Genomic DNA, 72,089 nt, shown 5'->3' with positions numbered 1-72,089 from the left:
AAAGTTTCGGAACGCGTCGTTAATGTGCGAAGCTTCGGAGCGGCTAGATAGAGTTACAAAGCTGAAAGGTGTTACCGATCTTCCCTTGAGCAGCCTGAAGAGTGGGGCAGCTGGAAGGTTCAAACTTAATAAGTCTTATTTCGTTGTCCTTATTTCTTTGTTATTGTCAACTTTGCTTTTGAGTAACAAGTGCCAAGACACGCTGCTGTAAATGATCAAATCAGCAAGTCATTGACAGAGCGCAATCAGTCCATATCTTGCAACAAACTGATCTCCCTGTGATATTTAGAGTAGTTTGACATTTTGCTTATCTTCTTGGCCCTCAAAAATGCCAACCAAGGACTAATACAGATGCACTCACCTTATCCTGTTTAGAAATCAAATATAGAGGGAAAGGGCAACAAGAAGAATTGTGACGAACTTTCTTGATTGAGCTGTGTAAACTGCTGTCCAAATAAGTGAAATAACTGAATCGTATAAATATCATAATGATCATGATAAAATTCATGTCTTATTTAAATAGGGTAGCCTCTTCAGTGTTGCCACCGCTCTACCAGAGGGCCCTGCCATTATTATAACCCTAGCGATGCCAGGTGCCCATTTACACACATGGGTCGAGGGGGACATGGTGGGTCAAACATCTTGTCCAAGGACGTAATCACTGGGCATGGTTTCGAACTCGGGTCCTCCGATCGGGAGTTGGGAGTCTTATCCACTATGTCACAGCGCCCCCCCCCCCCCCCATGATGTTGATAATTCTATTGTCATTATTAACATATAGCTACGAACATATCTAGTTAACCACTCTGGTGAATTGTTTCGAGAATGATGTGGAAAAGTCGCTGTTCGTGTTCATAATTATGAAACCAGGTTTGACATTAGCGGTGGATCAGGGCCACCAGAAATAGACGTCGGGCCATCAGTATTTAAGAAATGATCCATTTTGATGGTCCAATCGGACCACCCACAATTTTTGAGTGTGTTCATTGTTTTCATGTTTTTTTGTTTTTCTCTCATCCAGAAAAAAGAGAGAATAAAACGCAGCTCAATGCTTGATGACTGCATGCATTTCATCTAGTTGCCACGGCAACAGTGATGACAGATCGCCGCTTGTCTTCATGGTAATAAAACTCAGTCGGTAGACCGCTGAATTCAGCCAAACTATTTTCTCTACGCTAGGTCTTATTTAATTGAATATAATATAATATATAATATATATATATATATATATATATATATAGAGAGAGAGAGAGAGAGAGAGAGAGAGAGAGAGAGTATATCCGTACATTTGATATAGTCATTTTTATGAATATAATGGTGTCACGCAAAAATATTTTGTATATGTTTCAATTCAATATTGATTACACCATGTATAGGCTACCATGTATCTCTGTAAGAATAAGTGAACCTCGTCATATGCCTTGTATTGAAGCACTTTACAGAAACTATCAATTTGCGCGTATAGTTAACATGGTTTTGGGTTTTTATGTTTTACTGAATCTTTTCGTCTCCTTATTGTTTTCTCTCGTACTTCTAAGTCACAGTATATACGTGGTATTGGAAGCACTTTATCATACCTGCCAATTTCCACATAATCTCACGGGCTTATTGTGTCATTTTAATGTATTATTTCAAGAATTGTCATTCCTGGCAACAATGCAGCGTAATGCACTTAGAATCACCACATCTTTATGTCATGTAATATGATTTTCCGTTTGTTTTTTATGTGAAATGCTAAATAAATGAGTAACAGTAATAACAATAATAATGATGATGATGATAATAACAATAATAATGATAATAATAATGATAACAATAATAATAATAATGATAATAAATGCGAATAATAATAATAATAATAAGAATGTTTTCATTTTGGATTTTGTTTTTCGGGCCACAAAAAAAGAAATAAAGAACTTTGATGAATTTGGAGGCTAAAAAGTCCATCAAAAAAAAAAAGAGCTAGTGTCGAATCTTGATTGCAGAGAGAGAGAGACAGAAAGACAGACAGACAAACAAAGAATAGAAAATGCTTTCTGTTTATCAACCTCATAAGTCATGTGGAATACATAAGACATCATACATAAATTGTCTCTACGAGGCCAACCGAGTGATGATCCTTAATACCTTTGTATATTCAACCCAATCCCATGATTAGAAGCAACCTCAGTACCCGATGACGGTCCCACGACATGAATTATCAGGATGTCTTGTGGCATTTATCAAATATTTGTTAACATAATCTCATGTAAAGCATGGCACCATATAACATTGGAAAAATATTTATAGCGTTAGCACTTTCCAAAAGAAAGAAGAAACAACAAGGTCGGAAGGCATTATCAAGTATTCAGCGAATGAAAGTATCCATAAAGTATATTTATATTTCCTAACATGTGGGTGTTTCTCCTTGTTTTCGTAGACATTTGACATTTTGTGATGTGATTTAATCATATGGTTTTTTTTTTCTGAAGTCCTTCCGCTTTTATCGACGTCTTACAGCAGGCGAAACGTTCATTTTTTTATTTCTTTTTGTTAAACAGTGTAAAAATAAAGTATACGGTGGTGATTAAACCTGCACTTCCTGGTGTATTTTTATATTCTCCGTCTGTAAAATATTTGAGCTGCCCAATCTGGGAACAGGACACTCATGCCACGAATTCCATCATCATCAACAACAACAACAACAAAACCAAACAATTAAAATCAAACGGGAAATACACTCAGATACCCAACATCAGAGGATATGCAGTTCTATGCTCTTTATCAAAGTCTACAGTAATTCACAAGGTTCTAATAAAAGCAAGATCAATCTAACATCCGGATTTCGAGTTGCAACATGCCTATTACCACTTTCGTCAACGACATTATTGGATTGAATTACTTAAATTACTTATCTCCAGTAACATCCGAAAAAAAAACTAATAGATGCAAGTTCTGATTCATCCACATAAGGTTCAGTTAAGGAACAAAATCAAATCACTGCATGTGGACTAAGTTTGTCGGAATTGGTTAAGTTGTAAGATAGAATCACTGTATCTGGACTTACTGTTTTTATTCCGAGAACGGTTTCCCAGGGGTCCGATCTCGTATGCTTCATCAGCTCATGGTAACGACAAGAATCCAGCTTCCTGATTGGCTATTGCTATAGGAAGTTGCCATTCCAGCAAGAGTTGCAAAAACCTAACATCTTTTATGAAATGGCGCCCAGATGCAGCAATTCAATTTTCATCACTTAATTAATTCCGACAAACTAGTGCACAAAAATAATGTGCATTTTCTGTGAAACTCTTTGGCAAATTTGATTTAATGCAAGCTCACAAAAGACTAGGGTTTAGTGTGATACATTTAAAGTGCAGAGTACAATTTAAACAAATCTTACCCAGAGCTTCATTTTTTTACGAAGACCCCGATCATGAAATGAACTCATTTTAGATATTTTGCCAAGCCTTATCATACCTATAATTTATAATCTATATAATCTATGCCTATAATCTAACCATTATCTTGCATGCATGCAGGAAATAACAATAAACTATATCACGAAATTAAAGATTCATTGTAATTGTAATAGGAGGGGGCCCGATTTGCATTTTATTCTCGCATTCGATTTCACTCAAAACGCACTCCAGGATAACCATGCCCCTTCCCAGTTACACTTCTGGATTTGCAGATGCCATATCACACACACACACACACACACACACACACACACACACACACACACACATATATATAATATATATATATATATATATATATATATATATATATATTAAAATGTACTGTAAAAATATGTATGTTTACATAATATCTATATGATCATATCTCATTATAAGTAGTCGTGTACACATATTGTTTTGAGATTGTTTTGGTCAAAAATTTTAGCGCTTTGTACTTTTGCGTTATGAAATTTGCTCTTTGTTCGACCCTATTATCACTTCTAAATACTGTAGGTCTTTGTGAGCCAAAGATAACCTCTTCTTCGTGATAAGGGCAAGAGGAGAGGACATTGCCACTTTGAGTTAGTAGATCTGCGCTGCTCAGTAAGGTCCTCATTGCATGCTGACATGAACAGGAGCTTATTCTCTTGAAGGAAGAAGGTGTAAAGATGGCGTCTGACCCAACTCCCGTTCGCATTGTCCTCTGGTGCCTCCCGAGGACGATCTCCACGGCGCTTATCAAATGTCTCAGCGCCATTGAGGGACTCGAAGTCTGGTTCGAGCCACTCTGTTACAGTGCATTGGCGGCAAGCTTGTATAAGATCGCCTCCGGTCGGGGACGCACCACTGGTGTACGAAGGCAACGAGGAGGCGATCGCTTCGGCTGCGGAGATTCTCTCCAGCGTCATCGGCTCAAAGGTCGAGGCAGATCGTATTGCGTAGGTTGATCGAAAGCTTTTTTCTGACAACATACATTCATTGCACTGTAAAATTTATGTTTTGCATATATTGTGCAATCTCATGACTTGCCACAAATCATGTGATACACAGATATCTATTTTTGGCTCTAGACAGCTATTTACTCGGAAGTAATTCTATCAGGGACACTATGAAAAAGTTTTCAATTCACTCATTTTTTTATTTTTCATTTCCGAACAATATACATCCATGGATAACATAAGCGTCAAAATAATGGTATATTTCTTGTAAACATTTAGAATCAGTAGAAATAAATCTTGTTACATAAGGACTTGAAGGAAATAAAAATTTGATGGGCTGCTAAAGAGAACTTGTATAGTCTTTCAGTCCTTTTCAACACACTTCGTGTATTTTTGCATGATTGCACACACTTCACACACACACACACACACGCTTTTTTATTGAACTTATTCAATTACTTTTCATCAGATAACAAAGACAATGGTAGCGTAATTTGGACACAAATAACGAAAGAATTATATCCACCACACACTCACGCACACGCACATGGACTCACAAAACTGAATTGCGCACATACACACACACATATTTGTAAATGCATAATTGCATTGATTCGGCCCAGTTTATTAAAGTTGGCTTTTTATAACTCGAGGATTAACTTCAAAATGAAGTATGTAATTAGGCCCCATACTGCATGTTCCGGGTCAGATGTGGCTTCAGGTTTTCCAACGTTTTGATGATTTCTTTTTCTTTTTAATAATGAGAAACCTCTTATGAATATGAAAAAACATATAATTCTAAGAGGAATTTAAAGTTTATTTGATGAAGATTGGCTTTGAAATGGCTAAGATATCCAAAACAAAGCGATCCTATTAAAAAGGTGACAACCACCTTTTATTAGAATCGATTTGTTTTACTTTGTTTTTTTGGATATCCCAGTCATTTCAAAAGCGAATCTCATCAAGTAAACTTTGAATTCCTCTTAGAATTATATGCCCTTTAACATTTCATAAAGTGGTTTAGTATCTCGCGAAAAATTCAAAAGCTGAATCCTCACCTCAACCAATAGGCCTACTTTGCCATCCCTTTAAATATTGTAGTTACCACAGTTACAACTGAATAATTTACAGCTGAAAGGTTGTTGACTATGTAGAAATTAGTATGTATAATATACCATCGAATAATTCTTTAGCATTTATAGTTAGATTCAAACTATAGATTGACCACCTTGTTCTCTATGTTTGCAATATTCAATATATTGTGCTACCTACCTGAATATCATATATTATTTTTATTTTGCTACATTTGATGTATTTTTCATTGAGATATATGAAACTACATTGACATGAAATGAATGAAATATACACTATATAGCAATGACTACGTATGGCGATGGGCCTACACTGCCCTTCACAACAGTACTAGCATTCAGAATTTCTTCCTGCCTTTGCCATAATGAAATTGAATTGCAGCACAAAAGCAATGTCCATGCTGATGCGACTCTGGATAATATGCTATTCTGATTATCGCTTTTGATATGGAGAGATGCACTGAAGTATATTGTATGGAACATGAATGACACCGACGTATAGAGCTTAATAGCGGTACCCCCGAAGGACTGTGGAATCGATATGAATCTCCAAAGTTCATTTGAATTAATGAAGGCCTGTCCTAACTGCCTGTGATTTTTTTTTTCTTCTTCTTGCCCTCTGTCTTGTCTCTAGATATGCAACTGTAAAGAAAGAATTAGAATCGGCCAGTGGAAAGTATGTCTTGATTAAAGATATGGCGTTTGCAGTGCGGGATGATTCAACTCGTGCCTATATCCCAGCCGGCTTCAGGCATGTGTTTCTCGTCCGTCACCCTGTGAGGGCGTATTCGTCTTATCGTAAAGCTTGTCTGAAGATGGCCAAGCGTCTCAAGTCTGAAGAAGAAGTAGACGATCTGTCTTTCGACGTGGAGATCGAAGATATTGCCCTCCCGTCGAAAACGTTTTACGAGGACTTGCATTCTCTGTGGAAATACGTGCGCGAGTCCGGCCTCGATCCGGAGCCGATTGTTCTCGACGCTGACGATCTGCTGGCGAGACCTACCGAAGTGTTGTCGAAGTTTTGCCGACTGGTTGGGCTCCCCTATTCGGACTCCTTGCTCCGGTGGGATTCGTCAAACAGCCGTAGCCGACTCATGGAAGGCACCGGAGAGGCGGTGGCCGAAAGATTTTCGTCACCATGTTACGAAACAGCTATGAAGAGTAGCTGTTTCATGCCACTTTTCCAAGCTCATCCCACGTGACCAGCTACCCGCCGACGTGGTACGACTTTCTGACGCGTCGATGAAAATTCTACCAAAAGCTTCTAAAGAGTAAACTGTAACTTTACTACTCCAAAAGAAACTCTTTTTCTACAAGAAACCCTCCCCCTGCACACACACACACACCACACACACACACACACACACACACACACACACTCGCCCCCCATCCACACACACACAATTCATGACAGGGTTTTTAGTTTCAGTTTCTGACGTATATTTGGGGAATCATATTACGGTACTCCTTTAATTTTATATCGTTCACGTAGAAGTAGTGTCTTGCCCTTTGAAATGATTTTTTTCACGGCCTGCCCTCACCCATGGAAAGTATGCCAGCAAATCCTTTTTGCGCGCTTCCATTTTATCAGGTTGTATTCGGACTACAATCTTTTACATGCAGTTAGGACGTGGACTTACCTCAGAAAGAACATAGAATGTAATAATTACTTGTAAAAGTTATGTCATTAGCGAGTTGAGGAATTGTGTACTAACAGCTTCATTTTGGAATGAAATGTTATGGAATTATCTCTTTATTTACCTTATAGTATTGTAACTTGTTACAATTGTAGGTATTGTAATATCACACATTGATAAAGATTCTTGAAGCGTTTCTTATCCAGCGTTGATATGGGATTGTTCTTATCCAGCGTTGATATGGGAAACGTGGCGTCCCGCCACGTTTCCCATACAGAGCCATTATTTATTAAACATGAGATTTTTGAAAATTAAAGATTTGCATTTTTTTCAACTTGGTCAGTTTATGTTTAATTACAATGTAGATGCACTTCCCAGTATTTTTAATTCAAATGTTCCCACGGAACCAGTCTTTTCATGATTATCCCACTAGACAATCTAATGAGTTTCATTTACCCCTCCTGAGAACTTTATTGGCTCAGAACTCACTGAGCTGTGAAATAAAAAATTCCCCATCTTTGTATTCTTTTAAGCGCAAGTTGAAACTTTTTAAGTTAAATCCTCCCTGATATGTTTTTTTCCATAAACAGCTATAGTTTTCAAATTGTGGTTGGGGAAAATCCTCCGTCATGAGAGCGTTTACAAAGTGAGAATATGAACAAGTAAACAAACGAGTGGTTATGATTGCTGTGCATTCAACCTATTTTTTTTTTTCGATGACGCCTTACATCCAGAGAAATTGTGAGTTCCTCGTATACAGGTAAGGCAGTGACGGGAGATCTAAGTCCTCTTTTTGCTGTTAATAAACATATACTCTACGAAAAAAAGACCTTTTCGTCAACAGCCAGAAAATGCATTTTACGGCAATGTCAATATTTAAAACGGGATCACGTAAAATGGCATTTTTTTTTTGCCTTTTACGACATGAAAATAGCGGACGCTTTTCATTTGACATAATGAGCATTTTCTTGTTGTGAATCTGAGAGTTAATATTTCTAGATACATTCAAGACACTTGTAAAACGAGCGAGTGTAAACCTTCTAGAGCACAATATGGCCTTCTGCTAGTTTTTGGTGATATAATTTCCCTCCAACTGGTGGTCGAGACCAAATAGGCCTACTCAGTCATTCAGGAGCAAATCTACTTTGTTTCGAACATACAATTCTATACTAAATGGTCACTTGTTCATTTCCATTCACTTATGGACATTTTTTTTTTCACGGTATAAAAGCTCAATCAGCTTCTACAGTGGACTCCAGTTATAACGAAGTTCTTGGGACCGGCAGTTCTCTTTCCTTATATCGAAATTTTGTTATAACGGAATAAATAAACAATAAAAAAAACATACAGTAGATATTGTTGTGGCCTGAAAATTTCCTTCGGTGTAACCGGAATTTCTTTATAATCGTGTATCGTTGGTATAACGGGAGTAGGCCTACACTGCAGTAAAAGGCTGTTTTTCAGAGGGACCGTGCCACAGTGTATGTCAGAGATGCCAAATTCAGAGAAGGATTTTTCATTAATATTATTGAACAATGTAAACTCGGGTGAACATTGTTTATGTAATGAAAATCATTTTAACAGAAACAAGGACACATAACAACAAATGATACAAATGATACTACTGCATTAACACAACTTAATTCAAATGGAAAATGCAAATACATTCCGATCCATTATTTGCTAAATATCCCCACGATTTTACAAAATAAGAATTTGTATTCTTTTTTTAACTTGTCAGTTTATGTTTAATTTCAACGCAAAAGCACTTCCCAGTACTTTCAATTCAATGTTCCCACGGAACCATTTTTTTTTTTCATAATTATCCCACTAGGCAATCTAATGAGTTTCATTTACCCCTCCTGAGAACTTTATTGGCTCAGAATATATTTATGTACACAGGCCCTAGATTCTGGAATTCATTAAGCTGTGGAAAAAAAAAATCTACGTCTTTGTATTCTTTTCAGCGCAAGCTGATTTTTTTTTTTCTGTTAAACCCTCTCTAATATCTTCTTTTTTATCAGCTAGGTCTCATCAACTTTAGGGTTCATCATCCATCAATCTATTAATTAATCAATCAATCACTGAATTCATCATTATGTAATGAAATAGCCACCATAATCCTTGCACCGCTGTGTGCAGCCACCAGCTGTCTAATGCTAGAGTCACACACGGCCGGATCACAGAACGGATTTGATCCGGGTGAAAATGAGCCGGATTAGTCCCGCGTCCCGGAATGGAGGGCAATTTGTGTTACAGCCACACACGGCCGGATTTCGAACCAGGTCCATGAGGAATTAAAACCGTATTGACTCGTATCGAACCGTATAAAAATCAGCTTTACAATCCTTAAAGGTGCAGTTTACCTTTGGGAGCAGTAATTTACAAAATATTCAAAATATAATTTTTTATGCCTATGTGTAGGTCAGTTGTATCACAAAACTTGCAATAAAGCCTAAGATATAAGGAGATATCACTATTTTTCTCATTAAACCATAACTGTAGACGGTTTAGTCTGGAAACATTTAAATCATAACTTTCGTTCACACTTTGTACATTTAACAACACTTAACATCTATTAAACTGGTTCAAATTTTTACATTGTTTGTTTCTATCCCTAACTCACATTTTAGAATTATTTTGAAGCACTAATGCTGGGTTTTTGTTTCATCAGCAAATGGTAGATTATGCCTTTAACTGAATCCATTTCGACCCCTATCGACCCTTGTCAACCCGCTTCGACCCGTACCGACCCGGTTATAAACCTTGTCATCATCCGTTGCAGGAAGGCAATGCGGTATACGGCAAAGGTCCATACGGGTTTTACGCTGCGGGTTGCAGCCGCGGGTCGATGCGAGTCAATGCGGTTCGAACCGGGTCAATGCGGATATCAATACGGAATTGAAATCCGTGAGGAAATTTTGAACATGACCAAAAATCTTTCACCGCCGTATCGTAGCCCCCGGAATCGATCAGGAATTGACACGGGTTACGATGCGGGTCAATGCGGGTCTCTACGGCTCGAACCGGGTCGATGCGGTTTTAATTCCTTATGGACCCGGTACGAAATCCGGCCGTGTTTATAGCATTAAGCACCTCCTCAATTCCCTCTTCCGTTTCCTTCAGCGTGTAGGCATTATCTTTTTTCTTTCTTTCCTTCCATTCCTTCCATCATTCTTTTCTGTCAAGTCGTGCCATGTTGTTGTTGTGTTTCTCCCGTTTTGTTCCGTTTTTTCTTTAATTACATCGGTGCTAAGTATTTGCATATAGGTATTTCATCAGATTTTTTTTGAGTGATTCACAATATACAAGCTTGCTTTTTAGTGGACCTCTCAATTTCTTTTTTTTTTCTTTCTCAACTGAAGCATAACTTTGTTTTTTTTTTTGCCAGTATGCATGCATATTTTCATCTGTATCATTTATCCGTTGCAAAGTCGAATGTATTATGTTCATGATATAATTCCTGATTTATTCTGTGTTATGTTTTGTTGGAAAAAGAAGAATGACAAATAAATGAATTGAATTGAACGCAAATGATATCCTAAGCATGTGAATCAATTTTGATAAAAAGGGCCCTTTATATACATGTATATATATATATATATACATATATATATACATATATATAGCTATATATATAGTATATATACATATACATATATATATATATATATATATAGTATATATATATATATATATATATATATATATACATGCATAATGCTATCAGTTGCCCCCATGCCCGTGAAAATATGTTACTGAACAAACAAAATGATAATGACATATTGTTATTGCTTTTATGATTATGTTAACCAAAAAAAAAAACTTTTCAAGTAAGACATGAGCTGTTCTAAAACTGCAGTTTGAACTTATTCCTTCTAAGTCAATAATGGTTAAATATTGTTCCATTAAGCAACTGCATCTCTGTACTCTATTCTTCTATTCCCGTAATTAGTAATCACACCAGACCTGGGATACAACATTGTAATCGGATTGTTAAGCCTTAGAACTGGCCGTTGTTGGAACATATACATGAAGTCAATATGAATATGCAGGAGGATCATTTACGTTTATCATTATAGCAATTTCTTATCCTCTTACTAATTGTTACACACACATGAACAGCTAAATATGAACGCACATGAGTGCGTTTATACACGAGTGTGGGTACTGAGAGAGAGGGAGAGAGAGAGAGGGGTGATATACGAACTGTTTAAAGGGATGGTATTTTGGTTGAGGTGATGATTCAGCTTTTTCACTTCTTGCGAGAAACTTAGAAACCACTTTATGAAATGTTAAAGAGCATACGATTCTAAGAGAAATTCAAAGTTTATCTAATGAAAATCGGTTTTGAAATGGCTGAGATATCCAGAAACAAAGACAAGCAAAGCGACCTGTAGCAGCTCAACTTTTCTCCAGTTTCTCTCCTTCACAATCTCTCTCTCACCGCTTCGACCTCTCCGTCTTTCCCACTCTCTCTCCTCCTCTCTCCGTGGGTCATTTATCCTCCCCGCTGGTTCTCTTCAAAACAATTCAAAGGTAACCGCTTGTCAACACTGACCACTTGTTTCACTGTCTGATACCAGAGGGATGAGTCACCTCTCTGCTGTTCTACATGTATAAATACCGACTGCTCTTTGTGTAAAAATGCAGAGTGTGTTACAATTTCATCATGAGCGACTTGCTCAGACAACTCGCCTCGGCAGGGCCTCAATAAAACCTCATCTACAATGTACGCTCGGAGTGCTCGATGTCTTCATTTCCTATAGTGTATTCGACCTTAATTAATTAGTGAGTAGGTGTTGCTACCACTACCACCATCATCAATACCAATCACTAAAGACCCTAATAAAAGATGGGTCCCACCTTTTATCAGGATCACTTTGTTTTGGATATATTGCTCAGCCATTTCAAAGCCAATTTTTTTCAAAGTAACTTTGAATTCCTCTTAAAATTATATGCTCTTTCATATTTCATAAGAGGTTTCTAATCATCTAAAAAAAAAATCATCATCAAAAATGTTGAAAAAAACCTTAAGCCCCATCTCAACCGAAACTGTACATCCCTTTAAAGTACACAATACACACCATTGACAACTTCAACCCGTGCTAAAGGTCTAACCATGGAGCTGTGTTGTAACTCCATGGTTCAACACCATAGTCGCAGCCGCATAATGATAACACGAGCAAATATAGGCCCTAGCGTGACTCCAACGTTTGATACATGTATTTACAAGGTCTCATGCACCCCACGCACTCTACAATGTCCCCTGGGTAAAGACAAACTCGGCTGCCAAATGCTATCAGGTTCACACTGCAACTACACACCTGTAAACTCCAACTCGCCGCACAATGGCGTCTACCCCAGCTTCTGTGCGCCTCATCGTCTGGTGTATGCCGCGGACGATCTCAACGGCGCTCGCTAAATGTCTCAGCGCCATCGAGGGACTCGAAGTCTGGTTCGAGCCGTTCTGTTACAGCGAAACCGCCGCCAACGTGTACAAGCAGGCTGTCGGCCGGGACCTGCCCAAGGTGTACGATGGGAACGAGGAGGCGATCGCTTCGGCTGCTGAAATTCTGTCCAATATCGTGGGCTCCAAGATCGAGGCAGACCGTATTGCGTAGGTTCACAGCCAATATTCATTCCTCTTTTATCATTCCGTAGTCAACTGTATATATAGCTGGGAACTTAACCTTATGGATCCAGTAAATGCAGAAATAATGTTAGTACACACAAGGAAGTACATGTATACCAAGGTACACACCTGTGCGGTTTGAGGAAAATCAGACAGTCCGTTCAAAAGTTATGAACGTTTAAAGGTTTGGTAGCGTCAAACAAGAAAACTACAACAATTCTTAATGTTACAGGTGGAACACGATATGAAGAGAATGAAGTAATTTCACAAAATATATATTTTTTGTTTAAAAAACATACTCCTTCGACTTGTTACTGACAGAATGTTCAGGTAAAAGTTATGCCTCCTGACTTCTAAAAGAGGTACGTCAAGCACTCTTTAAAAATGGTCAAAAATGAACATATTTTCAATTCTCCCATTTTTCCCCGTCAAATCCTTGCCCTACATGTGACATCATTAATTGTTGTATGTAGTCTTCTTATCCATCGAAAACGGCACATGTGAACGGATTGTCCGATTTTCCTTAAACTATACTGAGGTGTATACTTCTACGTTGATTCACTTAATTAACAATAACACTCCGCTGTGGAAATGATAATATTTTCACCTCCGACTGTATATAGGTGTAACCTATGGCCTGCGGAGGTTATGTTTTCTGTTCCTTATGTTTGTCTGTGTGTTTGTCTGTCTGTGTACTTAAGATAAATCGGCAATGAATGATCAGATTTATACCAAATGTATATATTGTGTAGATGTCCCTATACCCCTATGTTTGTGTTGAAGATACTGCCTACGAAATGGCGATGTTTTAATTTGGATTATTTGGATTAAGCTCCCTCGAAATAGGGTAAAATCACCAAAACTATTCGCTAAAGGTTTAGCTTCTGGTCATACCCAGACTATATCAAGGGCTTTGATTGTATACGTGCCATGTTTTTAAAATAGTTTTGAATACAATTCTTTTAACTTTCATTGATTTCTGTCATTTTCAACGCCTGGCATGTTGCCTGGTTGTAAAATGTATCAATGATTTCAGCTGGGCATTTTCTCTTTTAATTTAACCACTTTTTTCATATTCATACTAACTCGGATATTTTACAAGACTTTGATGTGAAGCAGCATTTATTCGCCGATATTCTTGTCCTGTCGAAATGTATGAATGAATAAATGAATGAATGAATGAATGAATAAATAAATAAATAAATAAATAGATAAGTATATAGATAAACAAATAAAAAATGAATAACTAATAGATAAGTGAATAAATAGATGAATAATATTCCTTTGTTCACTGAATAGATATACTTTTTAAAGTAAACTCCCCTCTAAGGATGTGTCCATTAAATAGGTGCAGTATATTTACAACGTTTAAAACATTGTCAAACATACTGCAACTCTAAATTCAAATTGATTTAAATGAATTCTTCCTAGAAAGAAGAATGTCAGATGTTTCCTCAATATCACACATATTATAACAGTGTATGCATGAACATAGAGTCGTGGTATTGAAATGTTTGCTGGTTTTCACGGAACGGTTATCATGTTTGCAAAGACAGCACATTACATTGTGTCATAATCTAAAAAGTTGTGATGTCAGCATCTTACAACTCTTCCATTCTTTTGTTCACCACGGTGTTCACAGGGTCGTAATAATAATAATAATGACAATATGGCCTTTTTTAAATCCAAGGTAGCCACCACAGTGTTGACACTGCTCTACAGTGGGCCCTGCCATTCTAATTACCCTAGCGTTGCCAAGTACCCATTTATACACCTGGGTCGAGAGGGACATGGTTGATAAAATATCTTTCGTAAGGACTAAGTACTGGACTGGATTCGAACTCGAGTTCTCTGATTGAGAGACAGGAGTCATTGTGCCGCAGTGGTCCCACAGAATTGATATAACCTTAGCAGCATGCTTGATAAATTTAGACATCACAAGCCAACATTTCAGATTGTTTTATCAATCTTCTGTTATCAAAAAGCAAGAATAATTCGATAATTATCAGATATCATCTGTCAGGATAATTTCCGTTGAAAAGAGGAAATTTGGTACAGCCTTCAAATTGGTGCGGGTCTATCAAAAGGAAATTCGCAAGGCAGTGGCATCATTGTTTTTCTGATTTGCCTTAATACATTTGGTTGGGAACTGATATGATTATCTAGCTCGCATCAAAATATGACATTCTTAAATCTCTCTCTTTTTTATTTCCAATGAAATGAAACGTCTTCCATTCCGTTTAAACGATATCTCTCTATTAATATAACTTAAATATGCATTATAATATCAACTTTAACAGTGTCTTTTTTGCCGATGTTTAAGGTGTTACCTTAGTAGATATTCCGCCCTTTAGTAAAGTGGTTAATACACTTGCTTTCTCACCATAATAAAGTTTAATGCATATTTCTATTTTACTTGCGTGCTAAAGCCTTGCCTTCACAGTGCAAGATCAAATGCATACGAATTAGATTCCAAGTATTGAAATGCATCGAGATGCACAGGTTGATGGAATAACTTTTTACATGCAGTAAGTCCACAACACAGTGAAGAAAGATGTCAGTCTATAAATTTAAATGCACTAGAGAACCAGCCTATCGTAATATTGGCATGAACAAGGCAAAAGGATGCCCATAAAATGATACAGTGGACTCCCGTTATAACGAAGTCCTCGGGACCGGCAGTTTTCTTTCGTTATATCGAAATTTTTCGTTATAACCGAACCAAAATAAACAATAAAGAACGTATTGTATTGTATTGTATTGTATTGTATTGTATTGTATTGTATTGTATTGTATTGTATTGTATTTATTTTCCGTCATTAAAAGATATACAAACAAAGATATGTTACATAAAATGAATCTTCAACGGAGGGATGACCCTACTCAGCACTGTTATCGTAACAGCGCTGTTTTACAGAGGGGTCCCTTACATGAGAAATATAAACAAACAATATAGTGACATAGGAAGAAAATACAAACATTCAGAGAAATATATCAGCTGTGAATTATATACAATCATAAAGTTCAATAATGAATATGTAAACACAAAAACAGGCATCTACGTGGTTACATAAAAAGAAAATACAAACATTCAGAGAAGTATTTCAGCTGTGAATTATGTACAATTATAAACTTCGATGATAAAATATAAACACACACAAAAAAAAACACATCTAAGTATATTCAACAGAGAAAGAAACTGAATGAGGGATATACATCTACACGCTACATAAACAAGAGTCACATAAAATCAGAAATAGAATTTTCTAATCCCTTAAAAAATATATCTGGACTTGAGGTCAGCTTCAAGGTATAAGGCAGTGAATTGTATTGCATTGATCCCCTATAATATGTTGTTCTTTTACAATAATCAGTACGAGGCTTTGGGAGAAGAATGTTCCCTGCGTTACGAAGAGAATATGAGTAACGGGAAGGCTGGAACATATCATTCATAGATGAGGATAACATTATTATGAGTTGATTTAAATACAAACATGTTCAAGTGCTTCCTACGTCTGGATTCCCCCCCCCCCCTCTCTCTCTCTCTCAAAACTATCATCAAAAGTGTATAACACAGTTTTGATGAGTATGATACCATGATGGTGCTGCGTTCGTTGTTAGAGTCTCTTTTACCTATATGCAGGTACAGTTTGTATTATATCAGAATTCTGATGTATGAAGGGACCGTAGTTGTTGCCAGAGCCTTTTCGAAGGCTCTGGTTGTTGTCAGTGCCGTATATACGGCACTGGTTGTTGTACTAGAATAGCGCCATCAACGTTTAAAGTTCTGGTTTAGACTTTTGCAAACTTGAATGGGGGGGGGGGGGGGGGGGGTGTTTCATAAAGCTGTTCTTAAAGTTACGAACGACTTAAGAACGACTGGTGATCAGTTCTAATGAGCTATATTTATCAGAATTTCAGTAATTCTGCACAAGACCTGATCACCAGTCGTTCTTAAGTCGTTCGTAACTTTAAGAACAGCTTTATGAAACACCCCCCAGATTCCTTCATAGACTGCTATGGTATATCATTATTATTATTATTATTATTATTATTATTTTTGGTACTAAGGAGGAGCGTATTGTGTCCCTCGGATAGGACATAAAATTGAGGTCCAGTGTGTGAGAGAGTCACAACTCATGGGTGTAAAAGATCACACTTCATTCATTCATCGTAAAGAGCAGGGTGTTCAACCCGGTGATCGGGTACATCGAACTGGACTCCATTGAAGACCAGCTATTGCAGCTGAATATGGCCTATCCAGCCATCTTCTCAGATGGAAATGAAACAGAAAGACAGAATGTAGCAATGTAATTCGACAACTATACCATCACTTGCTTAACAACTTCGCCTGCGTAGAATTACGCATGCTTCCTATGTGAAGCTACTTTGTCGCAATCCTCGTTCATTGTGATTTTTTTTCGTGAATTTTGAATATATCCTCATTCCTGTTATCTCACTATAAATTCTGAAACTCTGTACTGATTAGAACCAACTTAGAGATGCTCAAATGCTGAAGTTTGAAAATTAAATGGAAGTCTCCTTCATTTCTCATGATACATAATACTGATCTACATGCAGATCAGTTCTATTAATTTTCCACATGAGGTATAGATTTTCCCTACAAATCTGGTAAATCTAACGTGCTAAAACGGCGGGAAGATTATTACAGTCTAATTTCCATTGATCTCTTGTGGTTTATGGTCATTATGGTTGCAGGTTTTCAGCAGTCAAGAAAGCGTTGGAATCGACAACTGCCAAGTACGTGATAGTCAAGGATATGGCGTTTGGTGTGAGAGACAAGGATAGCCGCGCCTACATCCCAGCCGGGTACAGACACGTGTTCCTCATCCGTCACCCAGTGAGGGCGTATTCGTCTTACAGAAGAGCAGCCTTCAAGCAGCTCACGTCCATGGGCGTGCTGAAAGGGGATGCCAGGAACTTGGAAACGTTTGACTTCGGGGTTGAAGATTTCCTTCTTCCGTCGAAGACGTTTTATCAAGATCTCCATTCTCTGTGGGTATACGTGCGCGAGTCAGGCCTCGACCCGGAACCGATTGTCCTCGACTCCGACGATCTGCTGGCGAGACCTTCCGAAGTGTTGTCGAAGTTTTGCCGACTGGTTGGGCTCCCCTATTCGGACTCCTTGCTCCAGTGGGATTCGTCAACAGCCGTAGCCGACTCATGGAAGGCGCCCGGGGAGGCGGTGGCAAAAGATTTCGTCACCATGTACGAAACAGCCATGAAGAGTAGCTGTTTCATGCCACTTTCCAAGCTCATCCCACGTGACCAGCTACCCGCCGACGTCCTACGACTATCGGACGCTGGGATGAAATTCTACGAAGAACTTCAAAAACACAAATTTTAATTACATATTTCATTCAATTCAATACATTTATTTTCACATTTCTAGAATGAAGATCATTTAAACATATAGATAGCAATGTGATGTCTTTGAATAATCTCACTGAATATTAATCAATGGCAAGCAAAACTGGTGAATCACAGGAAAAATCACAGATGGGGTATTCACGAATCGGCAACCTTACCCTTTTGTTTCAAGGTTTCATCTGCCCTTCCTGTACAGATGATAGATATAAAATATAATCTGTCTAACGTCAAAAGCTAAGTCACATTATATACGTCTCATACAGTACCTCTATGGAGCAGACTTCTCCTAAATTCTAGAGTGCATGACCCCTTTTTGAAGTTGTCCTTCATCTTGATGGTGCACGTTAGCCTTAATAAATATTCCGTACCTACTGCCACAATTTTGAAAGGTTTGACACTGTTATCTTCATTGTAAAAAATGAAAGGTCTGCACAATCTATCTTGCATGTCTTGTGTATGTATTTGGCAACTATACAACCAAACCAACAAATGTATACTATGCACACACTATTTGCTGATTTTAAGCTGAGAACTTATGAGTTTGAAAATTTTGGTGATAAAAAAAAAACTTACTTGATTTCACGCAAAACAAATATCTGAATTAAAGCGAGAGTTGAATTTCAGGCATCAAGTTTAATTAACTCTGAAAATTGAGATAATTATAAACATACAGAGGCGATATGAAGAGGTAATGTCGCACTCATGAAATATATATATATTCTGTATAAAAAAAATTCAAGTATAATTCTATTAAGAAAGGAGTCGAAAACCTTACGTTGATATGTTTACAAATATTTGAAAAAGAATAAAGGATAAAAAGAACTTAGACATTTTTGAAAGGAATTTGATTAATGCTCAACTGCATTAATATTTTGTCCATTTCACAGGCAAATTATAGAAGCCTTTTTACCCGTAAAGTCCAAAATCACGATGAACCATTACTGCTAAAAGGTCGTCTCAAAAAGCATGAATCAAATATTTGCTGCACAATTTTGCTGATATAAGATATTAATTTTCGTAATTTTCCATCATTTGTATAATCATTATAATCATGAATATAATCGTAATCATTTGTTGCAGTGTCCGTGATGCTAATGGTGTAGTGACGCATATAATCCCATAGCAGTTCTTCATTATAAACTCGTTTTTGTTTGTTTGCTTGTTTGCTTTCAAAATGTTGCAGTGTCTTCAGGCTTGTAAAAATGTTATCTCCTTTTTATGAATATATTATGAAAAAAAAAAACAGTCTTTTGAAAATAATGGTTAATCACCACATAGCAAACTTGAATGCCTGCTTCTGTTATGAAATATAAATTAATATAGATTATACATTCTAAATATGTATATATAATATACATCTAAATATATGAAAAAAACGATTTACAGATACATATATATATATATAATATATATATATATATATAAACTCCTCAAAAAAAGTTTTGCAAATCTAATTTGACGTATCATATTTCTCTCAAAACTATATCATTTCATTCAAATGTGACATCATAAGAAAGCCCGATTACTTATCTTTAAAATGACATCCCACTTGCTATAATTGGGTATTCCTGGAATGCACAGTATGACTGAGTATGAGGAAAGGCCAAATGTGAAATGTTGCAAGATAGAGCAAACATATATGTCAAGCACTGTAATTTTCATTTGCTTTGTCGTTTCAGGGAAGGAATGTGATTGAAAAGAATGCATTGTGACATTATCATTAGATTCCAGGCTTCATCCATGAATTAAAAACTGCAGTAGTATCTGCAGATCAAAATTAAACATAAAGGTTGACCAAACAGTCATCTAATGTCTAGGAAATGGGAGTTTTTGAAAGTGCTGTCATTTCAGCATTACTTATTCCAGTGGCCTTTTTTTTCATCAAAACTTTACATTATCAATACCCGATTGTTGCGACTTTTCACTTTTGATCTGTCCCCATACTCAGCTGTTTTGCACATTCCAAGAACACCCAATCTTAGCAAGTGAGGTGTCATTTTAAAGATAATTAATCAGGCTCTCTTATGATGTCATAATTAATGAAGATAATGTTGGTATAAGAGAAATATGATCTGTCAATCTTTAATTTGCAGAACTTATTTTGAGGAGTTTATATATATATATATATATATATATATATATATATATATATATATATATATATACATATAAACAAGAAAGGGAAAACTGACCAGAAACAAATAATAAATAGTGAAAACTTTGAGCAAAGAAAATGGGTTTCCTTGCTCAAAGTTTTCATTATATATATATATATATATATATATATATATATATATATACATATAATAGATACATGGAAAAATAAATGTCATACAACGTATACATTGTTAAAGGGATGGTATAGTATTGGTTGAGGTGAGGATTCAGCTTTTAACTTTTCGCGAGATACTCAGAAACCACTTTGTGAAATGTCATAGAGCACAAAACTCTAAGGGGAATTCAAAGTTTATTTTATGAAAGTCGGTTTTGAAATGACTGAGATATAATCCAAAAACAAAGTACAACAAAGTGATCCTAATCAAAGTTGGGTCGTACCTTTTATTAGTATTGCTTTGTTTTGGATATCTCAGCCATTTCAAAACCAATATTTATTACATAAACTTTGAATTCCTCTTACAATTATATGCTCTTTCATATTTTTAAAGATGTTTCTCATTTAAAAAATCGTCATAAAAAAGACCGTTGCAAACCTGAAGCCCCAACTCAACCGATATTGTGCTATCTCATTAATTAAGCTCGCTCCGACGACAGTGAGACATCAATGCGTATTATACTGCGCCCTCTGGGGAGATTTATTTTTGTGTCTTGTGGTTAGAAATGGAAGTAATGGTAATGATACATATAATGTGTGTGTGTGTGTGGGGGGGGGGGGGATAGTTCTGAAACCTGCACACCATTAAGATAAGAAATGAAAGGTTGAATAGCTGTAGCACGGTTCGATGACGTAATCGATTTAATCCATGATTTTGATGGGCTGATCAGCCGACGTTCATAGAACACTCTTGAAGGCCATGATTATCTTAATGCATTCTGAGTTTTGACACAAATGCAAAAGTTCGTACATTTGCAAATAAATTCTCATAGCTACGCGCAGACACACACACGAACACCTAATTATATATGCATTATGAAATTATCAATAAACACCAAATCGAACAGAGTACCTTTCAATATTCCTGTCTTTCACCGGAGCCCCTCTCGACTATACGTAACCATGAAGTCACATCAGACAATACATTTTATTGCTATATCTATTAATAATATTTCATAAAGTAGAATAACGAATTTTCTTACATTTGGGCCCTATTTTGGTCTTAGAGCTAGCAGAAGTATCAAGGTCTGTAATGGGCAAACTTACTGAAAACTGGTCCTTGGATTTGATACACAATAATTATAATGTTTCTGCCTCAAAATTGGCAAGGTTTTGATTTTTCCTGACTGGTTTTGCGCAGATTTGAATGGATTCAACACTTCCCCTCTATTATAACACAGGATATACAGTGAGATCAGAGTTGATTGGTTGATTGATTCATTGATTCATTCTATTATTCATTCATTCACCATTGGTATGGCGCCAAGAATCTGTTAGAAAAGCATTCAAAGACCTATAGATCCCCCCTAGAGATTTAGTGATTGAAGTTGTCATTCGTACATGGACAAGATATAAATATCTGTAGTAAAATCACCCAGACCTTGATGAGATAAGAGATAATTCAATTCAATTCAATTCAATTCAATTCAATTCATTTTATTCCACATGCTAAGAAAAGAAAACACAAAATCACCGACATAACATCATAATTATTGCACATTACGTTTACATGGAAGACAAGAGAATGATACGAAGATATGGATATTATATAGCGCGTGTGGGAATCAGAAAAAGCTATATAAGACCTATCACGGCCGATTCCTTTACAAATGAATAGGATACAAATTCCAATCAAGAGAGATACATTTTAGGAGCAAAACTGTACCATTAGAGAATGTACACTAAGTTGCAAATAAGAAAGTACAACATACACAAAAAAGCAACAAAACAAAACATGAAAGGCAAATTACGTGTATTTCAAGATTTATTACTCATCATCTGTCTTACTTTACCTCGGGATGTCCCATGGTATCCCAAAACTAAGGTTTCAAAGATATTATCACAGAAAGAAACGAGGCTTTGAGAAGCGACCTAAATGACCGTGCGACCTCTGGCCATGTCTGGACTAGTCTGGGCTCCGTCCCCTTTTCCTTGGTGCGACCAAGAGAGGGCGCAAATTTTCTGATTGCGATAATCGAGAGACTGCGCGCCCAACGTCTCGGGTATCGCAGTTCTCGGCGTATCGCAATCCTCGGGTGTCACGCCCTCATACGGCTTGTCGCGTACACTGAATCACCCCTACGAGTAAAAAGAGTCCAGAAGCTAGACTATGTCTGGACCGGCGCGCCGCGGCGTCCGTCCGAATAGGCCGAAATGTGCGGCTATGGGAGAAAAAAAAAATGTTGATGTATAGGATCTACAGTGTACTACATAGTATAAGACTTCAAGTATAGGTTATTGTCCCAGTGGTAGGTACGTAGTTTACATCACGCAGTGTATAATGCAAAAGTAGTGTATCATAGCCTACTTAAAACTATAGTAAAGAATGATTTGAATATTGAAACATTTTACAGCACAAATCCAACACGTTTCTGTAGGAAATATCAAAGGTGGATCGCGTGAGTTTTGTAGGAGTTTTGATTGAGTTAAAATCACTTTTTTGGGGGGAAGGGGAGGGAGGGGAGGTCTTCACTGCTTTTACGCATCCGGATATTAGAGAAGTCCTAGAAAAGAGAGCACCGGATAATCGCGTTCGGACGGACTGTATACTACCTCTAGACTGAAGTTTAATCATCAATATATCATAGCTTGCTATCCGAAACAAATAAAAATCATTTCGCAAATAAGTCACACTTCTTCCTAATGACCTTAACTATTCCAAAGTGTACAAGGTCATAGCAAAAAGAGCTTGGGCAATCAATATACGCAAGTCAAGCACAAATCTGGTGAAGTTTGATTTTGCAACAGTAACCCTACCATGTTTTGTGTGTGTTAGTGTGTGTGTGTGTGTGTGTGTGTGTGTGTGTGTGTGTGACTTTGTTTCGCAAGGCAAACTTTGTCAGACGATCTTTCCGGATTATCCGCCGTGAGATTCATATCAGTGGTAGGTGGGATAAGATTCGGTGATTCTACGATACTTTCGAGTAGCTTCATCTCATAGTGTCGTAGTTTGTGGAATCCTGATAACTCGATAACGATGTGGTTAGTCGCGGGAATTTCTTGTGTAAACCAAACATTACAAAACCCAAAATTTAGGCAGAGGTCTGCACAGCGCCAATTCCTGGAGTTAATGACGTGAATCAAACCTAATATTGGTCAGCTTCATCCGGTCTAGGATGTCTGTACACAATGAACCACCATGGACCATGGACTAGCTGATACGTTACAATTATCGAAACACTAATATGGCCGGAATACGTCAAGGTAGTCAAAACTTAGTCTGTAGAATTGGTACACGGCAATTTCATCACGTGCACCAACAAACGTCCAATGCTGAATGCACGCTGACACGTGCATTTGCAAGGCACGCCTGTTTCGCGCTTGTCGTAGTCCATGGACTAAATTTAAATGTAATGGACTGAATTTAAACCTTGGATATTGTTTAAACTACATACATGAATTCGGGTCATAATAAGTCAAATAAGTTGCTTTACATTCTTATATGACTTTCGACTGTAGTTTGTTTACAGACACTTTCTTAATGGCCCATGTCTTCCTGTTTCCTCTTCGCTTCTTCTGTTTATATTCCCTTCATCCTTAAAGGACAAGTTCACCTTCCATGTGGGTTGAGAGAATGCAGCAATATTAGTAGAACACATCAGTGAGAGTTTGAGGAAAATCGGACAATCCGTTCAAAAGTTACGAATTTATGAAGTTTCTGCTCAGTCACGGCTGGTTGAGAAGACTACTATAGCTTGTGATGTCACATGTGTACAACGATATAAAGAAAATATAAAGAAAATTCAACATATTTTCACTTTTCTCGCATAACAAAAGAATACTCAATTTCTCTCTTTCAGAAGGCATGGGGAATAATATTACCCTTAACATACGTCAGTAACAAGTCGAAGAAATGTGCACTTTATTCAAAAAGTGAAGTTTTGTGAAATTCTCTTTTTATTTTCCTTATATCGTTGTACGCATGTGTCATCATACACTGTAGTAGCCTTCTCATCCAGCAGTGACTGCGCAGATACTTTAAAGATTCATAACTTTTGAACGGATCGTCCGATTTTCCCCAAATTTTCACTGAGGTGTTCTACTAATATTGTTGCATTCATTCACACCACATGTATATGACGGTGGACTTGTCCTTTAATCAAATAATCGTCAGGATTTTTATCTTTGTGTGTGTGTGTGTGTGTGTGTGTGTGTGATATGATGGGCATGTTCATTGTTTACCTAAAACAGTCCACTTTTTTGGCATTTTGCAGTTGATAATCCTGTAATAGTAATAGTAATAATGATGATAATAATAATAATAATAATAATAATAATAAAAATAATGATAATAATAATAATAATGATAATAATAATAATAAGGTTTTCATTATCCAGGATATAGCCTCTTCAGCATTGCCACTGCTCTATCAGAGAGCCCTGCCATTTTTATTACCCTAGCGTTACCAGGTACCCACCTATACACCTAGGGCGAGAGGGACATTGTGCAATGGGTAAAAACAAAAATCTTATGGGCGTCGTCGCTGGATAGGAAGACTACCCAGTACAGCATTTCACGATGTCACACAGTATGTGTTCCTTCGACTTGTTACTGACATTATTATGTTGAGGGTAAGATTATTCCTCTGCCCTTTGAAAGAAGGTAAGGAAAGTACACTTTTCATTGTTTTCAGCTAGAAAGGAGTAATAATGATGATGTAGAGGCGAGAGACTAGAAACAGATTGACAAATTTAATCGCAGTAACATGATAGTCGCGACAGTGGTGAAAAGTACTTTTAAAAGAATGTTATGTCCAGCCATAACTGTAGCTGGGAATGTCAATGGTGAAATCAGTTGGTGGGCAGTACAGACATGAACGTATGAGCCATCTATATAAAAGGAGAATTCCTATATCAGTAGTTGATTTTTTTTTGTGTGCGCAAACAATGGGAAAGACGTAAGCTGACGCCACCATTGCCTTAAGTTGGATATCCTTAGTAGTAGTGACCCAATGACTGTTTCATAAACACATGATGTACTATGTTTCAGGTTCTCAATATAAAAGTTGAATATCTCTCTCCATCTCCCCTTCTTTGTATACGTCAAAGTGTGCTTTTTGAGTATGTATATACGATATATCTGATCTGCACGTCATTTTATGCAAACGGAAGGAGCAGACAAGTTTGCAAAATGCTGTATAGTTATACAACTAGTATACTAGCTCCCATTTGCTTGCCAATGTCTTTAAAATTTGACATCATGCCCCACATAATGCACCTAAATACAGCAGTCAATTCTAGCCTTTGATATTAATACTTGTCAATTGTACAAACTCTCAGGCACACACACACACACACACACACACACACACACACGAAAATAGTTACAAAATTGTATAAAGGGGGGAGCTCAAAGATTCTTAAAGGGGCTGTACAGTACTGGTTGAGGTGGGGATTCATGTTTTGAACATTCCTAAGTGAGATAATGAAAAGCCTTTTATGAAATATGAAAGAGCATGTCATTTTAAGAAGGATTCAACATTTGTTTGATGAAATTTGGTTTTCAAACGGCTGAGATATCCAAAAAAGCGATAATAATAAAATGTGACAGGCCACGCCTTTTATTAGGATCTCTTTGTTTCATCTTGTTTTTGGATATCTCAGCCATTTCAAAACCGATTTTCATCAAATAAACTTTTCATACCCCTTAGAATTACATTCTCTTTGACATCTCATAGAGTGGTTTCTGAATATCTCGCAAAACGTTAAAAGCTAAATCCTCACCTCGACCAGAACTGTACACACCCTTTAACACGCAGGCTTATATTCTAAGATATTTTTACAAATACGGAGAGAATTTTGATCCATTTAGTGCATTTTTCACTCAAGTTTAGGCTGGTTGGATTAAATTAAGTAAAGTCAGATGAACACAATGGGAGAATTTTCGTCAAAATTGGACATTATGTAAGAAGGTTATGAAATCTTAGAATGAGTACGTTTTCATCAAATTATATTTGTTGGAACAACACCATAATTATATGCAAATTAGCTCGGTATTATGTAAAATGAACTCCCAAGTCTTTCATTTATTGATTATAACTAACTATACAACATGTCTAACAAAAAGTCACGAACTGACTGTTTTATAAAAGCATGATGTACTTTGGTTAAATTTCTCAATATAAAAGTTGAATATCTCTCTCTATCTCCCCTTATTTGTATACGTAGCTATAGCCCGTTCATTATTATTACACCAAACTTGCGGTTGGTGTGGAATTCCGCTCTGAAGTCTTGACTTCTACTCTACCAATCGGCAATCGTGGTTCACGCAGATGACGGATATTTTAATGGTATGTTCAAATGGGGCAATTATGGAAGAGTTCAGTTTCATTGACTTTCGGTTTATACGCTTCGCAAAGATATATAAAAAGTATTATCTAAAACACACACCCACACACACACATACACACACACATGTTACAGAAAAATGAAAAAATGAAGGTTTTTCTGGTGGTTATACTTGTTATGTGCACATCTCTCCTAAGAATGGAATATATCCTACTGCGTACGCACAAAGCCATTTTTGTTGTTGTTGCTTTTTCTATAGGCTCCTGCATGGGTTACGAATGTCCTGAGAAATGAGAAGCCTTATAAACACGCGGCGGAAGTGATGTGAGGAAACGGGTCCCCAACTTTACCAAGTCACTTCCCTCGACAGGAACTGTGTCTGGGCTCGCCTCAAGTCGCTTTGTGTGTTCTTTAGTTCATATTTTCCTATAGAAAATGATAACCGTTTGCGGATATTATAGTATTCATATCCAATAACTGATACGAAAAGAAAAACGAAGTTTGATATTATAGTGAAAAAAGTTTTCACATGCTGACTGTAAGTCAATGTTTCGATATAAGTTATATGATTTTCTTCGGTCTTTCAATATCTGATTTGATTCTAACCCTGTACTGACCTGTCAATTGCTTTCAACACAGTCACAAATCGCAAGGTGATATGACCATAAATATCCGGCCATAAATTCAAGGTTTACTATACAAAATAATGAATCCATTCACAGGGCGCATATAACATACTACCCTCTCCCTCTCTCTTTGTCCTTTTTGTCCTATATCTATCTATTTATCTATTTACCTCCATCTATCTATTCATCTATCTATCTATCTATCTATCTATCTATCTATCTGTCTGTCTATCTATCTATCTATCTATCTATCTATCTATCTATCTGTATCTTCATACTTATATAATATGCAATATAAATTCTTATTTTATTTATATATTTCCACATTAAAATGATACAAAATTATTGCAAAGTGTGTGTGTGTCTCTCTTTTAATATCAAACGGATACGTTTGTAAAAATTGTCTTCATCTTCTATGAAAGTTTTTCTCTCTCTCTCATCCCGATATTCATTGGGACAGTACGAACCCAACCATTCGTCCCCATGCACCCCCCCCCCCCCAAAAAAAAAGAAAAAAAAAAGGAGAAGATAGATTGCCGGTATTGGTTGCTGATAACGTCGAATGAATCCTGTTGAAAGACGAAATCGATGTGAGGAAACGTCAGGCCTCTTGTTTCCTTTTTTTTTCCCACTTCCTCCTGTGGTAATCTTTGAATCTCACATCTCTCTGCATGAGAGAAATTCTTTCTGGTAAACAAATACATGTATTTCCATCCCTTTCTACATTGTCCCATATCCGGTCGAATGTGCAAAGGGTTGATAAAACATGGACTCTTTCAATTTTGACACCGTCTAACATTCGAAATTATGAAAATGCAAATGTGAATTCATTCGAATTGCCTTTGAAATGGATTGGATTTGTGTTTATTCTTGTGTAATGATTTGTTGCAATGTTACATTATTCTTTGCAACATTTTGTGTGTCATATTTTTCGGCGCCTTAAAAACTCGTCCGTTCCCGGGTTCTGTGATGAAAATAAACCAGAAGGAGACTAAGGGCTGAATGTTTATATTCTTTAAACCTTTACTGGTGTGTTTACACTCTCGATGGAAGTGACCTGTAAAAATGAACAGGCCTGGTTGATTACATGGGTGAGCAAATCAACACTCCATCAGACTCAGCTGGAAAGGTAGGAAGGACATAAAAAGAAAGAGGGTAAAAAAAAAAACACAACAGCAACAGAGTAGGAAGGTAACAGGAGTGGTTACTACATATCCATTCCACTATCAGTACCTATGAAGGCCACGTAAATGACTCATGTAACCTGCACTTTTACTTATTTAGGGTGGAAGGTCTAACACATGCAGCAAATTAAGTTACTGCTGCGAGTTAACTCTACTCCACATGTTCGAATTGACTTTGATGAATTCAAACATTCAGTTCGCTGGAAGGTCACTGATGCAAAAATCAAACATCATGAGATTATCGAGTTGGACCGATTCTATATGTTGTTTGAAATTGGTAACTATATCACACAGTCATAGTACACCAGTTGAGATGATGAATGCCACGACCGATCTCCGCCCTCACACGATTTCTATCTACGAAATATTGATCACGTAATGCTTTAACATATAAATCTATGAGAGAGTTACGACTCCATGGCATTGTCGCCATGTTTGATCTGCATATACGTAATCCTAACTTTTTTTAAAAACATGCTTAACGTCTGAAATCTAAAACTTTCCTCATTTTTTTTTTTTTTTTTTTTGCTGGAGTTTTCTCAAACTTTTACTCTTGCTCATTTGGCTTTACTGTTATTATAAAAGCCAACTTTTAGAGTGCACATTGATGGAGTCTTTCTTTATTAGTGCTCAGTGATTGGTCAGGCAAATGACAAAGTACATTTCTAAAAAAAAATTATATATATATATATATATATATACAACGTTTGATGCTCAAGGGTGACCGAGTAGACCGGTTTATCGACAAATTAAAGGGACTGAACAGTACTGGTTGAGGTGGGGATTCAGATTTATAACATTCCTAAGTGGGATAATGAGAAACCTCTCATGAAATATGAAAGAGCATGCAATTTTAAGAAGGATTCAACGTTTATTTAATGGCTGAAATATCCAATAAAGTGATAATAATAAAAGGCGACAGGCCACGCCTTTTATTAGGATCTCCTTGTTTCACCTCGTTTTGGGATATTCTGATTTTATTTCTGAATTTCATTTCCATACATAAATGAAGTACAAAGTCAATTGAACAAACAAATTGAGCGCAGTATAAATTAAATCTGACAATTAAAGAGAATAAATGATTAATTCATATATTCAACTTTCCCCTGATACAATTCAGAATGAAAATAAACTATTTTGTGCATACATTTATGCAAACATAAGTTACAGTATATATCTCTTGCTCGAAGACAAATTAGGCAATTCTTGATATACAGAAATTCAGGAGACCATAAGCAAGCGCTTGACGAGGACAGTGGCCTCAGAAATGATTGTCTAAACAATACAACATTGTAAGAATATATAAAACTATGTCACCACTCACTGAGTGGCGATAAGGAGAAGAGAGGGAAGAATGAGGGGGAAAGTGCAGCGGTGCATTGTGCATTGTGCAAGATGTGAGGTGTTTGCGTGGAAATGTGTTGTCTATATACAATCAGTTCGGAGCCCTTACTTTAACTATGGAAGTGAAAAAAATAAAACAAATAAATAGCAACATGCTCTAACATTCAGACACATATACAGATATTGATACATATTTCTAAGCTGTCTTTTAAATAAATGAATAGATTTACATCGTTTAAGGTCAACGGGTAAAAAATTCCAAACATCAGGGCCATGATGTTTTAAGGATTTTTGTGCCATTTCAAAACCGATTTTCATCAAATAAACTTTCGATACCCCTTAGAATTGCATGCTCTTTGACATCTCATAGAGTGGTTTCTGAATATCTCGCAAAACGTTAAAAGCTAAATCCTCACCTCAACCAGAACTGTACACACCCTTTAAAGCAAAATGCGATGAAATCCATGTTGACTTAATACCTTTCGCGTGATCCAGTAGCAAATAATACGCCTTTTAGGATACCTATTTAGACTGAATTGCCACTTGATGTGAAACTTATAAAGTATAAAGATCCCGCTTCATTCATTCATTCATCGCAGAGAGCATGGAAGATAGCCCGGTGAAGTGATCCCGCCTTACCTCCAATCTAGTCCCCATGGAAGACCACCTTGTCCAGCTGAATATGGGCTATCTAGCCATTTTCTCAAATGAAAAATGGAAACACAAACTATTCCTAATCAATTTTCTCACGACTGACATTCAAACCTTCACTACTTTACTTTTTTTCAGATGCAAAGTGGAATCATTATCCCCTGCTTTCATTTCATTCAATCTAATTTATTTCATTTCACCATGGGGCACTTGCTTCAGCCAAAGGCTGTTCTTCCACAAGTCCGTGAATCTTAAAAAAAAAATCAGTTACACAACTTGCAGGAACATATAGAAACATACATAGATTTTAAAAAAATGAAATATACAGCAACAAACACAAAACAACATCGAGATAAAAAAAAAAATCAACATTTGAGTTTACAGACTACAAAACCCAATCTATACCCATCCCCGCTTACCCAAAAAGTTTGACGTGTTTTTTGTTTTTGTATAAGTCATCCTGGTAATTATGTCATTAGAAGGGAAGGGGTGACAGTTGCCCTGGCTGTCGTCAGAAAGGAAAGTTTTGAGGCGATGACGTCATCACCTGTTTTAATTTTTATAATGAGTTTCGAATGCATTTTGGTCTTTATGAAATTTAAATCATGTAAATCATTCTAAATATTCCTTTTTTTTTCCTTATCTATATCCACCTATATATATGCCGGCTCTGTAATGTGTTTGATTTCATCTTTGTTTTCTTTTCTTTTTTAAATGTTGTCCTTAATGACTACAAAGCTTGCAGGAGGCTTGCCCTACTGCCAACAATTAAGTGACATCCATTACAGGAATGGTTGTGTCCCCGGACAACTCAAGTCCCGTTTTCACAGACCTTACCGCGACAACGTCGCGACAACGTCCGGAGAACAAAATTCCCCCACTGGGTAATAAAGCCACAGGAGAGAGCAAGGGACACGCTTTTAACTGACGAAAATCGATAAAGGTGCAATCACACATCGCCGGTTTAGATGGCGGTTCATGGCGGTTCGGCAAATCGCCGTGCTCCGCCAAAGACCGTGTTCACACCGTACACAAACCCTGGTCATCCGTCACTCATCTGCCATAAACCCCGAGAACCGCGGAGAACCGCTGAGAACCGCCAGAAAAATTAAGCATGTTTAATTTTTCGTGGCGGTCTTGGCGGTTTGAAATGGACCGTGTTCAAAACGCCATCCACCGTGTAAAGAACGGCTCCTCCGTGTTTGCACCGCAAAATCCGTGATGATACCGTGTCAACACCGCCATAACTTTTCATGCCAAAACATATGTAGAAATTAAAAGAGAATAATGTCTCCGGCGACACTTCGTGGTGGAGCAATAAAAAAAATGGGGAAAAAAGCAAAGATGAACCCATAATACTAGATCGGGTAAATATTGTATTGACTGCTAAAGTTTCATTACTTTTTTATTTTAACACACGGAGTAAAACAGAAAATTTAATATTCATAGTTGGTAGGTTTGTTGAATAGTAGCCTACGTCAGTTATTTTAAAAGGCGTGTGCGTAATTTTGTTAAAGCTTGATAGCTTAAAAGATGGCCAGCTACGTGAACCTGTAAGTTATACACAGAAGACTTATGTAAATATGTTGGGTTCTGCTTTCGTGATTATGTATGCCTTTTTGTAAGAGTACATGTTGATGCAGACATATTGAAACTTAATTAAGAGAGTAGAGGGAAAAGCGATGTTGAAACTTGAAAAAAAAACCACCATTATTATGTTACGTGAACCTGTAAATAAACAGGAAACTATGTAGATATACTGTTTTCTTCTTTGAAATGTATGTCTTTTTATTGACTGTTGTTAGAGATATGTGAAAAATGTGAAAAAGGGGAAAAAAGAGATGTTGAAACAAGCAAGTACTTCTACATCACTTGATATAATATATAAACCTGTAAATGAACAGGAAATTTGTAAACTATGTTGGATTCTGCTTTGACATGTATGTCTTTTAATTACAGTTGATACAGATATTTCAAAAGTTAAAAGAGAGAGAAAAAAGCATGTTGAAACTTGAAGACAATTGCTTATTGCATCACTAATATGTCAATCTGTAAATACAAAGAGTGTTAAAACGTTTCGCAATTTCTTTTGAAATTCTCTTTTTGTACCTATTTTACAAAGCAATACCTCCTTATGTTGTAACCCATTGAAGACGAGTGAGAGGGCTCTGATTGCATTACTACAAGGGCTTGGTATGGAGTCCTCCACCTTTTGGGGAGATCCGTGTTACTACCGCGCCAATCCGCGTTAGCGCGGTGTTCAAAACGTGTTGAGAACGTAGTCACATCGCGTTTAAGTGCTTTCCGTCATCGTTGGGACACGGTTCCGCCATGAGCCGCCATCTAAACCGGCGATGTGTGATCGCCCCTTAACCTTCTCCACGTAGGTTTCTACGAAAGGGGTGTGTCCACTGATGCGAAAAGTTACCGCGACTACGTCAGCAACATTTTGCGGGGACCGTTTTTTAACAGGATGGGTAAAAAAAGTTACTCGGACACTAAACCCGGGTGCTTCCTAAATGGCCACGTGGCAGAAACAATCTAACACACATCTAAAAAGAAAAGAGAATCCCTCTACCGTTCTGGCTCATTTGATTTTTTCTTATTCCGCCTGTCAAGGTCAATGTGGAAATGGAGCGGACTTTCACTTTTAGATTTTCAGCTAATATTGATCTCTTTCTCAAATGGTTACAAGTTAATATGCAGGATATACTGTTGGAGGCTGAAACAAAACGTTGCTCTCTCTCTCCCTTTCCTTCCTCTTTCCAATTGCTTTTCATTCTACAAGTTTATAAAAAAAAAACCCTTAGCGTACTGCGTATTAATGTATCAATACATGTGTTTTAATATGGAACGTACAACATATACACACATGCTAATCAATATATATATATACGTGCGCATAAAAAAGGTTGGTCTGTCGGGTATTCGAGCTTGGGTCTGCCTTAATCGCTATGACGTCTCCGTGGCCGAGCGGTTATACAAGGCGTTGGCGTTCCATGCCAAAGACCCGGGTTCGATCCCCGGCGGAGACCAATTTTTCAACTGTGAGTTGGCTCAGTCGGTAGCGCGTCTGCCTCATGATCAAGCGGCCCGGGTTCGAACCCGAGTCTGGACTGAGCAATGTTGTGTGTAAACATACCGTCCCCTCTAGCTAGAGGCAAAACACTCTGTCCCTCGGATAGGACATAGAATGGAGGTCCCGTGTATGAGAGAGTCTCAGCTCATGCACGTGAAAGATCCCGCTTCATTCATTCATCGCAAAGAGCAGGGTGTCTAACCCGGTGAAGTGGTCCCACCCCACATCCAACTGGACCCCATGGAAGACCAGCTTAGTGTAGCTGAATCTGGGCTATCCAGCCGTCTTCACAGATGGAAAATGAACAACAACAAAAACAACAACAACAACAACCTTTGCGCTTTTCCAAAAAGGAGGAACAGTAAGAGGAATAATGATGTCAAAGCTACACACCGATTTCTCCTTCCTTTCTCATATCTAACATTATATAAATAAATCAATATATATATATATATATATATATATATATATATATATATATATATATATCGTCATGCTCAAGACATTAAAGCTGAGGAAGACCACGGTCGAAAGCTTCACAACTCTGCCGGTTTCATGCGACATCTTCTGTTATCTACATTGTCTCAACTATGTATATATATATATATATATATATATATATACCGAAAGCTTGGAAATAAACTACGTTGAACTAGGTACGTCCGTTGAATGCTTCACCTTTTCGCACTGTATGTACATAATTTATATAGTGATATATATATATATATATATATATATATATATATATATATATTCATATACATAATGTAATATAATAAAATATAAGATTATGTTATATATATATATATATATTAATATATACACATATATATATTCATATATAATATAATATGATATAATATCATATCATATAATATATATATGATATATAGATAGATAGATACATCATAAATGTATCCACATACCAAGACTCTACGTCAGCGGTGGCTTGGAGGCCCGGGCCACCAGAAAATTTTGCGAGTGTGTACGTTGTATTTATGTATTGTTGTTGTTGTTGTTTTTGTTTTTTCATCCAGAGCTCAGTGCTCCACAACTGCATTCATTTCGGCTGGCTGAGGCGAGTATCCAGGGTTGCCAGATCACGGCTTGTCGTCGTGACTAAACATAAGCTATATTTTACGGCCAAATGCGGCCAAACCTTTTTTTTTCTCCTCTCAAGGCAAAATTTTATGTCCAAATTCTATTCATCCATGATACCACCAAATACACCTAGAAAATCTATTTATACCTGGATGTACAATAATGATTTTGATGTTTTATCAAATTATTACAGTTTTAATGTTTTGATTTTTTTTTCTACTTCCTAGGTACATTACGTGTCATTTGAAGCACTATCTCATACCTGCCAATTTTTCACATACTTAAGTGTTTTTAAATGATTTTCTTCATTTTTTCAGGCCACCAAATTTCATTGTCGGGCTACCAAACAATGAAATTTGATGCCTTTGGTGGTCCGAACTAGCTACCAGAGGGGGGGGGGGGGGAAAGTCTGTGTCGAGCTCTGCATACACGTGTGCGTATAACGTCATAACGCTAGCAGATGAATATACAACATGTATAATCCGGATGTATATTCCTTTTGGTGGGTGCACATGTTATTTTGTACACGCCAACGTACGCCTGTGTGTCTTTACTCGAAAAATCTACAATGCCGGTTTCTTATCTGACATGCAAAGTGCTCTTTTGCTCTGTCACAACTCGTTAAGTCATTCAGACCCATTAATCCACAATAGTTGAGGATAAGGGAATGGGATTGGGCGTCTCTATAACACAGAAGACATGCACAAGCTTTGTGAAGCGTTATATTGTGTTCAACTTTATCCACCCCATCTATTTCCGTTGTACGGGTAATCAGCTCCGGTTGTTTGTCCTCTTTTGGACTGTTGTCCTGAAAAAAAATCTTTTAAATAACTCGAAGTTTCATCCAAAATGAACTCAAACAGCTAGACAAATTCTGTGTACTTCATGCAACACACCGTTAATAAGAACAGAGATCGGTAGTAATCACACCTTTCATGAGGTATACACTTTTAACTCGTGACCTGACCAGTTTGTCTGTTTGTAACAGTAGCGGAAAGAAGTACCAGCAAGGGAGGCTTTTTCATCAAACTATTTTTTTCCTCCCTGTGTTTTTTAACACACGGAAGCGTGCTCAATCTTGCTTCTCCATTGCTCGCGTGCAGGTTTATCCCTTTCCAGCACGTTGTCCGACGGCGAAACTCTGTCACGAATAAATCTGCCCGTTTGGAGACAGATGTATTGTGTTTCACGTGGCGTCTGTAACAGATACGCACTGCGAGCGACGGACGGAGTATCGACTACATTTCGCAGACTTTAAGGTAAGGGAATTTTATAAATCCACCAACCTGCCTGTTTGCCCGATGATCAGAAACTTTCTTTAAAAGTAAAATACTGTCCTCATTAAAATTCTTACTTGGCGTATGTAGTAAACCATTGGTTGGTAGTGTATTGTATGTCTTCCATGTGTGTGTATATATATATATGTGTGTATATTGTCCCATTTGTTCGTTCATCCAAGCATTATAAGTAACTATACATAAATAGGCCTACTTAGCTTTGAGAGAATACCTGGTTCTGCCACGCAGCAAGGTATACGTGTGCGGAATGGCCTTTTCTCTACCTCCTCTGCCGCTGATCCGCTCCGTTCAAATCAGGATAATATATAAGCCTAGATCACTCCATACACTGGAAGAAATCTCTCCCTTTGTTTTGTTTTGTTTTGTTGGTTTTTTTTTTGTGTACAGATGTTTCGACTCGTTCGCATTTGCAATAGTGGTTTAGTAGTTTAGACCTAGTTTTATTCGCAATGAGAAAGCCGATCCCCGCAGGCCTACCAAATGTGAAGTTCCTAATGTAATATTCAAAATATAGTGTTCTCTTCGTAGTCTATTAGGTTTATTGTCGATTAGCGAAATGCATAAGTTTTACCCCTATGCCTGCAATCTAATGTAACTGTCGTAGACACGTGATTGTCTATTGGCAGTGGGTGCCTAGTGTGTGTGTGTGTGTATGTGTGTGTGTGGGTGATGATCAGATGTTAGGTAATCAAGTATTTTATCATTCTTTTTGTATGACGTGTACGACTACCATGTTGAGTGACTTGGTAATGTTCATCAACAGTAAGTCTGTTTGAGTTTATATCCTTTCGTTAGTATATGATTGTGACCCTGCATCACAAAACCACCAAAATGTCACCACACATGGATATCTTGTTCAAGGCAGATTCTGAAAGAACCAATCTTATGCTTTGAAATGACATAACTTATGACTCAATACTAATGAGCTTCCCTGAAACTATTTTGCTACAATTAAAGAAAGAAATAAAATTAACCAGGTTGACCCATTTCACCTGTTTGCGTCCTCACGGAAAATCGGGTCGTATACGACTTTTTCTTGGCTTTGTGATGCATGGTCACATATTGCGATAGGATGATAGCTGACATTTTAATCTTCATCCATGTCTTTTTTCTGTTCTTTTTTAATATCTGTAAACATCTGTAAAAGCATTGAGCATTTCATTTATGAAAAGATTCCAGTGTGTTAGTATCGGTGAGATCATGTGATTTAATCTCTCCTTTCCCCCTCCCCTCACCACACCCTACATTCTTCATTCATATCGAAATGCCTTTAAAATGGCTGCCAACACTTTGAAATGCCTCGTGCGCAAAACCGCCATGATCCAAATATGACTCCTAGTTGTCCATCGCTTTAATCTTTCTTATATATAAACCACATCAATAATAATGTATTAAAGGTCAAAACTAAGTTCTTCATGAAGCCCTTTAACCTTATTTCATCACTGCAAAGATTGTACTTACAAACGAATACTCTAAAGAGAATGTTAATATTAGTTAATCTTAATTGTTTGCCCTTGTTCGATGTGATTGGAGCCTGCAATGAAAAAAAAAATCCATATACATACACACATCCATGCATATATAATTACATAAAGGGGGGGGGGGGAGGGCTACATAATATTACAATAGGCCAGATCGACATGCCCTCTTCCCATGGGGCACGGAGTTCTTACATCATAAACACGTATATTGATTTTTTTTTCCCTGAAAAATACTGAGAACTAGTTCAATTTGTTTGATAAAACACCGGATTCATGGATATTAGGTTACACAAATGAAAACATGCACGTGTTATACCTTTCCTTGGGAAAGTTTTGTCTGCGGAGTGATTTTAAAGGAGCTGAAGGAAACATTTCATTTCATTTCATTTCATTTCATTTCATTTCATTTCATTTCATTTCATTTCATTTCATTTTATTTCATTTCATTTCATTTCATTTCATTTCATTTCATTTCGTTTCATTTCATTTCATTTCATTTCATTTCAATTTATTTTCATATTTCTCACATATTGCACAAAAAGCATATAAATACGAATATTATACAAAACATAAATTAGATTTACCGGAATGTACAAAAGTTTGTCTTGGTATAAACACAAGGTCTGTATACATGAGAGTTGAGCTATGGTCATAACGCGAGAAATATGATGGGCCTGTGTGAAAGTAAGCTTGTACAGCCGCAGGTCCCCGTGATAAATCAGATTAGGGAAACTATGAGATACAGATAGTTTTTTTCAGACCGTACCAAAACTGGGGGAACGGACTAACAAAACAAAAAATGCGATCAAATAAATGTTACTAAATGAAATACACGTGAATCATAATGGGATATCATCCCTTTCTCCACATGCAGTGATTGTAGATTCAATTCATTTCAATTCAATTAATTTATTTTCATTGCTTTTTTTCAACAAAACATATCACAGTATAAATCAGAAATTATATCGTATACGCATACATTCAACTGGTACAAAGGATATACTGATAGTTAGCATTAAAGGTGTCATGCATACCGGCAAAATACAAAGTTCTGTTTATACGAGAAAAAAAAAAGAAAGAAAGGAAAGGTCAACTAAAAAGCATGCTCGTATACTTTGAACCACTCAAAGAATTTTTACGAAAACACTTTTTTTTTTAACAAATAGATAACGTGGCAGTGGATACAATGTAATTGAGATGGAGGTTATGATTTGGACACATGTGATTCCTGCATGGTATATTACCTGTATAGGCTTACTGTTCAACAAACAAATATGTAACCTGGGCTTTTAATGCTGAATGATTCCGAAGACAATAGATGAAGATCAAATTGAGCATACTTCGCTGTTAGATGTGAAGCCAGTGTAATAACTGTAAGGAAAAGTTGAGCAGGATGACTATAATAGATGCCCTCTAATTAGTTACTAGTAGTATAAGTAGTAGTAGTAGTAGCAGCAGCAGCAGTAATAGTAATAGTAGTAGTAGTTGTAGTAGTAGTAGTAGTAGTAGTAGTAGAAGTAGTAGTAGTAGTAGTAGTAGTAGTAGTAGAGTAGTAGTAGTAGTAGTAGTAGTAGTAGTAGTAGTAGTAAGTAGTAGTAGTAGTAGTAGTAGTAGTAGGAGTAGTAGGATGAATATAGTGTAATCTGTAATCTAAACACGAGACGCCCAGTTTTTGCAGGTGAAAGAAACGATAGAATGAAATACGAACAAAGCCAGACTTCCAACTGTTGCAGATCTCCCCTTTTGCTTTAGTGTAGAAAGCTGAGATATATTACACATGGATATTTTCTCTTTCTTTGCTTCATTCTCTCCCTCTCCGTCTCTCGTGCGGGGGTATATAGAAGACAGGCGGAAGGGAACACAGGAGATACTTATTTAGGCAGGGAAGGAAGTTGGACAATGCTGGGCTGTACTATTGCACCTGTTTAAAGGAAGGGTTTTGGTATAGGGTAGGGAGCGAATGGAGGTAAAGCAAACCCCATCGAGGAAGCTGTGCAAGACATGAAGATTGTGCCTTGGTAGAGTCGAGCAATTGACAAAAGATACTCTGGAGTGTTCTGAATTGAACTGAAGTGAACATTGACTTCAGTGAATTACCTCATTTCTCACCACATTTCTCATCACACAAACTCGAATGATGGAATGTTTGCTAGGATGTTGTTGGTACTTCAAATCTCTATTAGTTTGTTTCATTTACACAAATAGTTAGCATTATTACAGGGGTAAACCTGTAAATGTCTTCCATTCTCGTGAAAGCTGAACGTAACATGGAAAATGCTTTTGTGTGTATATATATATATATATATGATATCTATGTACACGTTTTTTTTTTCATTTTTTCCATTTATTTATTTAAGCATGGTTGAGTTTAACGTGATTCATTAGATTCAATGAAAACGAAAGTGCTGATATCAAGGAATATGTGAACAATATCATGCCTAAATGACAGTTCTAGCTCATTTTTTTTTTCTTTTTCTTTTTTGTTCTTAGTACATCTTGCTTGCATATTTTTAACGACAGTGAGTGGGAACATGTGCATAAAGAAACAAAAATGAAGCATTGGGCTGTAAAGCCAAGCAGGAGTGGTTGGCGTCGATAAAGTAAATGTAGATCAGGACGTTGATATATATCGCGCGCTCAGGAATATTATGTGGTTACCTATGTTGAAGTGACCTGTAGTTACGGGGCTGGTGAGGCAGGACTATTTCCAGCGAAGGAAAGGTACACAGGAAGAGCGGTCCATTATGTGCGAGGGGGGATTTCCTCGTGACTCTGTTGAGGTGTTTATAATCTCCATGATCAACGATAACACTTCCTGGTATTGTTAGTACTTACTGATTGGAGTAAGAGGTACCTGTATATTGCGTCCATTCAGAATCCATGATGAGTACTTTCCAGCAGATGTATGTTTGTAGCAAACCACTTCTACCTGTTTAGTAGAAATTTAAGCCTAACTCCATCCTGTGCACTTAAACATTTATCTACTACTTTGATTTTTTAACATCCTCGTGTACAGTTACACCCTGAGTGGGAATGATAAGAAGATCAAAACAATTATTTTTGTGTCTTAAATGCGAAAATACAGCCAAGTACCACTGTCTCTTTTCTCATATCCATTCTCGTTTTCATATACACAACGAGTTGATTTTTGTTTCATTTACACATGACTTGCACTTTTATACATCCGCATATCGTGTGAGTCGTCGTATTGGTGTGGTTACATGTGTTAAACATATTTACAAATTGCCATTGCGTAAACATCCTATTCTTTATGATAGGATCTGAGGTTGGAATTATGGCCTAAACTGTTCTCATTTCAGAGAAATATGACCGGATCAAGGTCGAATTTCCTTACTTTTTGTGTTTAACCGCACAAAAAGTAAGAAAAGTCGACTTAAATCGATTATTCTGTAATATCAGAAGTCGTCATGTTTGGTATCATCTTATACTGTGATCAATTCAGTACTATAGGCCTATTGTGCTTTATTTAATGGGACGTACGTGTAAAGCAGGCGGCTTAAAATATCAATGTGTTTAAGGGTCGAATAGATAATGTAAAATGAGCAATCTTTACGATTTGGGTATACTTGGTGATGATCGGACAAAACAAATCGAATTCAATTTGACAATCACCCGAGACGTGAACGAGAACTTTCAAAAAACATCATGATATTGCTAACACAAAAGGCATCATCTTTTCAGTGATAAATCAATATTTTGACTCCGTTTCATCGATGGAAGAGCCTGGGGCCCTGTTTCATAAAGCTGTTCGTAAAGTTACTCACGACTTTACGAACGACTTAGATATGGCAAGTCAAGTGGGTTTGCTAATAATTGTTAATTTCAATAGCTAAAGTTGAACTTTGCCGATGATCATGATTATTCTTACATGTTAACACACGTTTTTAGTTGAAAGTGAATTTTTGTCCTAATGTAGATGAAATATTGACATACAGTTGTACTTTGTTAAAACGTAACTGGAGAAAAAAAATGGGCATACATATTGGCACTTCATATTCCAGTCGTTCGTAAAGTCATGCGTAACTTTACAAACAACTTTATGAAACAGGGTCCGGGTATGGCGTCGACGAGGGGAGCCCTTCACCGATTTTAGTGTCATCGCTGCAACGCCCTTTGGTGGTTGAGTGTGATTGTGTCGGGAGGTATATGTTTCCGATAGAAAAATCTACTTTGCCATTATTGACGGGAAGAAATCTCAAGGGCCAAAGGTACAGAGGTATTCAATGAGATTTAAAGACCTGCAGTAAAGAATATTCGGTAACGAGAACGTCCGTGGTGTCCCCACTAATCCAATCATGAACACGAGAAAGAAAAGTGTCCTCTCGATCTGTGTTCCTGTCTTTGGATTACATTTAATGTTTGATACCATGCCCCCCTTCCAGTCAAAAATCAACAAAAGACTAGAAATCATCCCCTCTGTGTATGCAATATCCAGATCTCTTTTGAAAGTTCCACTTTACGTATAGCGAGTGATCATGAAATTGAAATCAAATCACCAGTCTGTCCGAACATCAACGTCCATACTCAATGCCAAAATACAATTTGTTACCCTTCCGCACATTTTATGCCCCATGCACATCATGCCCCATGCACTCGTAAGATCATATCAAGCATGCTACATTTTTGATGCGGAGTTATCCAAGTTTTTTAAATGATAATCAGTAGGCCTACAGCCATTATTGCTCTCATTTTAAAGAAACACAATCAATCGGCAGAATTTCCTTACTCTTTGTGCTGAGTAATACATGTCGATATGAATAGTATTCATATGAAATTCAAGAATTAAAGGACAAGTTCACCCTCATAAACATAAGGATTGAGAGAATGTAGCAATATTAGGAGAACACGTCATTGAAAGTTTGAGGAAAATCGGACAACCCGTTCAAAAGTTATGAATTTTTGAAGTTTTTGTGTAGTAACCGCTGGATGAGAAGACTACTGCAGTGTATGAATAACTTAGATGTCACATGCGTACAACAATATAAGGAAAATATAAAGAGAATTTCACAAAATTCCATCTTTTGAAAAAAGTACATATTCCCTTGACTCGTTACCGACATATGTAAGGGGTAATATTATTCCCCCTGCTTTTAGAAAGAGACAAGTCAAGTGCTCTTTTATTATGCGAAAAAAAGTGAAAATATGTTGAATTTTCTTTACATTTTCTTTATCCTGTTGTACGCATATGACTCACAAGCTGTAGTAGTCTCCTCATCCAGCGGTTCCAACACAAAAATTTTAAAAATTCATAACTTTTGCATCGATTGTCCAATTTTCCTCAAACTTTCACTGATGTGTTCTACTAATATTGTTGCATTTTCTCAATCCTTATGTTTATGAACGTGAACTTGTCCTTTAATGAGTCGAGTGCAACAGATTTAAAGAAAACAAACAAACAGGGAAAAGGAAAAATGTTAGACAAGGTTGTCTGGTAATGCACATTCAGACAAAGGGATATAATAGATCGAGTTATTGCTTTTACATACAGGTGTACTAAAAAAATGATTTATAGAGTGTAGAACATCAAATAGGTTGTTTTATATTGTAATTGAAATATTATATACATACCTTATATCAAATCCATACAATGTTGAATTCATCTTGCAATGTCAGACTGCAGTTGTTCCACTTAACTTTACTTCCATCAACCTGTCACATGACATATAGTCGTTAAAACTTTTAACATCTTTTTCATCATTTGTGATTGTTGTTGGGTCATCTTGTTTATATTACTGATAAATGTGGTGCGGAAGGGTTAATGGGGTTAATTGAGCGGAGCATCGCATTTACTGAGATTTGTTTTCCCTGTGTGCATGGCCTTCAAAAGTTATTGTAGTTATGATTCTTCTTCTTCTTCTTTTTTTTTGCCTTGACCATGTTAGAATATGAGGTCGACAGAGGTGCACATCCTGACTTTTCAGAATAAAAGTTTCGGTATGCAGAAAAATACGTAGTATATTCTGAAGTTTACGCTAGTAGGCTGTCACCACAGGAACTTGCAAGGTTCGCGGTGAACATCACTGTCTGGGTTTCATAGTTAAAGGCCCTGATGTTTTGATTGGTGATAGCTGCACTCTAATACCAGCAATTCTACCGTGCCTCTACATAGAACGGCTACACACCATTATTTATGCTTAACATTTATGTTAACAGAAAAACGTGGTTTCACTCGCGGATAATCATGAATTCCTGTATGGTTATCATACATTGATATTTGTTTGCCGTCCATTCCTATATTATGATAGCGTCTTTGAAGTATGATGTAATAATGCTCTTGCCGTAAAATGACAGTTTGTTCCAACGTTGTTAGCGTAGTTTCCTGTGAAGGAAAAGACAGAGGTTCTACGCAACTGCTGTACTTTGAAATCAAATAATTCATAGAAAGACAGAATTTATTTCATGATGTAAATATCTCAGATTTTCCACAATGGTGATGTTTTGTTGCTTTTTTTCTTCTTCTGTTAAGCACAAGAAGCCGGTCTAACTAAGAAAGCTCTAAAGTCTGCAAGCAATTCCTTACGAGACGTCCGTTTCCTCTCATTGTTGGAAAGATGGGGAGACACTAGACATATATAGACAAATACTTTAAAATCGGAATAAAGTACATGAAATACTGATACATCGCTTGTTATCTAGCCTTTTGACAAGGCCCTCTCGCTGTATGGGCAAGAAAAGCGAGCCTATTGCCGTGCGGACAGCGCAAGGTCGCGCTCGGTTGGGCTCGTCTCCATTCAGTGAGAAGGCCTTGTCAAAAGGCTACAATCTATCAGACTCATGATACAACTCAAAAGTTAATCGGCAACTATATTAAGTAAAAGCTTCACTGCAATGTTAGGGACAAAATATGTCAGAAAATATTGTTTAAATGTTCTTTTGGGTTGTTTTTTTTTTGACATATTCATTACGAAGTGAACTATACGACCATGTCATCCTAGTTATTTCCGTCTGACAAGAAAAACAGTCAATCCCATGCACCGATTTCACTGAAATGCAGCTAAATTTCTAGTCATTTTTTCTTCTAGAAAATCTAGTAAAATTTTCGACTAGATCGTCCGAAGAGTGAATGATTATGCAATCTAGTTATTTCTGTCTGTTAAGAAAAAGAGTCAAAGCAACCGATTTCACCGAAATGCAACTACATTTTTGTAGTTATTATCTGACTAGAAAATAGAGGAAACTAAAGTAAGAGTGTAAATATCTCTAATTATATTAAATCATATAGGCCAAGTGGAGATAACTGAAACACAAACTGATATTAAAAACAAAAGCGAAAACGAGGAACCTAACCATGAACTGTGAGATTTACAAAAACGGATGTGGATAATTCGGACGTTTCATGCGTGTCTGTTTGAGTGTGTGTGTGTGTGTGTCGGGGGGGGGGGGGGGTCAGGTGTGAGTGTTCATGGTTGGGTCAAAGGTTCACCTCTACCCCCCTTTCCCTTCCACTTCCCTTCCCCCTCCCCCACATTTTTTTTTTCCCATGGAAAGCATCTTCATCTAGGGGCGGTACCCCCGTACAGTCCTGGTTTTTGTTGTGGGACTTCTCTTCCTTTTAATTTTCGATTACTTTATCGCCCCTGGTTCCGCCTCCCCTACCAGCACCTTGTGTTTCAGTGACCAATCATTGTTCGACCATGTCTTGCGCTAGGTTTTAATCAAACTTTACGAGCGCTTTAAATCAAACTCTTATTTGTATTTCCAGTATATCCATTCTTCACCTTCCGCATACGCCTACAGCTATAAAAAACACATCATGGACCTACACTTAACACAGTGTCGATTTTGAAAGTGTTTTCCCCCTGTGTTATTTCGTAGAAAGCCGAAAAAAACCCACAAACCTGTACTTTCCTGGGCTTTTGATGATGGGAACACTCACGTGACTAACATAACAAAAGTACTTCGGTATGCACCAAGAGTGACTGAATAATTAGGGTGGATATTATTTGAGACGTTGAAACAAACATTTTGTTGTAAAATGATCTGAAGTGAGTTCATATTTACTAGATGTAAGGAAATGATACTTGTATTATAACCATTTGAATACCTTGATAACCCTATACTGGCAAAGATTATTTCATCCAGTCAGTACATAATGACACATATCGCCAGTATCATAACAGTAAGGAGAATAAAAAATGAACAATTTAAGCAAATATTTATGACTTTAACAATGATTGGAATGACAGCAATACTAACGCCGATCTGTGTTGATGCCTTGTTAACCTTCGAAGCCAACCACAATAACTTGATCACTACGACGATCGATAAAAACCCCGCAAAATTAGTCCATGCCTCGTATCGTTTTACACATTTCATATCCCCGAAGATTTAAGGCCCTAAGCCCTCGGCATCACAAAGGATCATAGGATCGAAGAATGACAGCCATGGCTTATCGCCTCTAATATATGTTTGTATTGAACGGTCTTTCACGCAGACGCTGCAAAGTACAGCGGGCATAATGACATCACGAGCCGGTCCATCTTCAAAGACAGGCGCGTTTTACGTCGCAGTAACATTTCTCCTCTTGCTCGGCTGTAGCAAACAACCCAATGTCCACTGCACGTGTAAGTATGAACAATTCTATTGAAGTTGTTACGCCCATTAGTTCTCACTCAGAACCATTCAAAATATTCAAGGATCCTGTATTCATATCAGCCTTTTCATGCAGTGCAATTTTATTTCGCTAGATACCATAACTCAGCAAATATTCATCTACCATTCCTGTTTACAGAGATTGCCCTTTTAGATAAAGTTACATTAGAGAATGTTATAGATATTGAGCATTATACGGTTTTAAAGTGCCATTTGCCTTTAAGAAACATACATTAAGCAAATTAAAAGGAGATTATGCCGTCATAACTGCTCGATGTTTTATGTCAATTGCGTTTTTGTTCCAATAACAAGCAATCTTTTACCTCTAACTGTCATCCTCGCGTATAGTTATTAGAAAAAAGCCTTTCAAATTTGTGCCTTTAAGATTGAAGGAAAAAAGATTTGTGAAGATTACTGGTTAGGTAAACAGGAGATAGTGTGATGATGTAGGCCCGATATTTTGTATACTTGCGGGAAAGGGATGAATCACTATTTTACGAAAACATGTGACACTAGATAATGCCACAGCTTTCCTTTTCGTGTTTGATTTTGATAACATATTCCTCGAATTTGACCTTAATATTTTGCAAAGTCAACTCGATTATGGAGTTGAAATGTACTACAATGCGTATTTAAAAAAAAGTAATCCATCTTTGGAGGCCTACTATTTCATAATTGTCAGCTATGTAGAGCACAATGTTGATTGTGAGGAAAGAAGAACTATTCCTCTTTCCATTAGTACCCAATTATGTTGACAAATGTCACGCACGAATGAGCACCTGAACTTTAAATATAGCAATGACAAATTGCACTTTTTCCAAGTTTGTGTGCTTTTGTGACGAGCAATGCATATCTCACTGCATGGATGACATCTGTTAATGTTTAGGGTTTCTCCTAACATTTTATGGTTCATAATCTTCAACATAGTCACCTGTCCGATAACTTGGTCACTCCCATGGAGGCCAACCCACAACCCCGAGGATTCGACCACTTCCATTGACAGATCTTATCCAGGCAGTGAGACATGCATTGTTCCTTCACAATGACACGCAAGCCCTAAACGTGCAATTTGTCATTGTTGTCTTTTTTAAGAATTCATGTGCTCAGTCACGCATGATGTTTGTCAACGTAATTAGGTATCAATGGAAAGAAGAAGGGTACCCCTTTACTCACAACCAACACTGCGCTCAATGACCGACAATGTTAAAATAGTAGCCCTCCAAATTTGGATTACTTTTTTTTTTTATACGCGCTGTATATCCCGTCAAGTCCTGGGGTGATTTTGTCTCAGAAATTATCCTCTTGTCTTTATTAAATTGGCAACTCTGAATTTAATTACGTTTCCAGAACTAGACATATTACACGGCGCTGCCTATCCATTGATTCTGTACAGGATCAGGAAATTATTATTCACAACTGCGAATTTGAGAGACAAGTTATATCGTTGATATTTCAGACGTTTTTCAGATTCAGTAATAAAATTTCGCAATTAAGAGGCTTACTTTATTATTCTTCAACTGAAATAGACAGTGGTGTATAACCAAAATAGGATTAACACGATATAGGAAGTCTTTATCATATTCTACGAAATATTAGTATGAATATTAACATTAACAGTGAAAAGATACAGCACAAAGGCACTCAAGTGTTGTCTCTAGGAATTGATGGTTTGGGCTTGAAACACGAAGCAAAAAAAAAAAAATATATATATATCATTGATAAATGGAAATAATGGCAACTATGCGACGAACATTAAAATGTTTCCTTCTGATTACTCACAATTTGTGCATTATGGAAAAAGACTGTTTATATTGCTCTGGATATGTGTGATGACTCTGTCATTTCTTCAGAAAAGGGTAACACACATGATATTTTAATCAGAAAAAGTTAATGAAAATAAATATCAAAAAGATTGCCAAAATGAAGCAGCAAGGATGAATAAAATACAGAGTAAGATAATGTTTCCGTATCCAAAACCAAGAAATGGAGAGAAACAAAAATCATGTTGAACAAATAAATGTTATCACTTTCTTAGTCATTCCAAAGACCTCCAAAAGGGTTGGGAATTGTTCCTTTTCGTACATCGACGCACAGAATGGTTGGATTTGTTCCTTTTCGTACTGTACGTCTACCCCAAACTTTGGAATTCATTAACCCTCCCAAAAATGAATCATATAGTAACGTTTGAACAGCATCTAAAATCCCATCTCATAATGGCATATGAGATACTGCCCTTTCAGTTGATTGTGTATCTGATGTATTAAAGCTTATCACGTCTGACATATTGTTGTTTATACATTACGGTAAGTATTTTGTACCCTTAGCAGAAGGTGCTATAAAAATGTCATAATGTAATTAAAAAAAAAATGATCAGAAAACATGTCGTTAAAACGTGTTTTTTGTTCTCATCTTTCACTCGTGTAGCTCCACCGATGCCTTACCAACTTCGACTGGTTGGTGGGAGCGCACCAAACGAAGGGCGGGTAGAGGCCCGCGCCTCGCCCTCGTCACCTTGGCGGTCGTTCTGCGGAGCTTACTTTGATCTCGAGGATGGGTCGGTGATTTGTCGCCAGCTCGGCTTCGGCAATGCGACGGCGGTATCGACGACGGCGGCTTACGGCATGGGCGTTGGTACGATCCTCTCGATGAACCTACTCTGCACTGGCGACGAGTACGGATTCGAGTTCTGTCCGACTGGGAATTTTTCAGAGGGCGATTGTCAGCATGAGAACGATGCCGGAGTCGTCTGCGCAGGTTCACCACGTAAGTTTCATTTGCCCAACACCCCCAAATCACCTTCGCTCCACTTTCTAATTATTTGTTCCTCCCTACCACCCCCCCCCCCTCTCTCTCTCTCTCTTTCTCTCTTTGACCCATGTGTTCATCTTCGGACAAGGTGTTTTTTATACCTACATGATGTTCCTCTATACCAAGGTGAATCAATGTAGTCCTGGCAATGTTTGGGTATCAGTAATGTTAGGTACTGCTGTTAGGAACAGCAGCGATAAAACCAAGCGAGTAACCCCTGGTAATACATAGCTGACCATAATGATTTTTATCATAATGTTAAAACCTATGCAAAGGCACAATTACATCTTCACACATCCGGACACACGCAACGAGTCACGGCATGTTGCAAACACACACACACACACACACACACACTCTCTCTCTCTCTCTCATGTCGCTGTGCGTTTATAATCGTGACCTTGTAACTGCTATCTATAGTTCTCTAATGTATATGAATGTAATTATAAACCCTAAAAAAGACTGGGGGGGGGGGGCTTTTGGCCCACTCGACATTTTCCATGATAAATCCGTAACGTAAAAATCTCGCGACGGTATGTTTCATGACCTTTTTTTTTTTAGTCTTGTGCAACTTTTGAGATCAAATTCGGGAAGTCCAGGTACGTGGTTCTGAAGTTACGCAATAAATGCATGTCAGACCCTAAATTGCTCAAAAGCGTGATTTCATGTGCAAATCCGATGTAAATACTGTTTCTAGCCAAAATTCATAAATGTATCATTATTTTAGCTTTTGCTGATTAAAATCAATTAATTTCATGTTGTTATAATCGAAATAGTGTCGCCGATGATTTCCATCGAAAAGAAAATAAAAACAGTCGAAAAGTCGAAAACAATGAAATACATAACAAATTTTAAAAAACAATAGAATACATAAGAAAAAACTTTAGTGCCACCATTTTTTTGTACATTCAATGAGAATCCTAAAAAGAGTACCTAGACCAAAAATTAGCAGTTTTAGGACTTTTGTCTACAGATTTACAGCAAAATTTTCAATTTTGTGCATAAATTAGCACAATTAAATTGTTAAAAATAAATTTGAATAATTGCGGAATAATTACTTATTCAGTTTTGTAGATCACCTTTGTGGATGACGCGCGTGCCAATTTTCCTCGCGATCACGCGGTCAACGGCCAAGATGGGGGGTGGGGGTTGCTGAATGAGGCACCCCCTAGTCTTGCTATTCATCAAAATAGGCAAGTCTTTTTAGGCCATTTTCTGAGAGTTGTCATCATAGTAACTGTATCTATGAAATGGGAATTAGAAATGAAGATGAGGATTGCAGGACTGATTCCTTTTTCCATTTTAAATTAATTTGCTTCTCCCCCTAAAAGCAACCTTGCCACCTATCCCTACGACGACCCCTGCACCAAGCCAGCTGGTGCGTCTCGTCAACGGAGGGAATCCATTCCAAGGCAGGGTGGAAGTGTTCTTAAACAACGTCTGGGGAACCATCTGCGACGACAGTTGGGACACTACTGATGCGAGAGTACGTACTATACTTCGTTTGGTTTTACATGTCATGCAATGATTGTTTGAAAGGAAGCAAGCATGGGCGCCACACCTTTGAGTTCCCCCAAAAAGGACGAGCCAAAGACAGATATAGTCCCTTGCAAATCAGGGGCACAACCCCTGCTGCTCGAGAACCTGACACAGTGAACCCTGAAAACTATATCGTGGGTGTTATTAATTGGGTCATCATCTAAATCGCTTGCAATCTAAACTTAAGTTTTCCCGTGAATGCTTTTCCCTCTTAAAAAGACGGCGTTCCTTCACTCCCCTTCCAAATATCCTCTACGGCCTTTCTCAGGTTGTGATTTTTCAATCTGCTGCCACCTCCCACTCCTCAACTTTTCCTTCTGTTCTCCATTCTTCCTTCAAAGGCGTCATAATTGTGCATTTCCCCGACAAAGAACTGACTGAGTGACGGAGAAACGAAGAAGTACAATTAAATGGATGATAAACACAGTGACTGAGATCAATATGGGGGCGTTTAATACAGGAAAATACGAGCTTCTGCAGGCGTCTACATCCGTCTTTAAACTAATAATTGATGGCGTTACCTGTATTTTCTTTGTTGTGTTACTTTGTTGTCCTTTGAATAAATCATCCTTCAGATCGTCTGCAAGCAGCTAGGGTTTGGAGATGTCTTTGCTGCGACAACAAATGCCCGCTTTGGCTCGGGCACAGGGCCAATTCACATCGACGACACGAGATGCTACGGCAGCGAAGCGTCCGTTCTAGAATGTCAGCACCGCGGGGTCGGCATGCACAATTGCCGTCACTCGGAGGATGCCGGTGTGATATGTCTGCCGAAAGGTGAGCACACATATAAGTTCTAAAATTCTTAACCTGTGCATGCGCAGTAGGAAAATGATCGGGAAAATAAAAACCCTATACAACCTAGTCGTGAATACCGCTTGTTGAAAAATCCGGAATCTTTGTGTCATGAGGTGAATTACGTCGTGACGCTCTCTTTGCTGAAGTTTAATTATGTATGCTGACATAACATACATCTCGTTTTAAACAACGCCCCACCCCCCGGAAATTCTTGATGTCTTATTGCTATTAGTCTGGAAATATCTCACATCTTCACAGAAAAGTAAACGAAAGTTCGAAGAGTTATTCGGGACAAAGAAGTTGTCAGGTCAACCGTATGGATCTGGAACTAGGTATATTAAACAAACTTTGTTCTCTGCTGTCTTAGCTGAGAAAGACGCTTAGTAGCTCTTTTATGAGCTGGCATAGTATACCCGTGCAACACGTTTATGCCACCAGCCCTCATGTAGATTTACGTGAAATTCTTTAACTTTATGACAACCTTTGTTCCTCCAGTGAACCTGGTTGGTGGCAGAAATTCTTCCGAGGGCCGAGTCGAGATCGAAGTCAACGGCGAATGGACGACTGTCTGCGGTAATGGTTGGGACATAGCCGACGCCAACATCGTCTGCTCGCAGCTCGGTTTCGGACCCGCCATCGAGGCCCCAGTGGGCGATCCGCGCTTTGGACCACCAAGTGAGGGCCGGGTGTACATGACCGATATGATGTGCAACAGCAACTTCCAGCTACTGTCGCAGTGCGCGGCGCGAAAGGTCCCGGATGGGGATCCCTCGTGCCCACACTCGCGTGACGCGGGTGCCGTCTGCAAGGCTTCAAGTGAGATTTCACTCATTTCTCTGTTTATGGTGTAAGGTCAAGGAAAATATAAGCTCCTTTTATCTGCATAGTGTTAAATGCATATCTTAGGAAGATCAGCCAATTGCACTTGTATCTTCGTATTGAAATAGGACGCTCATAATTATTATTCAAAGCTGTAAGCAGCCGGTAATGTTCTGTCGGTAAAGTTTGTTAACTTCATGACTCAGTGTTGAGTTCTCTCCCTAATGAGGTATGCAGAATCAGATTAAAGGAAAAGAACCTTTCCACAAACGGCAACATATTTATCAAGATACTTCCTAGACATCACAACGCTAATCGAGGGCATGTTTAGCTATAGAGCATGAAAGGTGTTATCCACCAATCCGGCAGAAATTTCGGGCTCATGTTTTTCGCATACTTTGCTTGGTCTTGGGTATTTGGGACTAAATCCTATCATTAGTGTGCAAAAGATACCAGTTACAAGCTTCGTTTCCATGTCGGATTTAGGATACACTTCATTGTATTTTCATCTGTTCCTGCCCATGCGCCAGGCACAGCAACCGGCATTCGTCTGGTTGGCGGGAACAACATTTTCGAAGGCCGCGTAGAGCTCAGTCGGAATAACTCTTGGGGTACGGTGTGCGACAATGGTTGGGACTTGAACGACGCGGCTGTTGTTTGCCGTCAGCTCGGGCTGGGTAAAGCCGTGGAGGCTCGCAAGTACGCCAGCTTCGGTCGAGGTTTCGGTCCCATCTACTTGGAGAACGTCGGGTGCGAGGGCGACGAAGAAAACCTGCTCGACTGCCCTTACGAAAACCAGACATCTTGCAGCCATAGCGAAGACGCGGGTGTCGTCTGCGCGCCCAAAAGCAAGTTTCAGTAGTCGTTGTTTTTTCTTACTTTTTCCACCTGTTCTTCCTCGTATTACTCTTCCCACTTCTTATACTTTTCTCTCTCGCTCTCTCTCTCTTTATGCCTCTTCCACTTCTTGTACTACGTTTTCACCTGATAAAGATGATAGCCATGATACGAAAATGACAGTAATTATCATGACTTCTGCTGCACTTGATATCATTATGGATAGCATAATGAGGAAAATTGTCAGAAGTTAGTTAATGACTTGTGAAACCCGAGATTTATGATGAAGGAAAGATCAAATTGTCAATGTTTATAATTATAGCAATGACCTCATATATAAATACTAATTCGTAAATTCATTTTCATAGTACGCCTCGTTGGTGGAAAGAATGCTTACCAGGGCCGAGTGGAAATGTATGTCAACAACGAGTGGGGTACAATTTGCGACACCGATTGGGACTCGCAGGAGGCGCGGGTTGCCTGCCGACAGCTAAGCTATGGCTTTGCCGCATCCGCCAAGACGGGGTCATTCTTCGGACCGGGCAAGGGTACGATCCTCGCGGAGAATATCGGCTGTAGCGGCTACGAGGGCTCACTGGTGCAGTGCAACCGTTTCGACCTGCAAGCCAACTCGACGTGTGATCACACTCGTGATGCAGGCGTCATCTGCTCCCTGCCGGGTGAGAAACGTTCCAGTCATATTTAGATAAGATTCTTTCTTTAATTAGTGTACATCAGTGAGATCAAGAACAGTAGCTGCACAAAGATTATGTTAAAAACATATGGCAGTCACAGAGCGTTACCATGGTAACGGAATGTAAATACTTTCTTATACACATTTTCCTCAGAAAACAACATAACTCTCCGCCTAGTTGGAGGGAACACACCGTACGAAGGCCGCATAGAGATTCAGCTGGAAGGCACATGGGGCACGGTGTGCGACAACAACTGGGATAAATCAGACTCGAGAGTCTTGTGCCGTCAGTTGGGCCTTGGACCGGGCGTGGAGGCCCCTGGTAACGCAACCTTTGGCAAAGGGACGGGCCCCATTTACGTGGACAACCTGGACTGCCGCGGTCACGAGTCCTCTATCGCCCTCTGTCCAAACAACGGCGTGGAGGTGCATAACTGCACGCACGACAACGACGCCGGGGTCGTCTGCTCAGCACCGAGTTAGTACACGTACACCTTCGCACACCCTCGCTACCCCCCCCCCCTCACACACACACACACACACACCCTTTACCCCACTCTTACCCGTCCTTCAGTTTGTGCTCTGGCGTGCTCGGCGATTAAGATCAGGTTGAATTTTTCTGTTCAGTGTCGGTTCGGAGAAATTTTCATAGACCTCCAAATGCGAAGAGTTTGCCAGTAGCGTTAATACAGTAACGTTGTAATACGTATTACATCCATACCCTTTGGAAGTAGCTATGATGTATGATGTATGATTTCTAAAGCACCAGACCCTCGTAAGTATACAGTATAGATTCATTCATTCATTCATTCATTCATTCATTCATTCATTCTTTCATTCATTCATTTCTTTATTGGTCTATGTCAGACATAGAAATAATTTGGCTTCCATTGGCATTACATTGCAACAAAATGATCATGACAATGCAAACACATTTTACATCAGAATTCGGAGAGAAAATGCCAATGGTGGTCGCTACGGAGCAGCGTCTCTAGATCCTCGGTTTGAAGAATTCCTTCTACCAGATGTCCTCTTGACCATATAAGAATGAATACCTGATAATATTGGAGTAACATAGGATCTTCTGCGCAAAAATAATAAATTTATTAATAAAAAAAAAATAACGCTGCTTATAAACAAGGAGCAGGCTAGCCTAAGTAATACATGTTTAAGCCGTTTTTGTTGCTACTACACTGTATGATAACAATCCCTATCTCTGTTACAGGTAAGTTTGTTGTTACTTTAAACTGTCTCATTTTCTATGATACCAGTTCGTTTGGTCGACGGTTCGAATCCCTTTGAGGGTCGCGTCGAAGTGCTGAAGAACTTCATATGGGGCACTGTGTGCGATGACGGATGGGACTTGGTAGACGCAACCGTCGTCTGCAGGGAGCTGGGTTTCGGCACGGCGAAGCGGGCCGTTTCCGGCAGCTACTTCGGCTCGCGCTCGTACGGCAGCATCCACTTCGACGACGTTGCGTGCACAGGCAACGAGCAGTCCCTCAAGGACTGTCCTCACTCTGCAGTACACGATTGTTCCCACCTCGAGGATGCAGGTGTCGTCTGCACAGGCAGAAGTGAGTGACAGCTAGGTTCATCTAATTTTTTCCTTTGTTTTTCAAGCTCAACTCCTTTATTACACACTTTCATGAAAATTATAATACATTTAGAAGCAAATTGTAATTGCGTACCCGTGAATGTTCATGAATGCATTGGGTTGTAAGACAAAGGCCCGAAATCATGAAGGTGGCACAATCTTTGGTCTAAACCATAAATGGACAAACACCGTAGTTTTGTATGGCCGCCAAGTAACGCATGGCCTGTTCGCAATGTTATTTTTTCGTCCACGAAATGAAAATTTCGTTAATGAAATGGTCATTTCGTCCACAAAATAGGCCATGCGACACTTGGCGCCCCATACAAACTGCGATCTTTGTCCGAGGTTTAAACCATGGACAAAGATTGTACCACCTTCGTGAATTCGGGCCAAAGAGTTTGGAGCACAGATTCATCTGATTTTGAACCGTTAATGTATCGACGAGCGCAATGACAAGGTCCTGCCATAACGTGGGTCAACTAAAAAAAGATTTACAGAGCAAATGTCATACTAACATATGTCTTCTTTCCCACGCTCCTCTTCCACTGAACTGTAAGAACTGAACTGCGATCTACCTGTGCTGCCGCATAACACGTACATGAGCATCATCAAAGCATCGTTCAAGGAAGGGGAAGTGATCGCTGTCATTTGTCAAAACGGCAACAATTCTGAGGAGTGGCGCTGCGGACCGGACAAACAATGGATCGGAAGCCCAATAGCCTGCAAAGAAGGCCGTAAGAGCAATGTTATCCCTCTCCCGCTAAAAAAAAGAAGCGTAAAAACCCTGATTTCAGATTTTAATATGATAACATTGGATCCTAGGCACATAATTTATATTTCACGAAAATTGGTTAGAAATTTATCGTTTGATGGAATATTTTGGCATGTAATTTCGTTTGACGATCAAATTCACGAAATTTGTTACCTAGGCCTATATTTTGTATCTCTCTCCCTCCCTCTCTCTCTCCTCTATTTTTGGCTGTCGCTCATACTTAGAGAGATACAAGTAAACTGAGTACTTAGTATTCAGCCACGACACGGCGGACGCGTCATACGTCAAGGCCATGTCAATATACTCCTTTTGTTTATGATTATAAGACATTGCGGGTGAAATAAATACATATATTTTTATTCGATTTTTTTCAATCGCGACAGAAAACGGAGATGATGGTCCGGATGGCCCACATGTTGTTATTGGTGTGGTAGTCATTCTCGTGGTCATCGTCCTAGCCGTGCTGATAATAGCAGCCGTCGTCTTCATGTACCGGTAAGTGGTGGTAGTACTGTATATGGACAGCATACACTGATAGGCTACAAGGCATAATGTGATATACGATATTATACTTTACCATAACCAGAGCATGAATCGGAAGTCTCGAATCCACATACCATGACAGGAACCTTTCAACAGCATTAAGCAGATGCCGAGGTCAACCGTTTTACATGGACCAGAGAATCACCTCGTTCTCTTCATTTTTTTTTTCAGTTTTACATGGCAGTGGTCGCCTGCATAGTCGAGGAGTGATTGCTCAGTGCACCCAGTTCTGCATTAGAAACTACCAGCTACCTAACATCTTATTGTACTTTATTCTTTATTCTGTGATTGTATACTCAAGAGAGTTTGATGGCACAACGCTTTAACTCCATTCTTGCATATATGAAATATTTGAGATTAGAGCTGCTAAAAACAAAGATCATAATGATCACAACTTCAAGAATATGATCCTTGTTATGGTTCAAGTGAGATATCACTGGGGGGGGGGGATTGTGTGTGTGTTCTATTTGATGATGGATTTACCTTAAAATGCTTTAAAATGCTGCTGAACCAGGTTTGCTATCGAACTTTTGTTATAGAAATATCAATAATTTTTTAATGTAATTATGTGATTAATCTCTTGAGAGTAAGAATTCAGAAATACAGGAGACCGTTATCTTATCGTGGTAACGATTTACTTCCGTTGTATTTTATGGGCTTTGTTTTATTCTTCTTCTTTTTTTTTTTATTCCGACAGCAATCAGAGGAAGCAAAATCTACAGATGGCGGTGACCATGTCTGACGTCCTTTCTCAAATTGAGACGGTACGGAACTCTGGTGGCGCCCCCGCAGATGGTGCCGTAAAATCTGACGCGGCGCCACCGCCCATGACATCGGTGGAAAACCACGTGGCATCACACGACGACGAGGAGGAGACTTTCAAAGATCTTGGGTTCTTGGAAGACAGGGATTCCAAGAAGGCCAACACGGGCGGCTACGCGCGCCTGATAGAGTGATTGTGCCAATAATAATTGTCTGTAAAATCACGTGATCTGATGATGGGCGGAGCATGGATACTATAGTGAGAAAAGCGAGGTTCGCGACCTGTGAACTACATTCAGCGCATTAACGGGATGTGCAGGCCGTGTTTAAGTACGGCTTCCAGTTCAGTTTGAGTCAGATCACACAGTACTATTTATCTTTTCTGATCTTTTTGTCGAAAAGGGACAAAATAAACGCAAAAACCTGAAGAAGCCAATGCGTAGACCGTTATTACTGCGCATGTACATACTATGTACAATGATTTAACACTATTTTTCTTGAAACTTGTCTTCTGTATAGCACTGATAACATTCTTTACTTACTTATCGTGTAATACAATCATAATTTCCTCCTTCGTCAATGGGTGCCTTCTTACTTCGTTTCTTTATTGCTTTTTTTAAAGTTTTGGTTTGGCTTGACTTTCAGACACTGCGGAAAGAAGTGTATTCACTTTGCACTCCTTGCCTAATCCATTTTATTTGGGGATATACTAAGTATGAGAATGTGATAGAAAACAAAGCTAATTATCAATGAGCAGTTGCAAATAAGTGTAATTTATCTCACTTATTCAATGTTTTCCAAATTAAACATGATTCCTCCAACACCCATCGGGCCGAAAGATGCGTGCCCCTCATTCTCTACTTCTATTAGCGCCGAGCTAAAATGTGCTTGCGTCATCATTTCATTCATATAGAAGCCAGGGAAGCTGTTCATTAAAGGAGAAGAAAACGTAGGGTCGTAGCCGGGGTCGTAGCAACGGATTGCTTAATCATAAACAATGATAAAAGAAACCAAGCCCATTATGAGAGTGTAAATGGAATTCAAAGGACAAAGGTGTGATTTACTGTGGTAAGGTATGACGAAAACATGATATACAAAATATAATGAGTTACTGGTAACGTTTGCACATAAATCGATCTACTGATCTCTAAACGTTCGCGAACATTTTGTTTGGCTATACGTTCATTAACGTTGAAAATGTCTTTATTAATGTGATGTACAATCTTTTTAGCTTCATTACTGTGATAACATCAATCGTCAATTCAATAGTGATCATGATTCAAAATTATAGTCAGTAACAGTATAATTATTGTAAGAAGTTTGCAAAGTCCAATCTGATCTTATATTCTCATTTCTTTTCTCGCAGACAAACTGTAAATGTTATCCAGGGGCGTCACCAGCTTTTTTTCAAGGGGGTGCGTTTTGACAGTAAATGTAAACTGTGAGATTTTCTTTTTATTTGATTTATTGGCTCCTGTGTCATCATGTACATTTACACATGCTCTATGTACACTGTGTTGTACATAATTTACATGTGATTGTATTGACCGATTCGGGTTCGTTGAGGGCAGCAGACATTTTGTGGCACTGGGCGCAGCCATGAGGTGTCTTAGCCGGATACCCCCTCCCACGGTGGGAACTTTTTATAAAAACAAGAGTGTAAAAGTCGTGTCTATTATGGTAAAAATAAAAATACTATGAAGGACTATTACGGGGGTACATTATGTGACGGTGTGAGATCCTCGGCGAGGGAGCGAAGCAACCGAGCGGGAGAGGGTGTAGGAGGGGGATACCCCTCCCACGGAGGGACTTCTTGTAAGAAGAAAAAAAAAAAGGATAATTGCATTACAATTAAATGCGAGCGAGCTTGAAAATTGTGATATTTTACAATCTCAAACTGCGGTTTGTAACTATATTTTTTCGCTTTGGAATTGAAGGGGCGCACCGGGCGCAACTGCTGGCAATTACTGGCAGCAACATGAGGATAATGGCGTAACGATTAAATGCGAGCGAGCGGAGCGAGCAAGCTTGAAAATTTTGACATTTTACAGTCCAAAAACTGCCGTTTTAGCTCTATCTTTTCGCTTTGGAGATTAAAGAGGGGTTGGCGCACCGGGCGCAACAGCTGGCAATTACTGGCAGCAACGTCAGGAGAATGGCACAACGATTAAATGCGAGCGAGCGAAGCGAGCGAGCTCGAACGTTTTGGCATTTCACTGTTTAATAAATGCCGTTTTTAGCCTCATCTTTTCGCTTTGAAAATTAAGGCGGGGGGGGGGGGGGGCGCACCGGGCGCAACTGCTGGCAATTACTGGCAGTAACAACAGGAGAATGGCAAAGCGATTAAATGCGAGCGAGCTTGAAATTTTTGATATTTTACAGTCAAAAAATTACCGTTTGTAGCTATATTTTTTCGCTTCGGAAATTAAGGGGGCGCACAGGGCGCAACTGCTGGCAATTATACTGGCAGTAACATCAGGAAAATGGCATAACAATTAAATGCGAGCGAGCAGAACGAGTGAGCTTGAAAATTTTGACAGCCGTTTGCAGCTATATTTTTTCGTTTTCGAAATTAAGGGGAGGGGCACACCGGGCATAACTGCTGGCAATTACTGGCAGCAACATCAGGAGAATGGCATAACGATCATATCGTCCGTATCACTTCAGTCAATCAATTTTCCTTACAACCTTTTTGTTACCCCAAGGTTCCACAATATTATGTTTTCTCAATTTACTTTGTTTTGATTATGCAACCTTATTCTATGTTCCCCAAGAAAGTGAAATGTTTATGTTCTTTTCGAAAAATGAACTAAAGTTTGAATTGATTAAAATGCGAGCGAGCGGAGCGAGCGAGCTTCAAAATTTTGACATTTTACAGTCTAAAAACTGCCGTTTGTGGCTATTCTTTTTCGCTTTGGAAATTAAGGGGGCGCACCGGGTGCAACTACTGGCAATTTAATACTGGCAGCAACATCAGGAAAATGGCATAGCGATTAAATACGAGCGAGCGGAGCGAGCGAGCGTGAAAATTTGACATTTTACAGTCAACTGTCCAAAAACTGCCGTTTGTAGTTCTGTTTTTTCGCTTTGGAAATTAGGGGGGGGGGGCGGTGCGCCACTGGTAGTCAAGGATGTCGGTTTATGTTCATGATTGGGGGAGGTATGACCAGCGAGGGGGCGTCGAAGTGACCAAGCGGGGGAAGGATGTCCAAAATCTGCACTTAAGAGCATCCCCTAATTGTTTGTGTTTGTGTGTGTGTGTGTTTTATACACGGAAAAGTTCGGAAATAGCCCAGGTCAAGTCTTATTATTGGTAATGCAAGGCATTTTAATATAGACTATAGTTTGTAAAGCAACACTCAGTGATCTAGCTTTGATATAACGAAGTGTGAGGTACAAAGGTGTATATTCTACATCACATTGCGCAACATTGCAGCGACTCTTTGCCGTTGGGATGTTCTGAGTACACTGCTCCATCCTGCTTATCATTCAGAATGCCAACCAGGAATCACGAGGAATCACAATCTTTTGTCGGCTCCGGGCTTTTTGAACAATGTTTCACACAATTATTGATGGCTCTTTAATTATGGTTGAAAGAAATCTTAGAGAAAAAAAAATTTCTTGCTTACCCTTTCATGTCAATTTCAAAAGCAGTTTACTAACTCTTGAATTACCATTTTGATATTTTTTCCCCCAGCGGATTGGGGAGGGGGGGGGGGGCACGTGCCCCCCCTCCAGTTACGCCACTGATTGGAGACCTATAACGAGGGAGGGTGTGGGCGGGTTATCTCCCTCCCATGCGATGGAGCTTTTGCATTTTCTGAATTGATAATCCGTTGCACAACAAATGAAATATACCTTATACGTATACAGTACGGTCGATAGATAGTAAACACTGTATGGTATAGCATCAGTGCTGCCAGAGCCGGGGTGCGATTGTTTTTGTTTTTAGTTTTAGTTTTTGTTTTGTTATTGTTTTGTTTTGTTGTTTGTTTTCTTTCCTCCTGGTGATAAAAAAAAAATAAGACATAAAAAAGAACAATTATTTAGCGTCCGGCGTTGAGGTCGCTCGCAGACTGAAGCGTTTTTTTTTTTGTTTTTTGTTTTGTTTGTTTGTTGTTTTTTTTTTTAAGGTTCTGAAGGGGGGTGCGTTCGCACCCAAACGCACCCAGCGCACCCCCCCCCCCGGTGACGCCCATGTTATCAGATGTTTATTCGAATGTTTGCTTTCTGCATTTTCTCTAAATTCATAAACACAAATATAACAATTCAATGACAAATAGATTGAAATTTTAAATAGACGTAGTTATAAAGTAAATAGATACCTATACTTATACGATTCATAACCTCATAGGACGAGTTCTTTGACATTCATAAAATGTCAAGGCATCTTCAGTCGTCTTACCACTGGAGGACAAAAATGAAATGTAAAAATGTCGGGTATGATTGAGGTAAGAAAAATCGAGAGTTACAAAACGCCTGGAATGAATCAGCGTCAATCTTCCCGAGCATATATAGTATTAGCCATCAGAAGACTATTGCACAGTCTAAACATTGCTGTAGATATCACTCAATCTAAGAGTTGCCTGCGACATTTTTAGGCGAAAATATTTTCTAGCACTTTGTGTATGTAAATGTTCAATTTGCATTGCAGTAATTTCAGTCGCAATTGTTATGTTTTCTGTATATTTTTTCCTTTGCAGTACATTTGATATGCTCTGTATCTTGACTAATAAACGGTAGTATGTTTTACACAAAAATCTGGGAGTTGTTCCAGTCTGTTTCTGCACACCCAAAGACTCGACTGTTATTGTTTCATCTAGTACTGAATCTGCTTTTTACATGTATTGTTTTTATTCAGCTATACCAAGGTATATACTTTCTTTTTTTTAAATTGCTTTATTTTTGCACTTGCTTACAAACACATAGTCCTACTTTTCTGACGTTCTAGATTTTTTTAAAGTACTATTTATTCGGTGGACTAATCCCTTAATGAAATTGCCGGCATTAGTAATTGTACTTGGTGATTGCAAATAAACAAAATGGAAAAAGAAAAGAGTAAACTTTGGCAGCGGTGGGATTCGAACCCACGCCATCGAAATGACTGGTGCCTTAAACCAGCGCCTTAGACCGCTCGGCCACGCTACCGTGCACTCCGTCGTTTAAGTATTGAATCCAGTGTATCAGAAGCAGCAGACAAGTTTGGTTTTCGTTTGTAATGTTTGCGTTCAAATAATTCATATCAATCTTTACACATGCGACCATAGCTAAACTAAAGCTGCAGTACAAGGTGTGTATTTCTAAAATGGAAATTGAACCTGAAAGTAACAGTTGCGTTGTGGTGTTTGACAAACGCTTATACTATATTGGAGAGGTACATCATATTATTTTGTTGCAATGTTGTACCGATTAGACTTTATTCACCACCAACTGTATGATTAAAGTATTCGACACGTCAACCATCGAAATAAAATGGTTATACAGTCTGGCAGGTAAGGGAACGCAAAGAATATTCCATTAGAAGTTCGAGACAAACTTTCCTAAAACTTATTCTGCTTCTCACGCCATAGAATACTGGAAAAACGGAAATTTTTGCCGACCACCCTTACGAAAACCAAGAGGCAGATTAATTGTGGAAATTTGTTTAAATTTACACTTTTTTTGCACAAATTTGGGTGTGTTCTGTTATGACTGCTAGCGCTAATAGGAAAACACAACATTTTGTCAAGCTAGGAGGTTCATGAGCTGGTCGAGTTCAAACTGGTTATAACTATTCAAACAAATTTTGGTTTGCTAGTGATGCACGAAAGAATTCCACAGGTGCATAATTAAGTTTGTGCCTTTGATGATCGAGGCATGACGCCGCTATCATTTCTGAGCAATCTGAAGATTCATTTTGAACTCTAACGTGATATCGGGTATATTTCACTTGTTTATTCATTAAATGTAATGAAATGTTCTCAATGAGTCAATCCCTTCCAGAAATATCTGCAAAAGTGTAAATCAGACCTGTACGTTGTGAAAATGTGTAAAACTTAATCCTCAAGAACAGCGGATCTCATCACTTTTCCGTTTAATATCAGCAATTAAAACTGACATGGTAAAAAAAAAAAAAATCTTGAGTAGAACTCTTTATACGTCAATGTGTAAGATTAGTGCCAGGACATGTCCAGTTGAGTAATTTTGATTGTTGTTGTGATTGTTTTTCTGTCTCACTGTGTTTGTTATTTTAGCAATATTTGCCCAATTTTGAGTCGAGCATCCCCCTGTCTTTAGCATTATGACTGTATCGCTCATCTTTATGAATAGGGATGGCGGAAAGTAATCACCATCATAAAGAAAAATCCTCGTAGAGTGGGTTGTCATTATGCAATGAGGCATGACTCATTATTGTCTTCCTTTCTGTGAGGCAGATCCAGTTTGGCACAATATTTTTGAGTGGCGGCATCGAACATGGATTAATGGGAAATAACGACAGTCGTAACTCCAATCTCTTGAGCCTCCTTGAATGTATGAATGTAGTCATAAACATCAGTGTATTTTTTTTCTTTTTCGTGATGAACTTCTTGATGAGACAGGACAGGGTCACGTGACTCCATGAACGCCTGGTCGGAATCCTTGGCCAAAGCTGCTGAAGATACATCATTCCCTCTCTCACCAGACGTCCTCGAATGCCGGTGGGGAAACAGTGGGAGTGACAGTAAACAGTATTAGGGCAATGTCTCATTAAACTTCGTAGTGGCTGACAACTCTTTAGAGATATCGAAATCCTTGATTTCAGTATCTTTAAAAGTCTTTAAACAGTCTTTAAACATCTGATTGGCAGAGAGCAATTTGTCAGTGAAAATTACTGACTAAGTATCTAATGAGATTGCCCCCTGGTTGGTTTCGTATATTCCAAAGACATTATCTGGACTTTGACCTCGTGCCAGTGTATTTGCGCATTGTGCAAATCTTGTTAAGAATCGAGTCGCATTATCTACCCGTTCGTGTTTTTATTTTTTGTTTATTTTTTGACATCGTGGGCACACGATCTACCCCAAATTTAATGCAATGATGTGTGTATACACAAACACATAGGTAAGCACTGTAGTTGCAATCAACTATCACATCTTTACACATATAATACAGTCGTGGAGACATTATTATTGGCGTAAGACAGTTTAGTATTCCACAGGAGACGTAGCTTCTTCTTCATATTTCCTTTATTTTGTGTTCGAGCTTCCGGACGTTTCGGCCTTCATCAGGATCTATGCAAACAAAATGAGAAAATAATAATGTGCCTCTGCCAGTGATATTTATAACAAGACATACATGCATGTGAAATAACAAAACCACAAACCTCTCTGTCATGGCGTGTGCAAATATAAACACAAAATAAAGGAAATAGGAAGAAGAAGCTACGTCTCCCGTGGAATACCTTACTGTCTCACGTCTAAATAAGTAAATAAATAGATAAATAGATAAATGAATAAATGAATAAATAGATAGATAAATGAATGAATAAATATATATAAACATATATATATATATATATATATATATATATATATATACATATAATTAGAGAGAGAGAGAGAGAGAGAGAGAGAGAGAATGAGGCAAAACATTGTTACTATTCCCAAGCGACCAGACAGCTTTCATTATTCAAGTGTGCCTACACAGTAATCAAATTCCCAAGCGACCAGACTGCTTTCATTATTCAAGTGTGCGTACACAGTAATCAAATTCATTTGTTGCTTCAGGAGCGTTTGGTATCTTCTTGTTTTTTGGCCAATGTTTCATCACTTTTTCACTGATATCTCTGGAAATCACGTAATGGACTGATGAATATCGTCGAGAGGAGAAAAAAAAAACATATCATACTCATGCAATTTGAAGATGCGACGTAATAAGTTGAAGTAGAAAAACAAAATTTGTTGGCAGCGATGGGATTCGAACCCACGCCATCGAAATGATCGGTGCCTAAAACCGACGCCTTAGACCGCTCGGCCACGCTACCACACATGCTCATAACGTGTCATATGCTCTGATTGCCACAAGCAAAAGCAACGAACATTGCGACATCACCGCGAAACGTTCTATACATGTATTTTTATGCCTCCGCCACGAAGTGGTGCCGTAGGCATTATGTTTTCGGGTTGTCCGTGTCCTTCCGTCCGTCCGTCTTTCCGTCCGTTCGTAATGAATTTTGTGGACAGCGTAACTAAAAAACCTTTTGAGGTATTACAATGGAACTTGGCATGTGTGTGTATAAGGTGGTAAAGTTGTGCCAATCAACTTTTGGGTGCACATGCTCAAGGTCAAAGGTCAAAAGGTCATGGTCAGATGCTCAAAATTTCACTATTCCCCCCATATATTATCTATGCAATGCCTGAAGATATTTTCCTGAAACTTAGTGTATACATATTACCCAATTAAGATTCTCTTGTGAAAGTTTGGGGTCATCAGGTCAAAGGTCAAAAGGTCGAGTAAAATGTTAGAATTTTACTTTTTTCTCCATATCTTGCAAATGGTTCAAGGTATCTTCATAGAACATATGCCTGTACTGACTGGCAGTGATTATCTAGTGAATTTTGGGTTCATGGGGTCAAAGATAAGGGGTTAAAAGTCAAGGGCAACTCTTAAAAATGTTATTATTTCCCTCATTATAAATGCAATGCTTGCAGGATTATTTTTTCAATAACTTGGTATATGCATGTATAACCCAATAGAGATTCTCTGGGATTTTTTTTTTTTTTTTTGGGGGGGGGGGGCAAAAAGGTCAAAGGTCAAAAGGTCCAAAATCAAGTGAAAGTGCTGAAGTTTACCTCTTCCTCCATATCTCGGAAGTGGCTCAAGTTATCTTGAATCTTAGTATATATTTATGCATGTTCTGCCTGACAGTGATTCTCTTTTGAATCTTAGGGTCAAAGGCCAGATGAAAATGGTAGCAATTTACTATTCAATACAGAAATTGCACTTTTTCTTCGTACCTTGAAAATTACTCAATGCATAAACTTATGAAAGGGTCGAAGTCAAGTAAAAGTCCTAAAATCCCCAAAGACACGCTCTCTCAGTCATCCAATTAAACCTAGGTCAAGGAAGGTGAACATTCAACACATTTGTGACAAACATATATTGTTTTAATATTTTGCCAATTTTGTGAAAATGTAATCACACATTGTCCACATGTACTATATACAGAATAGGCTATTGATGCCATTTTTTTCCTTGTTCTGGAGAAATGCATCTAAACTTACTGTCGAAGTCTGTGTGTTTCCTTATTTGACAAAAAAGAAAGAAAGAAAAGAAGTTAGAATAAACACATGTAGTATAATATTATGTTCTATAGTAAAGTGCCACATACAACCCATCACAGGAAAGACGATAAAGCATTTACTTGATAGGTCTGGTGTTCCATGAAACCCGCAATTGAAAATGATTTACAAGACCATTTTCCCAAACAGTCAGAATATATACATTCCTCTATATAGACTATCCATGTCATTTCCTTGTACTGGAGTTACACATTACATTTACTTCCCGAGATGGTTTGTTGACTGTCTATGGGTAATTTAAAAAAAAACATTACAAATACATGAAACATAAGATGTTTCACAGTAAACAATACAGAAACTGATTTAGAAAGCATGGATGAAATAGATTGCGAATGAAGAGGAAAGCAGGGTAAAATGTAAAACATGAGAAATAATTATCACACCTTTTGATTTTTTTTTGTCATAGTCTTGAAAGCTTGGTTAAAAAGGCAAAAAACAAAAAACAAACAAAAAATAAGGGTGGTACTGTTTAAGATGACCAAAAACGCAAGTGAAACGCAAGTTCAGGTAAATCATCAGATACAGATGCAGCTCTGCGTACGAATAAGTATAAGATTAGAGTTTAATGTTTGAAATTGTTTCAAGGATCCATTTTTTATAGTCTGAAAGAGGGAAACTGTTTGCGGATCGCCACATTGTATGACCGTATTTAAGTAAGTGATTTAACAAAATTAATTATGCATCAACTTCAATTCTTGAATATTTACAATATAGCCGACAAATATAAGTAACCATTTTACTAATTTTGGTACAAAATCATTCAATATGTACGTCCCAATGCGATTCTGCGTCAACCGTGACTTTAATATATTGAAATTTCTCTGTTTACTCTTAACAGCAAACGTCGGTTGGTTTTAATGGCATTTTGCACTTTAATATTAACATGAGTAACTTTTATCATGATTGATTGTAAAGTTTCATTTAGTTTCAATTTCATTATTGGTTGTTTCAACGTTTTTATTACAGAAAAGAAAATGAAAGAAAAGAAAATGCATAATCATATACGATAAAAGACATTAATGGTAACATGTTGATATTGTGCTTTAAAAATATATATACAGAAATTACCCTTTCCACTATACGGACTGTTTGATGGGTTGCAGGAGTTGACTTAAAAACCAAACCTTGAAAGAGAGTTAAAACCCACGAAAAGAATCTAGAATATATTCACTTTATTATTTCATTCAGAGGCTGGGGATGGTAGGGGGTGCTCGGTCCGTCAAATGTGTTTGGAATCTTTGTAGTAGGTTTAGGCATTTAATGATTGGAAAGTAATTACAATCACTCGACATGAAAATATAAAACAAATGTAGATTTAATAATCTAACAATAATTCGAAATAGAGTTGCTGTTACCTATCATATTTCAAAATGTGTTATTTGTTTATTAACAACATTTCCCAACAATTTTCGAATTCCTTTGGAGCCTTGAAATTAGGAAACAAGAATGACTAGTAAAAGAAAAAAAAATAACGAATGTCATAACAAACATCCTGGCGACACTCCTTTGATATCTAGTCAGGTATTCATAAATGTTCTCTCAATCTCCTGTTCAGTTCTTTTCAGTTTTAGTTCAATTTAATGTTATGTTTCCATTTTTCTTAAAGAAATAAGAAAGTCATTGAAAGTAATACAAGAGAGAATACAAATTTAATGTATACAACCATGTCTTGTGATCGCAAAAAAAACCCACAACATACTGAACACAAATGTTCATGGTCGAATCATGATAATTATGAAGATGTCGCAAAGAAGTTACCGAAATATGATGAGGCCTATAATAATAGAGCTTGTAAAACTGTCCCAAAATCCAAAGGTGTGGAATTATTATGGAGAATGAATACGTTACCTATGTTCTAAAGGTAACTTAAAAATCGTTGCAGGGTTGCTCTTTGCGGTGAATGAATGAAGTGGGATCATTTCGGTGCGTGAGTTGTGAGTCTCTCCATCTGTATTGTATCAGAGGGACTATACCGAGGAATAAATCTACTTTGCCGTAGACTCATAGATAGATGTGAGATTATACCTGTGTAAATCATTGAAAATGTGATGGAATCGAAACCTATGATTTAATCATATCATCGAACTTTCTTATGCAAGAACGAATGCATTTTTTTCTCCTATGCTATGCCTCATCACGTATAGCTATATAGGGTATACAGTACGAGTTAACGTCGAAAACCTGAGCAGCGTCGCACGTTTTTAATAGAAAGAATTTGATAACCTGTATGATATTATGATGGGCTTATCGTACTTGTAATAGCAATAACACTTGTTGATAGCATGCACGGATCTTTATGTTAGAGATCAGTGGCAGTACGTCAGAAACCGCTTATGGCAAAACCTGGTAACTGTATAAATGTAGCACAGCTCCATCTATGTGTGCTTACATGGACATGGAGTTCTCATGCACCAGCCAAGCGCTGCTGAGTGATGCAACTAAATCTACCAACAGTTAGAATTGCATTGTAAGCATGGGCTAGAGAAGGGTTGTAAATGTAATGCAGTTCAGACCTTAACAAAAGTTTGAAGAGATTTACGACATGGTGGAAATAAAGTGAAGTAAAAATGTAATGATAATGCAAAATGGAAGTGGTAGACTATCTTTTATTTGATTAAAACTGTTCGTAATAGCTGCCGTATAGAGAAAGACATATGGAAAGTCGTAAAGACAAACACATATTGAAAAATCGTATTTCAAGTGTTTTCACATCATACGTATTCGAGAAGTCAACTCTATGTTGCCTGTTACAATTCAAAATAAAGTAACTCAGAGCATAAGCAAATTCCAAAAGAGATGTCAGAATATGACTTTATAACTATACTTAACATTTTGCCTACTTTCAATTCAAGTGCTGAAAGATAAAGAATAAAGCACTACAGTGCAAGATTTTTCATTATTCTTTTTTTCACAAACTTCGTCTATAACGGAAACTGGTTTCGATGGATTTTTTAGTTTGATATGACTGGTACACGTTCCTGTGAAACTTAAACTTTATTTCATGCCGTGTTCATAGTCTTAATTGGTAATACACTACATTATGTAGTTATGTTTTCAGTCTTCTTCATTCGCCATTTTATGTAGACATTACCGTTCTAAAGCTAGTCATTATCTTAAGAACCTAAATACAGAAGCGTTCTGAAACATTACATTACATTTACATTACATTTGCAGGGAGAGCGTAACAGTTGAATATTGATTGACATAAAAAGATTTTTTTTCTTTTTTTTTACCTTCAATGAATTATTCAAAAAGAATGTCAATGTCAGCCATGTAATTTATTAATAAAGGTGCATTTGCAACGCACATAGGAAATCATTTTTTTCTGTGAAGTAATCTGTTCCGTTGACTCAGTGAATACCTCGGATGAGGAGAAAGTTTTGCGAAATACAAAACCAAAGAGCGTATATACAACAACGTAGCAACTGAAACATCGAAGTGAAAGTAATTTTCAAAGCTGCTCGAATTCAGAATTTACCGACTTCCGAACCGCGATGATAAGATTACACCATAATTTGCTCTTTTCCGCCTTTGTGGTAAGTTTTAAGGAAATACAAGCGATAGAGCACACTAAAGGTATAAAAATCAAAGTGGTTCACAGAGGAAAATGCCAAAAATTCCTGTAACCGCAATCATTATCGACAGCAGTTAAGTGCGCCCTTGAACTAGAAGTTCACATTAACCCTTGAATTCCCCGATCTTATACGTACCGTATATATATATATATATATATATATATATATATATATTTATGTATATATACTCAACCAAAAAAGTAAGTTCCCCCTAGCATTTTTGGATATATCTCAAAAAGTATTTTACCGATTTTCATAATTCAAACGGGAATGGATAGGCAATTTTACTACTCATAACATGAATGGCATATTATTGCCACCAGATATCATTATTGGTGTGAAAAAAATGCATTTTATGTCAAAATGCATGGACAAAAAAGTTGCACTTCGCAGTTATATGAAGCGTATTGTGTACATTTCCTATGCAAGTTAGCAAATGATCTTTTTTAAATTGTTATGTAATTCTCAGGAATTTCTTCCGGTACAATGTGCTTCCCTATTAAACAGATGTTATTCATACTTTTTAAACAATAGGCCTTTTCAATATGAAAATGTTGGTCGAAGCCATGTGCTTTTTAATTCCAATTTGGGTTGATCACGTTAATTTGCTTATGGCCATTTTGCATCATGCCGCGTCTGCAAATTTTTGAAAGAGGGAGAGCTACAGCTTTTCTTGAAGCTGGGGTCCGGTTAAGGAGGTGGCCAGGAGACTAGACGTCTCGCCCAATGGCTTAAGGAAACTTAGAGCAAAGTTTCAGGAAACTGGAGAGGTCAAAGATCTGCTAAGAAGTGGCCGACCAAGGGTGACATCTGTTAGGCAAGATATGTCCATAATCAATAAGGCTAAAGAGCAATTTTTTCCATGCATTTTGACATAAAATGCATTTTTCACACCAGTAATGATATCTGGTGGCAATAACATGCAATTCATGTTATGAGTAATAAAATTCCATCTCCATTCCCGTTTGAAATATGAAAATCGGTAAAATACTTTTTTGAGATATATCCAAAAATGCTAGAGGGAAACTTACTTTTTTGGTTGAGTATATATATATATATATATATATATATATATATATATATATAGAGAGAGAGAGAGAGAGAGAGAGAGAGAGAGAGAAATAATTATCATCCTTCAACTCATTAAATCAGCAGGTCTGAGGCCCGCTTCATTAAAGGTTACGATTAATCGTAAGTCTATTTCATAACGAAACGATATATACTTATACACTTGATTTGAAGCACAAGTTTTTAGCAGATCGAGCATAAATGTATTTTGTTGAATTGCATCAATCCTACAAGATTAATCTTTATGACAAGGGCCCCTGAATCATTCGGGTATTCTGATTTGGAGAAGGATTCAATGTTACGAGATTTGCACGAAATCAGTGCGAGTAATGTTTATATATATATATATATATATATATATATATACATATATGACAATTTAAGACAGAACCATAAACTTTAATCTCCCAAAATTTATTGCCCAATTAATATGTCACCTCACAGAAAGATTGATCAAAGTATAGCTATTGATATGATACTGATCGCATATATGATAATGATACAAGGTAAATAGATGCGCACATAGTCTATTTCATACATGCACTAATCGTGCGTATACAGAACTGATGGGGTTACGTATAGTTATACTGGATGGGTTTTCGCGGAAATTGTTCCTTACTCTATTCACATTACCTGTTATAGCGGTACAACACAGTCAGTTTGATTACAAGTGAAGCAAAAGGTAAGATGATGACGAAAAAATAAATGAAGTAGTGAAATTAAACTTAAGTAACTTTGAGTCGAGATGTAAAAAAAAAAAAAAATAAAAAGAGAGGAAAAAAAGCATACCCCCAATCTTGGTTCCGCCACATTGTGTCAAAACTTCTT

At 37.8% G+C, this 72,089-nt stretch overlaps 2 protein-coding genes and 2 non-coding genes across 4 annotated transcripts; 2 read left to right on the top strand and 2 right to left on the bottom strand.

Annotated features, from left to right (window-relative positions):
- The first annotated feature begins 12,457 nt into the window (after positions 1–12,457).
- On the top strand, positions 12,458–18,109 carry LOC139738084 (uncharacterized). The gene is made up of 2 exons (XM_071648746.1): positions 12,458–12,726; positions 17,461–18,109. The coding sequence occupies exons 1-2, from the start codon at positions 12,458–12,460 to the stop codon at positions 18,107–18,109; spliced, it is 918 nt and encodes a 305-aa protein (XP_071504847.1).
- Positions 18,110–35,799: 17,690 nt separating this feature from the next.
- Positions 35,800–59,030, top strand: LOC139738055 (scavenger receptor cysteine-rich domain-containing protein DMBT1-like). Its single transcript, XM_071648718.1, has 13 exons — positions 35,800–35,996; positions 45,972–46,101; positions 48,554–48,892; positions 50,269–50,423; positions 51,052–51,253; positions 51,770–52,090; positions 52,624–52,941; positions 53,299–53,610; positions 53,779–54,102; positions 54,896–55,201; positions 55,779–55,955; positions 56,377–56,488; positions 57,234–59,030. Exons 2-13 carry the CDS (start codon positions 45,996–45,998, stop codon positions 57,490–57,492), a joined length of 2,931 nt encoding a protein of 976 aa, XP_071504819.1. The 5' UTR covers positions 35,800–35,996; positions 45,972–45,995; the 3' UTR covers positions 57,493–59,030.
- A 3,334-nt stretch (positions 59,031–62,364) lies between these two features.
- Positions 62,365–62,446, bottom strand: Trnal-aag (transfer RNA leucine (anticodon AAG)). Its single transcript has one exon. It is a non-coding gene; the product is annotated as a tRNA-Leu (tRNA).
- Positions 62,447–65,218: 2,772 nt separating this feature from the next.
- On the bottom strand, positions 65,219–65,300 carry Trnal-uag (transfer RNA leucine (anticodon UAG)). The gene has a single exon. It is a non-coding gene; the product is annotated as a tRNA-Leu (tRNA).
- Between the last annotated feature and the right edge of the window lie 6,789 nt (positions 65,301–72,089).

The sequence above is a fragment of the Diadema antillarum genome, unplaced genomic scaffold (assembly GCF_040938485.1).
Source record: "Diadema antillarum isolate AM-2024a unplaced genomic scaffold, OU_Dant_1.0 seq00000720_RagTag, whole genome shotgun sequence".
In the NCBI taxonomy this organism is placed as follows: Eukaryota; Metazoa; Echinodermata; class Echinoidea; order Diadematoida; family Diadematidae; genus Diadema; species Diadema antillarum.
This window is presented reverse-complemented; position numbering and strand designations above follow the sequence as displayed.

Coding starts and splice junctions, on each gene's coding strand:
- LOC139738084 (XM_071648746.1), top strand. CDS start 12,458: ATGGCGTCTACCCCAGCTTCTGTGCGCCTCATCGTCTGGTGTATGCCG. Junction 12,727..17,460: donor ATCGAGGCAGACCGTATTGC/GTAGGTTCACAG, acceptor TTATGGTTGCAG/GTTTTCAGCAGTCAAGAAAG.
- LOC139738055 (XM_071648718.1), top strand. CDS start 45,996: ATGACATCACGAGCCGGTCCATCTTCAAAGACAGGCGCGTTTTACGTC. Junction 53,611..53,778: donor CGTCATCTGCTCCCTGCCGG/GTGAGAAACGTT, acceptor CATTTTCCTCAG/AAAACAACATAACTCTCCGC. Junction 55,956..56,376: donor AATAGCCTGCAAAGAAGGCC/GTAAGAGCAATG, acceptor CAATCGCGACAG/AAAACGGAGATGATGGTCCG.